The sequence below is a fragment of the Pseudovirgaria hyperparasitica genome (genome assembly GCF_010093815.1).
Source record: "Pseudovirgaria hyperparasitica strain CBS 121739 unplaced genomic scaffold EJ05scaffold_19, whole genome shotgun sequence".
In the NCBI taxonomy this organism is placed as follows: Eukaryota; Fungi; Ascomycota; class Dothideomycetes; order Acrospermales; family Acrospermaceae; genus Pseudovirgaria; species Pseudovirgaria hyperparasitica.
The window spans coordinates 26,280-94,360 of record NW_022985567.1 but is presented as its reverse complement, the minus strand read 5'-3'; the positions used below and the strand labels follow the sequence as shown (position 1 = coordinate 94,360).

General features: G+C 45.6%; 16 protein-coding genes across 16 annotated transcripts in view; 11 read left to right on the top strand and 5 right to left on the bottom strand.

The window, feature by feature from the left end:
• EJ05DRAFT_165019 (cytochrome P450) overlaps positions 1–2,098 on the bottom strand; it is a 2,537-nt gene extending 439 nt beyond the window's left edge. The window contains exons 1-5 of the mRNA XM_033739443.1: positions 1,765–2,098; positions 1,080–1,672; positions 882–1,022; positions 720–819; positions 1–671 (exon numbers count right to left, since the gene is read on the bottom strand). The exon at positions 1–671 is cut by the window's left edge and continues 439 nt beyond it. Coding sequence (XP_033596031.1) covers positions 1–671; positions 720–819; positions 882–1,022; positions 1,080–1,672; positions 1,765–1,985 — 1,726 coding nt within the window. The 5' untranslated portion in view covers positions 1,986–2,098. The remainder of the gene's footprint in view (positions 672–719; positions 820–881; positions 1,023–1,079; positions 1,673–1,764) is intronic.
• Positions 2,099–7,013: 4,915 nt separating this feature from the next.
• On the top strand, positions 7,014–11,191 carry EJ05DRAFT_164985 (uncharacterized protein). Its single transcript, XM_033739442.1, has 5 exons — positions 7,014–8,280; positions 8,339–8,448; positions 8,495–9,931; positions 9,983–10,750; positions 10,806–11,191. The coding sequence occupies exons 1-5, from the start codon at positions 7,279–7,281 to the stop codon at positions 11,113–11,115; spliced, it is 3,627 nt and encodes a 1,208-aa protein (XP_033596030.1). The 5' UTR covers positions 7,014–7,278; the 3' UTR covers positions 11,116–11,191.
• Positions 11,192–15,755: 4,564 nt separating this feature from the next.
• Positions 15,756–17,331, top strand: EJ05DRAFT_504675 (Clavaminate synthase-like protein; the record flags this gene model as incomplete). Its single annotated transcript, XM_033747606.1, has 6 exons — positions 15,756–16,141; positions 16,256–16,734; positions 16,783–16,826; positions 16,881–16,985; positions 17,035–17,154; positions 17,215–17,331. 6 exons carry the CDS (start codon positions 15,756–15,758, stop codon positions 17,329–17,331), a joined length of 1,251 nt encoding a protein of 416 aa, XP_033596029.1.
• An 845-nt stretch (positions 17,332–18,176) lies between these two features.
• On the bottom strand, positions 18,177–18,997 carry EJ05DRAFT_504674 (uncharacterized protein; the record flags this gene model as incomplete). The annotated part of the gene is made up of 2 exons (XM_033747605.1): positions 18,177–18,883; positions 18,937–18,997. The coding sequence occupies 2 exons, from the start codon at positions 18,995–18,997 to the stop codon at positions 18,177–18,179; spliced, it is 768 nt and encodes a 255-aa protein (XP_033596028.1).
• Positions 18,998–19,477: 480 nt separating this feature from the next.
• Positions 19,478–21,070, top strand: EJ05DRAFT_504673 (putative D-aminoacylase; the record flags this gene model as incomplete). The annotated part of the gene is made up of 1 exon (XM_033747604.1): positions 19,478–21,070. The coding sequence occupies one exon, from the start codon at positions 19,478–19,480 to the stop codon at positions 21,068–21,070; it is 1,593 nt and encodes a 530-aa protein (XP_033596027.1).
• A 34-nt stretch (positions 21,071–21,104) lies between these two features.
• On the bottom strand, positions 21,105–22,396 carry EJ05DRAFT_164709 (Clavaminate synthase-like protein). The gene is made up of 3 exons (XM_033739440.1): positions 22,331–22,396; positions 22,006–22,279; positions 21,105–21,945 (listed from the first exon to the last, which is right to left on the bottom strand). The coding sequence occupies exons 2-3, from the start codon at positions 22,112–22,114 to the stop codon at positions 21,140–21,142; spliced, it is 915 nt and encodes a 304-aa protein (XP_033596026.1). The 5' UTR covers positions 22,115–22,279; positions 22,331–22,396; the 3' UTR covers positions 21,105–21,139.
• A 10-nt stretch (positions 22,397–22,406) lies between these two features.
• EJ05DRAFT_533468 (Zn-dependent exopeptidase) lies at positions 22,407–25,299 on the top strand. Its single transcript, XM_033749125.1, has 3 exons — positions 22,407–23,487; positions 23,547–24,883; positions 24,955–25,299. The coding sequence occupies exons 1-3, from the start codon at positions 22,689–22,691 to the stop codon at positions 25,048–25,050; spliced, it is 2,232 nt and encodes a 743-aa protein (XP_033596025.1). The 5' UTR covers positions 22,407–22,688; the 3' UTR covers positions 25,051–25,299.
• Positions 25,300–29,025: 3,726 nt separating this feature from the next.
• EJ05DRAFT_426927 (PLP-dependent transferase) lies at positions 29,026–30,600 on the top strand (the record flags this gene model as incomplete). The annotated part of the gene is made up of 1 exon (XM_033741508.1): positions 29,026–30,600. A coding segment is annotated over one exon (1,575 nt), but the record flags the coding sequence as incomplete, so codon positions are not given.
• A 298-nt stretch (positions 30,601–30,898) lies between these two features.
• On the top strand, positions 30,899–32,245 carry EJ05DRAFT_504668 (aspartate aminotransferase; the record flags this gene model as incomplete). The annotated part of the gene is made up of 5 exons (XM_033747603.1): positions 30,899–30,950; positions 31,014–31,135; positions 31,191–31,324; positions 31,378–31,505; positions 31,560–32,245. 5 exons carry the CDS (start codon positions 30,899–30,901, stop codon positions 32,243–32,245), a joined length of 1,122 nt encoding a protein of 373 aa, XP_033596023.1.
• Positions 32,246–32,495: 250 nt separating this feature from the next.
• EJ05DRAFT_164147 (glutathione-S-transferase theta, GST) lies at positions 32,496–33,470 on the bottom strand. Its single transcript, XM_033739439.1, has 4 exons — positions 33,322–33,470; positions 33,105–33,263; positions 32,935–33,056; positions 32,496–32,882 (listed from the first exon to the last, which is right to left on the bottom strand). The coding sequence occupies exons 1-4, from the start codon at positions 33,379–33,381 to the stop codon at positions 32,531–32,533; spliced, it is 693 nt and encodes a 230-aa protein (XP_033596022.1). The 5' UTR covers positions 33,382–33,470; the 3' UTR covers positions 32,496–32,530.
• Positions 33,471–33,559: 89 nt separating this feature from the next.
• On the bottom strand, positions 33,560–34,743 carry EJ05DRAFT_541604 (HpcH/HpaI aldolase/citrate lyase family protein; the record flags this gene model as incomplete). Its single annotated transcript, XM_033749673.1, has 3 exons — positions 34,465–34,743; positions 34,014–34,425; positions 33,560–33,933 (listed from the first exon to the last, which is right to left on the bottom strand). The coding sequence occupies exons 1-3, from the start codon at positions 34,630–34,632 to the stop codon at positions 33,560–33,562; spliced, it is 954 nt and encodes a 317-aa protein (XP_033596021.1). The 5' UTR covers positions 34,633–34,743.
• A 471-nt stretch (positions 34,744–35,214) lies between these two features.
• Positions 35,215–37,053, top strand: EJ05DRAFT_444621 (permease of the major facilitator superfamily; the record flags this gene model as incomplete). The annotated part of the gene is made up of 5 exons (XM_033742131.1): positions 35,215–35,979; positions 36,031–36,166; positions 36,234–36,599; positions 36,649–36,750; positions 36,800–37,053. The coding sequence occupies 5 exons, from the start codon at positions 35,215–35,217 to the stop codon at positions 37,051–37,053; spliced, it is 1,623 nt and encodes a 540-aa protein (XP_033596020.1).
• Positions 37,054–37,920: 867 nt separating this feature from the next.
• Positions 37,921–39,646, top strand: EJ05DRAFT_504664 (uncharacterized protein; the record flags this gene model as incomplete). Its single annotated transcript, XM_033747602.1, has 5 exons — positions 37,921–38,269; positions 38,340–38,453; positions 38,508–38,640; positions 38,691–38,937; positions 38,990–39,646. 5 exons carry the CDS (start codon positions 37,921–37,923, stop codon positions 39,644–39,646), a joined length of 1,500 nt encoding a protein of 499 aa, XP_033596019.1.
• Positions 39,647–40,888: 1,242 nt separating this feature from the next.
• On the top strand, positions 40,889–42,385 carry EJ05DRAFT_444479 (MFS general substrate transporter; the record flags this gene model as incomplete). The annotated part of the gene is made up of 3 exons (XM_033742124.1): positions 40,889–41,608; positions 41,668–41,800; positions 41,865–42,385. The coding sequence occupies 3 exons, from the start codon at positions 40,889–40,891 to the stop codon at positions 42,383–42,385; spliced, it is 1,374 nt and encodes a 457-aa protein (XP_033596018.1).
• A 164-nt stretch (positions 42,386–42,549) lies between these two features.
• On the top strand, positions 42,550–43,242 carry EJ05DRAFT_163994 (uncharacterized protein). Its single transcript, XM_033739438.1, has one exon. It carries the CDS (start codon positions 42,715–42,717, stop codon positions 43,153–43,155), a length of 441 nt encoding a protein of 146 aa, XP_033596017.1. The 5' UTR covers positions 42,550–42,714; the 3' UTR covers positions 43,156–43,242.
• Positions 43,243–43,775: 533 nt separating this feature from the next.
• EJ05DRAFT_541600 (amino acid adenylation) lies at positions 43,776–47,404 on the top strand. Its single transcript, XM_033749672.1, has one exon. It carries the CDS (start codon positions 43,934–43,936, stop codon positions 47,351–47,353), a length of 3,420 nt encoding a protein of 1,139 aa, XP_033596016.1. The 5' UTR covers positions 43,776–43,933; the 3' UTR covers positions 47,354–47,404.
• The last annotated feature ends 20,677 nt before the right edge of the window (positions 47,405–68,081 follow it).

The window sequence follows — 68,081 nt, the reverse complement described above, 5'->3', positions numbered from 1 at the left end:
CGTCATCTGCCCATCGATCAACCGCCAGTTCAACGCTATACTCGCGGAATATGTACGTCAGCACGGCCAGCGTCTCCACTTGCGCGAAACGTCTGCCGAGGCAGGACCGAAATCCTTCCGAGAATGGGACGTACGCTCCTTTCATGGGCTTGAACAATTGCGCCGACGTGTCTGGACCGCTCGGACCACCGTCATCGTGTTGTTCAAAATCTTCTTCGTTGTTGTGGTTGGATGTGGCGCTGGCGTCGACGATCCAGCGCTCCGGTCTGAATTCGTTCACATCGTTTGGAGACGTCTTGCCTGTCTTGGCATCTACTACGGGAGGCCAGTATTTGGGGTTGCGATGTAGGCCCACGCTGTTCACCGCTATCGAGCAATCGCCAGGGACAACTACGCGTTTTCCGCCCAAGGTGAGTGGCTGTGGAAAGCCCGGAGGGGTGCTCTTCGGTATACCGACAACTGCTGGTAAGAGGCGCAGCGTCTCATTCATCACCGCAGCAGGCATACCGCCAAACAGCTTTGGGAAGTCATCGTCGTAGTTCCAGTCACTCAAGTCTTTGTTGCCGAGAATTCTGTCAATGTCTGCCTGCAGGGCACGTTGACTCTCAGGATTCATGGCCAAATAGGTCAATGAGTATGCGATTGAGTTTGAAGTAGTTTCGTGACCGGCGCTTGCATGTGATGAGCAGCTACGTTGAGCGGTAGAGTGGTCAACTTACAGGATGAACACGAACATGTTCCCAGCAATCTCTTCCTCAGACAACAATGCAGTCTTTTTTGCCCCAGCGTCCGCGATACCGGACCCTCGAATGAGCGAGCCTGTACATTGGCCAGTTAGTTACAAGCTGCGAGCAGGTACAATGATCGGCATAAATTCTTACCCAAGAGATCCATTCCATCAGTGTTTGAATCTTGCCCAGATCGTACTTCAGTCAGCTTAGCCTGGTAGAGCTCATTCATATACATGCCCCATTCCTTGCGGCATAGCACACCTTCATGGTGACTCTTCCAGGGAGAAATTGCTGTGCTACAGTCAGTTTCGATACCAATGCATTACGTGACTGCATCTTTGTACCCACCTGCAAACCACTTAGGCACGATGACCGCCCAGATCAAGTTGTCTAAAAGTCCTGCCAGAGCATCTTTGTATGAAAGCTTATGGTCACCTTCCGGCGTGCTCCCCGCAAAGCCTTTCAGCTCTACACCTTTCTTTTTCGCCTCTTCTTCTTCGTGTGGCCATTGTACGCGCACGCCAAAGCCAGCGCGGCTGATGACATGTAGCGCAAGTCTCATCGTCGCCTCGGTCACATCCTGAACAATCGCTGCATCTTTACCACCAGTCCAGGCTTTTAGCATCTCCTGCGCCTGGTAAAGACTTTCCTTCCAAACCAAGGTATTGTTCTTTTCGCCAAAACTTGGTGCGCTGATCTTCCGATGCTGTCGCCACATGGACCCTTCAGTAGTGACTACATTGTCTCCATAAATGTTGATATTCTTGTACATCCAAGCTGGCTTTGGAAAGTCATTGCGACGGGTTACGATTTGAGCGGTCGCTTCGGCGTCTGCCACGATAAGGAAATTGGCTCGTGGGGTGACAAGCAACAGCAGATCGAAGTCGAGATTCTCGAAGGGAGAATAGCCTCGAACGTACATCCATTCAGGTTGAAGATATCTATCAGAATGTCACCATGTCAGTGGCAGACCGGGTGCAATAAATATCATCACCTAGGTATAATACAGCGCTGCGGGGAGAACAAGACTTACTGCAGCCATGGTGACGTCAATGCTGTCGGTAATTTGTTCAGCAGGGGAACCATGGAGCGACTTCCAATGAGCCAGAGCACATTGTAAGGGTATATCGGCACGCTGACATATGGAATGCCCGACTTCTTCGCTTCGACAAGGTTCCGCGCATAGCTCTGATACGTCTGTACGAAGTAGAAGGTGACAAGGCCTAGCAAGGCAAGGCCGAGAATGGTCAACATGGCTGCAGGGCATGCAACGTTTCACAAGACAATATAGCCGGCCTGCGGGATGGAGAGATGAAGATGTAGAAGTGAAATGCAACGATATCGTCGAGAGTGAAAAGTCGAGAGCGATAAAACTGAAAAGATGACAGAATGATGATCTCTCTCATGCGTCGCGCGGAGCTTCGCTGAGCCGGTCGCTAAAGCAAGTACAAAGCTTGGTATCGATTGACTTAGTCAAGTATCAGTTTTGTGTGCGGGACCCAGGTACAGGTACAGGCACAGGTACAGGTACAGCTTCAACGTTCGCCAACATGTTCACGACGTGCTTCTTGTGAGAAGGGCGCCGCCCGGAATCGTAGGGCTGCCACAACAAAGACTGGGAAGCCTGGTGTGATGTAATAGTCATTGGTATGATACGTACAACAGTAGTAGGTACCTAAGTGGTTGTCATTGGACACTGAAACCCTTTTTTCACGTGACTCTTAGGAACTCCTGGGAATGCGCATCGCTCATAGTGGCCAAACATTGCAATGTGATGGGCTGGATGTTGAGGTGAAGAGAGTATTGCTTCGAGCAAATCCCGAGGAGTTGGAGCGGACGTGCGAAGACTAATAGACTCGTGAAGGAATGCTGCTCGTAGACTTGCCATTCTACCTCGATAACAATACAAGTAATAAAACCTCATGAACGGATCTAGCTCGAGTTGGCACGAATTATTGCATTCAGACAGCCACTATACGGCCATGCCGTCTTGATAAGATGAGCATCAAGGACGGAGAAGGGTGGAGTGTGACGAGTGAAGTCTGAATTGCTAGGCGTATAAAGGATGTCGAGTATGGGCTGCTTCGACGATGTCTCTGCTTATTAGCGATAGACGAACGGGATCTCTCTTTTAATTTGTGGCGTCAAGAGGCGTGCGCGGATGAAGCAGACAATTAAAGGGAAATGATCGGTTTGATTGGATGCGCGTGGCACATTTTCAGTGTAGAAAGCCGTCTGATGCTTTGCAACAGAGAGAGGCAAGCTACCTTAGCTAGTGAACAAGTCTGTCAAAGGTATGTATTAGTCCGCTGCGTGGGCTGTGAGTCAGGCCTTGGGGACGGCTAGCGAGTCTAGACCAAGCAATATCATGATCAAATCTTGATGGAGTCAGGATCTGCTAGAAAGGAAAGTGAAGGTGCAATTAATTAATGCGGAGAATGTTATAGCTAACCAGGTAATAAAGATGGATGGCGACGCGAGGCAAAAAGTCGAAATGAGATGAACGTTGGGCACTTGTGTTGTTCACATGTTACTATTAGTTTGGCTTGCTGCCCAAGAGGATCCTCCATGATGGATGATGAGCGAATCACGGGAAGCTAAAGTAGGCAAGAGAGTAGCCGTTTCGAGACGATGGTTGGTAGGATTCATTAGTTGATTTGGGGCAAGGCATCTACTTCCATACTTGTTGGCATTGCGACGACGTTGTATGGAAAGGAATATTCTGTCCGTGGTAGCTAGACGAGATAGAGATTGAGTTGAACTGCCGTCTGTGAGGAATTCTGCCGATGAATTGATGCCTGGCACTAATTATGGGCTGCTGACCAGGGGGGACTTTACAACAATGGAACTTTTGGAATATGTACACCTCCCTTGTCTATGTTACAGATTGGACGTTTAGAAGGAAGCAAGAAAGAGCGATTGTCTATTGCAGTCGGGAGATATCAATGCTCCTGCCCGAGGAATTCGCAAACTTGTAACAGTCAGAGATAGTGGTACATCCATGGATGACAAGTATCCCGGGATATGTCGCACGTAACACATAGCACGTAGCATGTAGTACGAAGTACGGCATACTCTCCAGCTTGGGGCAAGTCGACTCAGCCTCGGTTTTCTTCATGGCAATCTACAGGTCATAGCAAAACGGCGGCGGTGAGTTAGGGTGGTGTGGTCAGCACGGCAAGGACCGCAAGTTCAACCGCACGGGCGGGAATGGTATAGTTCATGCGAATGGTAACGTCTCACTACCTAGAGCTAGCAGGGACGGTTCTGAGGTAGGGGAGATGGAGATGAAAGACTGACGGTACAGGGACAAGGACGACGACGAGGTTCTAAACTACTTTGCCCTCATGTTTCCGAGACACTCTGTCTCGAAAAGGGTTAAGCTGCACATGGGCGTTGTCCTCTGGCGCGCCTTGTGCGTAGTGGCCTTCCGTAGTGATGGCTGGTGCGCTGACTGCGGTATTGAGCAAACGGTCAGCAGGCTCAGGAGACGTGATGCGATTCGTTTGTCTCTTTCAAGGCTTCGAGGCTTTCGACTCCTTGGACACGGATGATGACAGACCGACCGCTCATGTCGTGGACTCATCACACATGGTTGATCATGGCCTATTCGGTCTGTGTCTTGACTTGTTATGTACATATCTACACTGCAGCTGCCCGGTTCAACTTGGTGGCCATGGTGAAGCAGCATTTCAAATCCAAGAATGTTGATTTTTCTGTGTATAGTGCCCGTTGACAGAACATGCCGAGGGGCACAGCCCGGGGAATCCAGGGCGAAGGGTCTATCTATTTGATAGTCCCGGTGGCAGAACATTCGATGCATGACATGTTTAGACGTGTGCCTCAAAAAGACATTTACCGTTGTTGTGCAGTTGTGACAGGGGCTTCACATTGGCAGTGATGGGCGACACCAAGGGCACGGGTCTGGGATCACGTAGCGCAAACCCTGGACGGCACAGACAGGACAGACACACACCAAACACCAGCACAGACAGATGGGGTGGAGACATTGCCACACACGGGACGATGCAGGATGAGGCGGAGGAGAAGGAGAGGTGGTTAACATGAACCAGTCGAGAGAGCGGATGGGTGCACCTAGACAGTCATGTAAACAAACTACAACGGTACTAATACATCGTACATGTGTGCAGGTCTAGGGCGTAGAGGGAGGGGTTGGCTCGGGTGGTGGCTGGATAGCTGCGTAATGTACAGTCCAGGATGCGCATATCAAAGTCTGTTGCAGTAAGGTCAGGTCAGGTCCAGTGTCTGAAGTACTACATCCATCTACGTACACATAGCAATGACAGCATGTTGGCATTGTCCCAAGAACCTAGCCGGACAATTAAGGGAGAGCCTGGAGGACGAGTAAGTATGTATGGTAGCTGCAGGCGGCTGATCTGTATATACGTCTGCATCTACATCTACTTGTCCATCTACATCTGCATCTGCACCCACATCTGCGTCTGCATCTGCATCTGCAACCGCATCTGTCAGACCACCTGGTCGGCACTGCTACTGGACGTACTCGACCGGTGGATGCTATTTCTTTTGGGCTGGCACTGGCAATTTGCTTTCGTCGGTGCCGTGGGCCGGAGTAGTCCGGCGATCATAGGGCCCTCACGTAGTAGCTTATGTGCCAGCTAATGTGTTCTCTTGTTCTCGTGCTGTTCTGGTGCTGTACTAACATGTAGTGGATTAAATGACCCCGACCAGGACGAATCTTTTCGGGCACTAATGAGCGAATAAGGATAAGGAGGATGAGAATTGATAGGGTGAGGTCTAGGGTGAGGTTTAGGGTGATTACTACTCAGAAGTTAGCAAGGCTTGCCTGAGACGTGTGTGCGCCACCTGGGCAGTTTTCTTTTCCATAGCTTAGTCCGACGGCGCAAGCCAGTGCCAGCCAGCCATCACTGCTCCGGTTCACTGCTCACTACTGGCCGTAACAGGGAAACACACTCCACCCTACGCCCTCCTGAGTCCTGAATGGGACGTGGTATGACGGGATGGGGTAACCTCGAGAAGCCATGCTCTAGAGAAGCCAAGTAGAGCATGGCCATAATATAATGATAGATGTTCTAATCACCAAGTGCCATCGCTCCCTCACTACGGCACTACGTCTCTCTGGCCGTAAAGCAGGCATAGATGTCGCGGTGCAGACGACAAGGACAAGGACAAGGACCAGCACAGCACCAGGACCAACAAGACAGTATCTCAAATCGACAACACACATGGTCACCATCTTAGTCTAGGAGTAGCATCAACTGCTATCAACACTACTACTGTTACTACCACTACGTGCCTAAGTAGTAATACAGCACTCTGATCCGTTGAGGCGATCATTCCGAAGCTTCCTTCAGCCTTCCCACGCGCTCGGCTTGGCAGACAGGGTAATCAAGCGCTGCGCAGGCAGCTAGTTGGCGGTAAGTGAGTAAGTCGCATCACTGTCATTGGTGGTATTCGCGGTAGTGGTGGTAATATTAGCAGACACGGGCTATGGGTATCAGTGGTAAAATTAGTGGTGGTATCAGTGGTATTAGCGGTATTACTGGTATTAATGGTATCAGTAGTATCGGTGCCTAAGGTGATATGATCCAATTCCTGCCTTGTTAGCCTTATTGGCTGTCTTCCCTAGGTACTGAACTGACTAGCCCTACTATTCTCCCCACCCTGTCACTGAAAACTAACGCGCCCTCTTTGCTCTTTGCTCTTTGCTCTACGTTTACTTTTTCCTTTCCCTGCTTACCTAGTATTCTTATCCCTAGCTCCTTCCTTTACTTTTACTATCTACCATCTCTTTCAACCCTTACCGTAGTTACACGTTCCGCGCTGTAATATTCTATCATGTATTACTTACCGTATTGTAAGTGCCCCTAGACCATAGCCTGCACATTCTCCCACTGCACCCCCCCCCCTTCCTTCTCCTTCTCCTCCTCTAACTTCTCTCTCCCTTCTCTCTCTCTCCTCCCCCCCCCCCTCCCTTCTTCTCTACTCCCCCCCTCCTAGTATACATACATAGTGGCTAATCTTCCTCCCCTCTCTACTAGAACGAATAGACGGAACTAAACTCCAAACGTAGCTCCACTCCACTCTATCTCTAGGATCACTTCTTGTACCTTGTCAAGCTACCTAACGCCCGCCCCTCCTCGTTTCTTCTTTTCGAAAAAAAAACACATCCCGACGACACAACGACTTTTCAGTATACTACTGTCCCAAAAAAAAAACACCCCTCTCCTCCGCTCTCGTTAGTGAGCCCCAGCTTCTGCTCATTTTCTTTCGCTACCACCTCTCTTGGCTGACCTGCCCCGTGCCATCTTTAACGCCTTCGCAACCAGGCCATCTATTTCTTGTCAACCTCATGCATCGTGCCAATGACGCACCACCACCACCACCACCCTGACAATAACACCAGAGCATAGCTTTGTTCCTGCTCTGTTCTCGAAACTCCCTCATCCCGCCCGATCGGCCTCGCGCTCCCTGTCATTCTCTTTGCTACGCTCGAGCCTGTTCACCGCTTGTCTCCAGGCATCCTGTGCACTTTGCTCCGCCTATGGCCCAACCGCTTCTCGCATATTCATTCCTTTACTCCACGGCCATAATGAAAACTGAGGGACCAGATTCTCACTTTCCTCCCTCTATCCCACGTGGTGATGGCCCGTCCTACAAACCTGATCCCGATGCTGGCCCTACCCACACTCCCCATCCATATCAACAGGACCAGGACTCTCGGTACGCCCCGCCCCATTCTCAACGTCCATATCCGTACCGTCCATCGCCTCCCATTTCACATACTACTTCTCATTCTGGCCAAACAACGCCGCAACAACAATCATTCGCTCCTCCGCCCGCTTCTCAATATCCTTCTGATCCCAGGGCTCTTCCTCACCCTCCTCTTCAACAGGATCAACAACAACTTCATCACCATCACCATCAACAGCAACAGCAACAGCAACAGCAACAGCAACAGCAACAGCAACAGCAACAGCAACAGCAACAGCAACAGCAACAGCAACCACTTGGTCATGTAACTCCCATAGCTCCATCTCAAGCTTCATACGGGCATTCACAGCATCCCAACCCTCACCTTACCCTTTCCCATACACCTGCCATATCTCGCTCTCCAGAAGGAGACCATCATCATCACCATCACCCACCACGAGAACACAGACCTCATCTATCAGGCCCTCCTCTTTCAGTTCCTCCTCTCTCGGCTTCTACTGTAGGTCCTTCTCCTGTAGGCCCTTCTCCTGTCGTTCCTCCTCCCTCAGGTCTTCCCACTTCGGAGCCTGGCCCTGGTTTCGTTACGGACTCGCAACCTCTTCAATATCAGCCGCCCGCAGCACCTCAAGTTGAACATCGTCCGGTCATGTACGATCCCTCACAGCACAATGGTAACGGGCATCACTATGCCCATGCGCCGCCCAATCACAATTACTCTGCTCCCTCTATGACTCCTGCGCATTCTTCTTACGGGGTGTCACCAATCGCTACCCAGAATGCATACTGGCCTGCAACTTTGTCCACCAAGAAGCGCACAGTTCGCGCTCAACAGGTGCGTCATGCATTCGTATTCAGAGTAATCTAGACTTATGAGACTAAACCATTCGTAGGCCTGCAAGAATTGTCGTCTTCGAAAACAAAAGTGTGATGAAAATCGACCCTGCTTGTTCTGTAAAGAACAGAATATCGAGTGTGAATATGCGGAGGTTCCCCCTCAAAAGTAAGTTTGCAAAGCAAGCGTGGCAATCATCGATTAACAAGCAAAGGGCCGACAAATCATTTCAACTAGTCATGGAGAAGTTGAACGCTATACAGGAGAAAGGTGAACAGATTGAAGCAAGCTTGAACCGCAGATTGACTCGTCTCGAAAACGGTCCGTGCGCAAATGGCACTCATTCTCAACCAGCACCCCCAAATCATCCACAACAGTATCAACATCAGGATCAGCAACAACCCCAGCAACAACACCAGTACCGGCGAGAGCTAAATGACTTCGATGAGCATAGAACCGCTGCTCATTACCTCTTGAAAACATGGCCAGCCATGGCAAAGTATTTCAATTCCATTGTGCCTCTCTTGGAGAATTACCCCCTTAAGATTGAAGAGGATCGGGGTAGTCTACGGATATACGGTCGGGGTGAAGGTCTAACACATAACGACCGGGCGCAGCAAGTTGGTAGTCCCGCGGGCAGCGAAGCCGACAGCGAAACTCTGTCGTTGTCTTCTACGTCAGACAGCGGCCAAGCTCCCTATGGTTATAATGATAAGGCGAATCGCCTCGATTTTACGCCAACCACGGTTAATAGACTTCTCGCGAGTTATCTGGATCATATGCATGTCTTGCATCCTTTCCTCGATAAAGCACGGCTAAAGAAACAGGTGGACGCATTTATAGACAGAATGAACCCTCCAGCCAGTACAAAATCTCCCCTACCCATTCCTCAGCACCTTTCAGATCATCATCGACCGACGAAAAGACAGAGAATGGATGTCGATGAGGGCGAGCCCACCACCGTTCCGATCTACGCACGACCTGCACAAAGCCATGTTCGGCCTCCAAAGGCTGAAGGGACCATAACGAATGCAATCATCCTGCTTGTACTTGCATTGGGCGCAGTTCTGCATGAAGATAGACCGCTCAGGGGTGCCCTCAACACTCGCAAGGAAATTGCCGAGTCAATCCACTCTCCTTCGACACGAATGCGATATTCACCTGTAACCTCTACAGGTCTTCGGTCGCCCGTCGAAGACAAAGATCCAGGCAGCCCAGCACGCTTAAATAAGGAACTGATGAATCTAGACGTTATTCCTGGTCTACACTACTATGCGTATGCGTCCGATATCCTTGGAAATATGCACGGTGGTAACGAACTTTACCATGCTCAGGCGTTTCTACTAGCGAGCCTCTACATGAATCAACTCGGTCGTGGCCTAGAGAGCTATAGTTGGATTAATTCAGCAGCCCGGGTCATTAGGTTCAACCTTAAAATGTACCTTACTTTCCAGCTATATGAATCAAGCAGAACGCTAATTCGCCGTAGAAACCACCTATATATCAAGCCTGACCCTACGGACCCCGCTGAATGGCGAGATTATAATCGCCAGGAGCATCCCGATGATCTACTGCCCAGTGAGGTGGCCAGGTTCAAAACCAAGATGAATCTCCTTAAGTTCGTATATTGGTCAGCAGTACAGCTTGAAAGGTTAGTCTAGAGCTATGGCACACCATAAATAGTAAACTAAACTATACCTAGTGATATCCTCGCAGAGTTACCGCTACCGATAAGTCATATAACAACCTGGGAAGACAGAGTTGCTTATCCGAAGGGCATTGATGGTAGTTTCCCAGATCTCAACGAAGCGCAAGATCAAGCAGTGTCTGGCGAAACGGGGCAAGTCAACGACCAGCGCGACATTATCATAGTGTTGTATTCAGCACAGATTCAGTTGCGTAAGATCCTCAATCAGGTCCCAATGCATCTTTCCACCTTGTGGAATCAGTCACCACACAACCTCCCAGCTGGCCTCTACGAACCTCCATTTAGTAGAGCGGCGTCAACAGGCATGCCTTCGTTTCTCAATTGGCTGTATAATTGGCGAAACGCGAGTAAAGCGATGGGCGTAGATTGGGATGATTATGACGATCCTCCCACAGATCTGAATATTGCCAGGCTACGAGGGAAATACTACGGCGCAGAAACAGTCATTACTCGACCATACCTACACTACGTATACCATTGCCCAGAAGCCGACCAAGACGTACTTAAACGAGCATGGACTTACATTAGATCCCGAAAAGAGAGCTTGACGGCTTCAAAGCTCCTTGAAGCAGAATGGGGGGGCTCACTGGAAGCTCTTCTTGATAGTGATCCAACTCATTCTCGGGAGGGTATCAGCACCAAAGCCATCAGGAGCATGCTGCTTGCTCACGCTTGCATGTGGTCCTCGATCCGGAGTACGAAAGCTTTCGACGGTATCCGAACACGTCTCAAGGTGACGAATATTTTTGGCACAATTCATGCGTGAGTATCTTTCATTATAATATAATATAAATAAATAGCTAACATGAGACGACAGTCAATTTGGAAATTGCTTGGTTCTTGCACAATGCTGCGAGCCTGTATGGTTTAAAGACCTCGAAGGGTTCACCCCAGTGCACGAAGTCCCCGAACTCCTTGAGAGGACGATGCAAAAATGCAAGACATACTCGAACCTTGCACCGGCTCTTAACAAAGATTATGGGATTCTTGGCCAAGCTTTAGATAGCATCAGAGGATCGCGAAGAGCATCCAGCACGTATCAGATGTACTCTCCAGGCGATCCGACGGGCAACCCACCTTCACGACGCGCGTCAGGAGTTCGATCTGTGCATTCCTCATTTGGCTAGGACGATGGCTATGATTCGGTCATACCTTGTCGACTTGTATCATTGTCATATTCGATTACTTTACTTCAGATCAGGCTTTGGTGGCAAGATTTCTCATTCTACAGAATTTCTTTATACCCCGGCATGAGGTGGCTGCAAGCATTTTAGTTGTTCATTGGGTGGATAGCGCTGCAATCTTTGAGTACTGATTTACCGCATTGCGTATTGCACGCCGGGCTTGGGAGGATTTGGCATATTGGGTGGTAGTTTGGCCTTTTATTCCCATCGTGTCATGGTAGCAACTACACCATTTCGGCATTGTACGACAGAGGTTCCTGGAGGAGGGGGACATATACACAGATATGAATGTATAAGAGAGACTGCTGTCACGCTTGGCAACTTGGCGATGTCCTCTACTCACGGCTCTCCATTACCGTCTATCATTTTCGGTCGTGCAGCCTAAACTCAACGACGAGCAAGGACGTACGACGACAAATCAGGGGTTGAGTAGGAAGAGGCGAACGGAATTCCCTTAACTCCGGATCGTTCGTAGTAAGCGTAGGACTTCCTTGACCAATACCTTACTGGACGAACCGTCAACGTTGTAGATCACTACACTACGGTGCTACTTGATTGGTGGTTGCGCTTTCGGTCTTTTGTGGCTGGATCCTACACGTCTCGGTCGCAGCTCCGAGCCATTCAGAAGCCAACCATGGCAGCCGCGAGCCGCACAATTACCCTAGACTCGGCACAGCTGAGTATCTAGACTCAAGCTCTCGGGCCTCGATCCACCATCCGGGTCCGATTGCTGATCCTCGGCTGCTCGTGGATAGTGGCTAATGTTGCATCAATTCATGTCTTCCAGGGCATCTTCCCTGTTTAGACCCACCACTTCGATACACATATCTGCTGAGACTCAGGCCCACATCAATCACTACTCATCGCTGTGCCACATAGACTTAGGACGGATTCTCTACGATGAGATTTGCGTATCTGCGGCGCATCAGGTCAATACAAACGCGAAGGTCTCCAGTACGCCTCCAATGACTAATTCGTCGGCGTCCACGTCTTGGTGCTCATTCCCTCTTGCATTGGTACGTCTACTTGAAACATTGTGACTATTGATCACGACGGCACTCTCTGACAATTGTTGCAGCCCAACAAAAGATGACGGCAACCGATCAATCGGCATGCGCCTCCTTGCTAGCTAGTCATCGAGGGTCAGCTTCCGCCGGTTATATGCTCCCGCAACGATATTCAATGGCAACAGGCCGTTCGTAGGTCCAGTGACCACAAGTCTATGCATTACATCCTGGTCTGCGTGCTTGCATCCCGAAGCTTTGCATTCAACTCTCAAATGACAACGCTTTCGACATCTTACGCGCGTCGCACGCGATTCACTATGCTAGAAACACACATGGGGCAAGGAGCAAGGAGTTCGTCCATATTGACGCCCTGCAAGATCCCTGATGTTCCCCTGCTGCACTAACTGGATCGCATTGCTACGCCGCACGATTCCACGAGGATCCCCAACGGGTGCTAACACGCTGAGTCAGGGATGTTGTCCCAAGAGACGACGTGCTCACTATCATACATAGGGCTGACAGCGTCGATCGCCCACGGTACCCCTGTCCGTGGGGTGACAAGATACATCACATCTATGCCGCATGGCAACAGGGGCATCCAATCGCACGAGGAGGGACAGATGTATCACGATCTCGGTTTCTCAAATCCCGCGAGTGACATGAGCGTCTTCAATGACGCCTGTCTACTTTGACAGATCATTCTTTACCCAAGCCCTGATAACTGCCCTCCCCCCAGAATGGTGTAATATACAGTGTAATAAATATCATCAGACGGCACAGGCCCTGGTTCTCTATCGCAGGGGATACTGATGACAGTAGTAGTGACTCAACACTAGACATCATGATGAACGAGATATTATCGCCCTTCCACTCGGGCGGAACCCATGACAAAACAATCTTACATCTTGGCACATTCTCAGAGCCGCCAACTAAATTGATTTGTTCGCCATTCCGGTTTTCATTACTTTCCCATTTCATTCCGCGAGACAGACCTTGGGTCTCATCTAGATACCTTTTCGTATTGATACAACAAGTCCTAGCCGACGTGGGGTGTGTCTACACACCCCACACGTTAGATAGATAGATGATCCTTGTCTTTGGTCTGATATCTTCTACTGGTTTCTATGATATCAATACGCTGATCTCTGGTTGACAGCTAGCTGCTCGGCTGTACGGCTGGCAAAGGAGATATCCGTTTGTTACGCCGCCCAGCCCCATTTCCCCAACCCAGCCAGTTTACCGTCGCTATCTTCTACTTACTTGGGCAGTCCCGACCTTTTTCGTAGGTCGTTCTGTTTCTGCTTCTGCTAGCTCGTCGCGTCAGTCGTCTCCCCTGCTTCCGATAAGGAGAGTCATCGCTGTATGAGTACCACTGCTACGTACCTGGTCTACTCGATCAGGTGCTTTGACCCGGCTTTAATTCCCCACAAATTCCCAGAGGGTGGTGCTAGGGGTAGACAAATAGTAAAGCTTCCATCAATTGAGTGAGCGCAGGGGGATTATATATCGTTCTAAAGAGCAGAAGACTACTAAGATTTGGCTGTGGCTTTGGCCTTATTTCGTGGCTGTTTCGCGTGTGTGTCTACAGCACGAGTTTCATGTTGTTCCAGAAAGTTTCTCTGAATAATACAGAATTCAGAATTCAGAATTCAGAATTCAGAATTCAGAATGTGCCATTTGTGTGTCTCCAGTGAGGACTGAGTTGGGATTTACGTTTCTTAGTCGCTCTCGAGCAAGGCATAGTAGCACATTATCATGAATGAGTGACTTCATCAATGAGGCACACTTTTACCATAGTATCTCCTAACGTTGTATCTTCTAGACAGAGGGAGGAGTCTGCTTGATGGCAGAGAGTCATCGGTATCTCCCAGTGCAGTGAACATACTCCTTAGATCAAACCTATGGTACAAAGTGTCAATTTATGCAGATAGGCGACTCCTAGTGGATTGTTCGTTGTGGCAAAGTGACACCCAAGACTTTGCCCGCTACATGAGATATCATATAAAAAGTTCTTAGATTGAACGTTCCAGACCTACTTTGGAGATCGACGGATTTTCTTCGTGGAGGAAGAGGAACTCCTAATACCCATCTATCTGCACGGCTATCTACGAATTCTATTGCGAAAAATAGCATGCCGTTTCTTATGTTGGGACATGGAAGAAATATTGTCTGCTGATAGCACGTAGGGCCAGAGTCGTTATTTAGAACATCACATTGCCCGGAGAAGGATATTATATATGAGCATCCCACATCGAAGAGCGGACCATTCATAGAGTCGCATAACGGCCAGACCAGTCTTTCATGGAATGTTAGATGTAAGTTATATCATACGTTTTGACTCACCATTAGTATATATTCTGTGTCATGCTTCTGAAGGGAACGAACTACAGTTTAACTCGCCCAAAATCACGAAAACATCATACTTGTAGCTCTTCGTCTCGCCATTCATGACTCTAGGATCCCTGAAACGATTACCTCGGGGAGTGACTCCACCATGACTTAAGTGTACTCTTTGTAACACCTCACTTCAAGGCTGATCGACAAGCACGTTATCGAGCACCACGCCACGGTGCACCCTCTCCAAACTTTCCTGGCAAAGCGAATGAGATCATTCGCGACACTTGTCCATAATGGACAGGATGATATCTTGGCCAAGCCATAGTCTCTGAGCCTAGCTAGTACAACTATACGATGCTGTTATGGTTACGCTCTTATCGACGCCTTCATAATACACGACCCACACAGTTGCGTGACATGATGTGGCAACAATACTGCTGCATAGTAATGACGCTGTCTACATGTCTTGGTCATTGCGCGAAGCAGAGACGTATGATTATGACATTGACGACGATGGCGTGCCGTTGGGCGCGACTCTTGATGGTTCGGAGAGAGGTGGTGTTTTCTGTATTACTAGTCGCGATGAATATATATCTGCCTAAGCTTTCAGTCCTTGTCTCTTCCCAGGCGTGTGCAAGCTCCTTTGACGTCGGCGAGGACTGGACCAGACGATCAGGTAGAATGAACGTGAAGCATCAGTATTCATGTGATTTCGGTCTACGCGAAAGATGCCTCCCGCTTAAACTGCAGATGTTACGATAACACTGTCCTTTGTGTATCATGTATGCAGTAGAAGCTACTGTGCATGAATAACTGGACATGCGGGCATCAGACGATTTCAGTTAGGCTCTATGGCGACGGATGCTGTAGTTGAAGTGTGTTTCGACAATGCATCCGGATGCTCTAATCATCCTTGCACCTTACCGTGCATCGCACTCGACATTGCATATGCTGGGTTACTCAACCTTACATATGCATGCACTGTCAATGCTTCCCTCTACCTTTGATGCGGGGTAGTCTGTTTTCTCCTCGTGTGACAAGTGATACTAGTGAAAGAGATCCACGCATTACAGTGAATTTAATACAATGATCAACGTACCAGAACAATGCTTGGTCACCCATGATCAGATCCCACACTATCGGAGTATCATACTAAAAGACACCAGATCTTGAAACTTCCCTTCTCCATAGCTTTCCTACAGAACGAGAAATTTGTACATCATTGTCAGTCACCCGAAAATGGCTGTCGAAGAGTTCTGGGTTGTCAGAGAAGAGCCCTACCAGAATGATATGAAGATTATCGACGCGCCGGACCAGCCCTCGATCAAATTCCCTCTCGTTATTGCACCCTCGAAGCAAGCCACTAAGGACGAAATTCTCAAAGAAATTGCACAGCTAGCTGCCCAGCCCAGCGATACTAGTGGCCACAGCAAGATTCGAGAACTACTGGACGCCAATGGCGGTGCAATCAACATCAAGGGTTTGCCATTGAAGGACCCTGAGGACTTTTCGGAGTTTCTGTCTGCCCTTGCAGGGAAGGGCGAAGGTGCATGGTATCCTCACGTGCATGTGGGAATGGAGGTTCTGAGAAGACCATTGGCGAAGAACGTCATGACCACGAATGAGTGAGTAGATCTTCCGTTTCGCCGGACCTCAAAGTTTGCCATTGAATCTTCCATCTCTCCGTAGTCGTTGTATAGGATTGATCGATCGTGTAAGCTGAATGCATTTCTCACTAGGGGACCCCCATCTCACTTTATCGGTTGGCATAATGAGTATGCCGTCTCTCCAGTGCACCCTGGATACTTGATCCTATTCTGCCAGATCCCGCCAGGTAGGGGTGGCGAGACCAACATTACCTCTTCAGTGGCACTTTATGACCGTCTCAAGAAGTCCGCTCCAGAATTCGTTGAGAAGTGCGGCACCAAAGGTCTCGTATATCATATCCCACACACAGCTTCACAGGTTGGGGGAATCGTGGGAGGCAATGGTCTATACAAGGCAAACGCGTTCGGGCCATCTAATGGAGAGGATGTCTCAACCTGGAGCGAGGAGCGGAAGAAAAAACACGTCGAGGAGCGCATTTTGGATCTGGCCAAGAGAGGAGGCTGGTCCGAAGAGGCGTCCAAGGATGTCAGTCTGCCAGAGTGGCAGAGGAGAGGGTTTGACTGGACATGGGAGGAGAATGGAGATTTGAATGTTGTGCATAGGGTCCCTGGTGAGTCTCGATGTAGTCTCACATGAAGAAGCTACTGACAGATGCTAGGAACGCGAATCCACCCGACCAGCAAGCTTCCGACTATCTTCAATGTACATTAGCCCTACTCTCTTGGGCTGACTCTTGTTTAACTTGTTGCGTTCTAGGCTATGTCCACCAGATACACCAACGCCAAGGTTAACAACACGTGGGAGCCACCTCACACGTACAAGACCAAAGACGGCGAAGAAGCCACAGCCATACCACCCTACGTAAGCAGTTTAAAAAACTCTGAGGCCGCTGGCTGATCCGAAGTTACAGTTTGCTGGAATCGAAAAGGACGAGCCTATCGCTGCTGAGTGGCTGGCTAAGATGGATGAATGGCAACATAAGCTAGGATCCGATATCAGTTGGCAAGCGGGTGATGTCTTGATCATCGACGTAAGACCGAGCCTGTCTTCAGTTCGTCCGAGAGGTATGCTGACCGTCTTGAATTTGCAGAACTTCGCTGTCCAGCACGCGCGTTGGGCTTGGGAAGGTGACCGTAAAGTCCATGCTAGCTTTTGGGACCAAGCTGGGTTTATTGGTCAGCAACTTCCAACATCGATAACCGTTTGATTATGCATATTGGCTGAGGAAGCCTTGGATGAGGCTTCCATCCAAGTGTGTGCAAGATCTGTGGCTGCAGCCAGCCGTCAGTTCTTGGTAGGAGATGGCCGATATTGCGGTTTACAAGACCAAGTGAATCAAGGCCTCTTGAGAGGGTAGCTCTGTAGACACACTAGTACAGTAATATCATCGCTGCCGAGGCTTTGAAGATGTACAATGAATTGCACGATTGGCCGACATGCAGGCAGAACTCGAAAAGAGTAGAACGGTGAGCGAATTGCCTTCATGTACTGTGCCAACAACCGATGCGTTCGTTGAGCTGGGCACTCCCACCTCTGAAGACTTGCCCTCATATCCAGCCGGTTTGTAAGTTTTATGATTCAGGCCAGTATCATTAAGTCACTATAACTCGCGACTTTAATGCCGGACCAACTTTCAAAGCTGGCATGGGAGGCGGACAATGGGTGACTAGGTGACTATGGGTCATTCAGAGTGCTCGAGACACCGTGGAGAGAGCGTCTTTGCACAGTCCGCCAGGTATAGCAAGCTGTCAAGATGGTAGAGACTGCATGATTGTTCGTTCCGATGGACCGCCCTCGATATCGAACTCTCAGTATGGGCGGATCCATTAGCCGACAAGCCTGTGAAGTACAGGCTCTAGAACAATGCTGTAGATGTGATTTCTAACGCAGAAGTCATTTCGCCGAGCACACTGATGCATTCACCGAATTGGGGGTTTATTGATGTCATCTAAGGAGGACGAGTTGAAGATGCCATAGGTTATGATGCCTTAGGCATCCATCTAAAAATTCAGCAATCGCTAATATATTCCGTCTTTTCATCCGACCATGCCATTACAACGCAACCTTCATTGCGTAGTCCTCTTGCTGCTTGTTGCTATCATCAACAAAGCGCGAGATGTACTCTGGTGTTTTGTCCGTCATATTCGTCGGCGCTGGCGTTGGTTGCCCATATCGTGTCCACATCGGAAGCACTCCTGCCCAAACTCTTTTGCGGAGCCCCTCGTCCTTCAAGTCGTTTCGATCTTCGCCCGTGGTTCCCGTTCGAATCTTCGCACTTCCAGTCTCGATTTCGACGCGTATTATGCCCGTCGCCTTCGCTTCGGCGTCTGTTGGCGGAATGCGTGTGTTTTCCCAACGCTCTGGCACAATACTGTTTGTTACATGCTTCATCGCCCACCACCGTTCTGCCTCATCCGTTACTAGATATGCGTGGCCAAACACCACAGCTGACCGGTAGTTTGCACTATGGTGGTTGGGCGTTAATGCAAGAACGATTCCATCCAGTATAGTGGCAGCAACCGTGATTTTCAGACCTGCATCCTCCCCTCTAGACGTTCGAAACATCCTGCTCGCTGCGTAACCATGGAGATAAAGCGAGCTGGTCCTGCCTACACTATTGGTGTCATCAGATGGAAAGAGACCCATACAACCAAACATTGGTAATATTGCTGGGAAGTCGTCGTCGAGTGGAGTGAAAGACACATGAAGAATCGGTGCTTCATCGATTATAGAATGAACCGTCTCAAAATCATATTTCCCTAGGGGGTAATCTGGGTAAGTGAAGCTTTCTGAAGGACCCTTGACAGCCTACCTCGTCCGCGATAGCGTACAACACCGTTCTTTGTGGTCTTCTCATATTGTGAATTCGACATCGTGTAATCTGCTCCTTGTCGATTTCTCTGCCGAACAAATGAGCTGTCGGTCAAAAAACTCCTCTCACCGTATTCTGACATAATCTTGCTCCCGTATCAATGCACTCTGTTTCTATTTACCACGACGTCGTTTCTTTCATGCAGGACTCCCATCCCGGTCTTGGGAATTACAACAGCTGTACAGTATGCACCATATCGGCACGTACGTCTGCATTGTCTTGCAGCGGAGAGATACCCCGCATCCCTTACTCTACTGTGCATCGCAGATGTAATGCAGCGTCATTTTAAGCCTAGCTTGCGATCAACAAGAGGAGAATCGGCGTTAGCGACAGCATGCCCCACGAGCATGTATTTTATTACAAATGCACGTTTTTAATAATTTCGCACAGTGGGTTGAGAAATCTCATCACAAGATCCCTTCTGAAGTCTTCAAGTCTATCCTGCCCTGAAAGGAGTTGTGCTGATCAGAAATTGATCGACATGAGCTCGAGTCTGGTCAACCGATTTCGGGACCTCGAGTCTGAGATCAAAGAGCTTTGTAAAATCTGCGGTACACCTGGAGTCTCTGTGGGGATAAGCCTACGTGGAGAAAATATCTATCTTTTCAATAGCGGCTTTCTCGATATTGAAAAGCAGTTACCCACCCACTCAGACGGTATCTATGCCCTGGGAACACTCGCCAAAACGTTCACTGCATCTGCCATCGGTCTACTGGTGGCTGAAGGCAAAGTGAAATGGGATTCGCACATCAAGGACGTCCTGCCTAACTTCCGAAGCAAAGACGCTATAGTTACCGAAAATGTGACAATCGAGGACCTGCTTTGTCACCGAAGTGGATTATCAAGATCAAACCTCTGGTGGTTGGGCTCAGATGGACAGTTGCTGTTGCCCAAAGATAAGTTACTAGATGCATACCGCAATCTAGAACTCACTGGTTCATTTCGCGGAAGCTGGGGCTACAGCAACTGGGGCTATGCGATTGTCGGAGAGGTCATTGAAAAGTTGACTGGAATGACTTATGGACAATTCATAACCACACGCATCATCGAGCCTTTGGGACTCCGCCATACGACGGCTCAGCCTGTCGATGTTGCAGGAGATAATTTAGCCAGACCATATGCCGCTCTCGACAATGCCGACCTTTATCCCCTTCCGCAAACACCCATCAGCGAAAGGACAATCATGGCGCCTGCAATGGGTCTTCACTCCAGCCCACACGATCTCCTGACCTATTCCATCGCCCTTCTCAGGTCCCTCAGATCTGAGCAGGGACAGGCAACTAATTCGTCCCCAAGCGTTCTCCGCGAAGTCACTGCGCAACTCTCTGGTCATGCCTTCGTCTCCAGATCCGTCAATGAAAAGTCCTACGCCTTCGGCTTCTACCGCACCGCTCTGCCTAGTACCATTGCCGGCATGGGCTGTAACGGTTTCCACGTTAAAACGCTGCCAAGAATCGTTCCCGGTGTTCAGTGCGGCCCCCTCATCGCCCATGCGGGCAGTGTACCCGGCTATAGCAATTCTCTCGCACTGCTACCCGAGTTGGACGCTAGCGTTGTCGTGTGTACCAATTCCATAGGGCTAGGCGATGCGTCGGGCTGGATTGCGATGGCACTGATCGAGGCACTGATTGAGTCGCCGGTGCCGACAGACTTTGTCGCTTATGCAAAGGAGGCTGCAAAGAACCATGCGGAGAGTATTCGCGTAGCGAGGAGTAAATTAGAGAAGGTAAGAGCGCCAGATACAAAGCCCAAGCCGCTGGAGGTATATGTCGGGTCATACCTCAATGAAGAGCACGATTGGGTCATTGTCGTTCGACAACGGCAAGCTGGGGGGTTGGAAGTATTGTTCCAAGGATTGGAGAGTCAGGCTTGGCTGTTAACACACTATGAGCATGATACATTCTTGTGGATGGCGGATCGAAATGAGCAAGCGAAGCGAGGGCGGGTCACTACCTATGTTCAGGCAGATAGCTTCAAGTTGATCTTTGGGGGTGCACACGGCAAGATTGATAGGCTGTATTGGCCCCAGGAGGCGGGACTAGCTTTGGACAAACAGTGCTTTCTAAGAATGTGATAGGAATCAGTAATACCCTGTACTGAACTTCTGGAAGACCTAAATCGACATTGGTTGCGCATCAACTTCTTAAAATGGCCGTGCATCCCAGCGTACTCTTCTGAGGTGGCGGTCTGGGTCCTTCACTTGATCTCGAGCGTGTAACCAACGCCTGTTGTCAATAAGTATGACAGATCCAGCAGGAAGGAGAACTGGTGTGAGTTGCAAGACGAGCGGCTTGACCGCCGCGCTCTGGAGAAGCTGACGCAGCTCTTCAAGTGCTAGAGCAGCGCCTTTTGTCAAAGGTCGAACGATATCATCTCGGTACCGGAGCTGAAACGCCGCCTCTCCGGACCCATTCCCTAAAAGACTTCCGGTAACCCTCGATTCGCCTCCTTTGCAAAATTCTTCTGGGACCGCTATCTCGAATTCAGGGCGCAGGAGTTGATCCTGCGTTTGCTTTGGAAGCAGCCGTACGGCTTGGTCTACGTCAAGCACAGAAAGATTCCCACCTCCACATCTGTCGGGCTGTAGTACGTGCAGAGCAAAGAAGCGTGGTGGACAAGCCTCGTAGCTGCAATCTGTGTGCCAGGGAAAGCTCTCCATGGTCTCGGAGCGGGCTTTCTGACTGTCAGCTTCCAGGGAAGCAGAGGTCGGTCGCACATCCCAGAACCAGCCCCGTGATGAGCTGTGTGTGATGGGTGGGCCATGTTGAAAATGTTTGTTGAGGTTCAGAATGAGGTGCTTGAGAAAGTCGCTCTCTGGATCCGCGTACGCGAGCGTGACCTTCGAGATACCGCACGACTCCAGAATTTGGTGGATCTCAGCGACATGCTTGGGTGCGATTGGCTTAACATTAGGATCCACTCGAAGATGTGGAATTGAATATGATGATTCTGATTGACATATCAGTAGTTAGGCTAAAGGTAGTGACGTGAGCATCTAATTTGACTGACGAGGTCTTGTTGAGGTCTTGTTCCCCCAAATACCAATCGGGCTGGAAGCATGCTTTGCTATCCTTCTTAAAGCTCTGAAACTTCGTACCAAGCGATCATATTGGGTCATTGTCAAGGGCTCTGGATACGAGTAGTTTCATGAACGAGACAGTTGGGGACCCTTGTGTGAGCAAAGTACAGACACGATCTGCCTATTCCTTGTTCGACAGAGCTTAGACATCATAATATGCATTGACGGAGACATGTCGCTAAGTTCGGAATTTCGTGTTAGGAACTGGTAATGCCATAAGTTACGGTTGCTCCTTGAGAATGGATGCTGATTTACACTAGTACCCGACAAGGAAGTCGTCTCGTCGAATCAGCCTGCACAGATGGATTCGGCGCCAATGCAGTGAAGCTGCAGGATGTCCGGGTGTTGACTTTACTTTTTAACGCCTTGGCATTCCTTTGTTCTCTGACATCTCACCGACTTTTACTTCCATAATGAAGGTGGTACACTGCAAGCCCATCTTGTGCCTCTACTGTCTGTAACCACTCATACGGAAGTATGGAGAGTACGTAAGTTTTTAATTTTGGTTTGGGAATTATTTTTTACTTCAGAGAGCATCAATACCATATTGCTGCGTCTGTTTTAGTGGCAATTGTACATGCTGAGCTGAGCCACCCGTAAGCACGACTCAACAATGAAGTCGGAGCTGTTGTTATACCTGCCACAGCCGGCAGCAAGGACAGCTACTACCCACCGAACTGCTTCAGTTGCCGCCCTTGTCTGTTCACTGCTCTTTGTCTTCTCGAGCTTACACTTCTGGGATGACCTCCCTTATTTCACTGCCCTGCACGGGCAGGGACATATATCGTACAGACAGCTTCAACAGATCCTCCAAGAAACCCCTAACGGCACAAAGGTCAGAGAGTGGACTAGCTACTATGGGAGCGGACTCCATTTAGCCGGGACAAACGAAAGTCAGGCTTTGTGGACCCGAGATAGGTGGAAAGAATTTGGGGTTCCAAAAGTCCAAGTTGTGCCCTACGATGTATATCTGAATTATCCAGTCCATCAGAGTCTCACTCTGTTGAAGCAGAACGGCTCAGACGTAAGCCGGCTCTACGAAGCGCGATTGCGAGAGGATCTCGGTGATAATGGCAATCTTGGTGCCCGGTTTCCATCCTTCCACGGTTATTCGGCTAGTGGAAACGTCAGCAGGCAGTATGTCTATGCGAATTTCGGCACTCGGGAGGACTACGATGAGCTCCTCAATCTAGATGTTGAACTAGAAGGAATGATTGCGATAGTTAAATACGGGATGGTCGGGCGCAGTGTCAAAGTCCAGGTCGCAGAGGAATTCGGCATTGCTGCTGTGATTATGTATACTGATCCTCAGCAAGATGGGGAAATCACAGAAGATAACGGCTTCGAGGCCTTTCCAAATGGACCTGCCCGTAACCCAACAACCATCGAGCGAGGCTCAGTTGTTCTACACTGTAAGATCTTTGCTGTTTATTATCTTGATATACGCTAATTGTAATCATCATAATCACAGTACCTCCGCTTGGTAATTTCACGCCTTCTGATTGTCCCTCAAGGGAAGAATATTTGAGGAGAAAACTCTCCTTGCCATCTATCCCCTCGATTCCGATCTCCTTTGCAGATGCGCTCCCCTTTCTTAAAGCTCTCAACGGCCATGGCCCTAAAGCAGACAACATTGGACAGGGTTGGCAAGGTGGTGGGCTTGGTTATAGGGGAGTGCAATATAACGTCGGCCCTTCCCCTAGCCACTTGATCGTCAATCTAGACAGCCTTCAAAACTTCACGATAACTCCTATCTGGAACGTTATTGGGTCAATCCCTGGACAGATCGAAGACGAAGTCATCATCATAGGCAACCACCGAGACTCATGGTCGCCTGGTGGTGGCGATCCGAACAGTGGCTCGGCTGCAATGAACGAAGTGATCCGCAGCCTCGGACTGGCACTTCGACGCGGCTGGAAGCCTCGACGAACAATCATGTTTGGGAGCTGGGACGGCCAAGAATATGCCCACCTAGGCTCTACAGAATGGACAGAGGCTAATCGTGCTTGGCTCTCAGGGCATACGGTCGCATACCTTAATGTCGTTGTTGCGACAAGCGGCAAGACCTTTAGAATACACTCTAGTCCTCTACTCCGCCCGGTCATTGAAGATGCGATGGGTAGTGTTCTGTCACCAAATCAATCCGTCAAAGGTCAGACGTTGCTTGAGGAGTGGGACGGTAAAGTCTCCCCCGGAAGCAGCAGCGATGGTGCCATATTCCTGGACTCCTTGGGGATAAGTAGCCTTGACATGGGTTACGCAGCTGGGTCCAAAGATCCCATCTACCCTTACCACTCTGCTTTCGATGGCCTCAATTGGATGGATAATTTTGGAGATCCCACTTGGGAGTACCATACCGCGGTCGCAAAAGTGTGGGCTTTGATGGTAGGTGCGCTGTCTGAAAGTCCTATACTTCCACTCAGTGTGAAGGAGTACGTTACCGAGCTCCAGGGCTTCGTGAGAATACTCAAGAGCAAGATAGTCCCCGAATCATCAGATGTATTCAGCTTCTTACCCCTCGAGGAAGCGTTGATGGTGCTCCGTGCTGCTGGAGAGGAGTTTGAAGCGCAAGCGGACGCCCTGCGGGCAAAGTCATTTGACACGAACCCGAGGAGTACAGAGGGGCTGGTACGGGAGATAAATCGCCGGTACAAAGGTTTCGAACGTCAATTTATCTACGAAGCTGGCTTAGATGATCGACCTTGGGCAAAACACGTTGTTTTCGGGCCTGCCGCCTATTATGCGAATGCAGATCCGTTCCCTGGACTCGCTTCGAGCCTTACTGCTGGCAATATGAGCAATGCAAAGGTATGTTGACACACAGGACTTAGGAAGTCAAGTGACCACGAGAGAGTGTACTGACTATGTCTCTCCTATAGAGATGGCAAGAGATAATCGTTACAAGAATACATGATGCCGCCACGTCACTGGACATTGACAAAAGTATGGACCTATATGGCGCAACTACCTACTGAAACTTGATATTCTGCGACTTCATCCAGCGCTTTACGCTCTCTATTCTTGCTTATAGGAGCGAGTATCAATACAATGATATTACAGCTAGCTAGGTTGAAGCAGAGTTAGTTGATATAAATTAAGACAGTAGAGCTATCATGTAGTATCACCAAATAATATGCTCATTCTGGAATATCCTTTGATATCGACCAAAGACCCAGAAAAAGTCTCCAGTGGATGCCTAACGTGTAGCTAACAGTATAAAGAGGAAAGGCCTTTGATCGGCCGGCTTGAGGACCGGACAGACTTAGCCTTCCTGCTTGCTGTCCCTTAGAACGTCTAGGCATGATAGAAAACCCATAGCTGATAATATCATAATGTTTACTTACCGTATAGTTCAACAGACGCTACACATTTGAGCAAGGTTCCGGCACAGACCACTACCGCAGCTGCAACTTTATAACCCACTGTGCTCGTGCTGCTGCAGGACTTCGATACCCATATCCGTCTGCTAGTCCAGAATGCTAATACGATTCCAGGTACTTAGAGGCCAAGAAAGAGGCCAAGAGCAGGAAAGCTTCCCTAGCCAGAAGCGTGAAAGACATGTAAGGGGAGTACAGTGTAGCTGTATAGAATATGTAGGTGAGAAGAGGGGTCAAAACTCAGGGCTTACTGAGCATACTCCCGCAAAACGCGGAAGCGCTTGTTGAAGTGGTGTTTCTGTTATACGAGGTTAGTAGAGTTTCAGACCCTGTTAGAATTTATTCTGTGAAATATAGGGAGTCGTTTAGCTCTGGCTTAATGAGAAGTAACGGCAAGATAATTTCACAGGAGTATAGCAGTAAAGGTGAGGACCATGTAGGCCAGTTGCAGTAGAATTGAACTAGGATGCCTGCTATCGAAGGACTTTAGTAACATCCTTGATGACTACGTGATCTACTTAAAGCTCAAAGATGAGAATCAGGTATTAACCGGCGCTTACGGACGATGTGATTATGCCCAAGGTCTGGGCATTGTATCCGGGTCAGTATTGCGAGCAATGGTTGACAAGCCAACCATCAATGCTGCAGACTAAGACGCCGCCTGTGGTGCTCGCTTAAGACAAAGCAGAGGAACTACATCGAGGGAGGCATACAAGCAACAGTCTCTAGATTGTAGGCATGAATGATATAAGTACTCACGACTGGGATAGAGGGGCAAGGGCAGTTCCTACGATGATGGTCACGAGAGAGATGATGTGAAGGCCCTTTCTAGACCTGAATTTGTCTGCCATGTACTTTACTAAAATGCTAAATAATATGGATCTGGTGCTATCAAATGTTAAGCGCGCTGACAGGCATTATTGCGTGTCGTCTGGCTGTATTTGTAAAGTCTTTGCTCTACGAGCGAACTGATGATTGGAATCATAAAACAATGAAGGTATGTCTCATGGGTAAAGTATTAGTATATTCTGGCATACTTAGTCGCAGTCATAACCACACACCGGTGAGAAACACCCGTGAAATTATGCTTTGAAAATTAGAGGGGCATATCGCCAGCTATAACTCCAATGACGCCTAGTTGCCTTGTCGAACCCGCGCCTATCAGACGTGAATTCGCTTATTGGAAGGCAGAGCTTATGAGCTCATAGTAGAGCTCTTGCTTCACAAGACTAACGGAAGCCAAAATGCTACTTCTAGTTAACGAATCTTTCTATGAAGTTTTCTGATGCAACCATGCTCAGTAGAATATTTAGTCATGCCGAAAAAGTTATAAGGGGATGGTGCTAAGCTCGGGCCGTATTTCCATTGATCTATTGCGAGATTGCCCCGAGTAAAGTGTATCCGGATAGTTCTAGCATGAAATGGAGACTCGCGTCGTCCTACCACCACCACCTCATTATAGACCTTAGCATGAACTCCGGGACTGCTACAACATGACCCTCAAAACAGTCGACTCGTGGTACTTCTTGACTCTATGAGTACACCAGCCTGGCTTTCGCTGACCCGTAAAGAATCAGATCGTGAGTACCCATTCCCTGAGGCACATCCCTCTATGAATGGACCATACCTAGGTAGATGGGGATCGCCCATGGATGTCCCGTGCGCTAATTCGCTCACATTTGTCAACAAAATCCCCACGTATACTCATCACTTGCTATGCCGTGGATCCCTCTCGGCCGTCTGCAGCTTTGGCTACATCTTCAGCCAGCCATGGCCGCACTTAGCGTAGTACGAAGAGTTGTCCGTGCACACTCGCGAGATCGGCCCTCAGACTCGACGCCGATAACTGCGCCGGCAACCCCTGCAGCTTCAGTTCGATTGGGCACACGTGACACAGTAGGCAGGGGAGTTTGAGATGTCGTTTTGCAAAGTCTCACGGCGTCTCTCTGGAGGCGAACATTGACGTCTTTCTTCTACGATGCAGCGTCATTCCGGCTCTATCACAGCTTCATCATGCTCGGTGAACACGTTCCACGGTTTGAGCCGTCCGAGCTTGAGCGAAAGAGGACGCGTAATAGGCTCGCGCAGCGTAACTACAGTATTACAGTGGCTTCCTTTCGTAGCTATACGTGATCTTGTACTGATATTCCCTTCATAGGGCAGAGCGTGCGAGAGCGCCGGAAGCACCCGAAACAGCAGGACCAGTCGCAAGGCATTACATCAAGCTCTACCCCCGACATGCTACCATTCAACAATCACCCTTCGTTGACTCAGTCTCAAAGTACCTCACCTACACTATTAGAGTGGGATGCGGCTCTGGAATTTGCTTTCGGTGATCCGACCTCCAACACTAATGTCCCATCGGCTGGAATGATAGAGAACCAAAATCAGCGTTTGACATCATACACGGTGGACAGTCATGAGTTGGCAGAGATTGAGGGTATCTGCGGTAGGTTGCCTTCGTTTGTTCAACTTTCACATGCGATCTGTGCTTCCTAGGGAAGTGTGTTTTCGATCACGGCCGTCGTCTAGTTCCGAACACCTTGCTGCACTCCACGTACCATGACTGATAGTGGCCCTGTCTATAGGACAGCCAGATCCACGATACCCAGCAGTGGGGAGAACAGCACTTCTTTCCGCGGCCGCCCTCGGCCATTCGAGGGTGGTAGATTTGCTCTTGCAAAGCGGTGCTAACCCGCTATCAGTCGATCTGCATGGGTGCACGATTCTACATCTGGCAGCAAAATATGGCCACGAAGCGGTGGTTAGATACGCATTGGAGCATAGCATACCGGTCGATGACGTTGACCAGGCAGGAAAAACAGCTTTGCATTATGCCGCCGAGGGAGGTTTTGTTCAGATCGTAGAGATACTCGTACGAGCGGGATCAGAAATAGATGCTGTGGTTATGGCGAAGAGCTAGGGTGAAATTCCATACGATGTCAGTGACAGCATTGTGGGAGTTGCAATTACTGAGGTATGAGAGAGTTGCCTCGGGGTAGTTGGAGGTTAAGCCACCTCTGTCTTGGTCGACAACTACCGGATTCGGTTGTAATAGTAAGACCTTTTCGTTTACGGTCAATGGCGACAAGATGATGCCCCTCGTCAGCGCCTCTTTAGCGTGTAGTCCCCTTCTCTTTCTCGACATCTGAAGAGTGTTGTTTGAGCTTTCCTTCGGTGTTGACGTAGAAACCTAGAACTGGTCTTAGGCCATGGCTTCAATCACTGGAGTTAAAGGACTGTCCGTTTATTCGGGTCCATATGAAGGTCGAAGTCCTGGTATGGTATTGCCATAACTAGGAATACTCGCTCCATCGGAAGCTTACTTTCTCTCATTATGGAGCTGCATGGATGTGATCACTGAATGGCACGACATTGCAGGAATGCTGACCTTGCATGACTACAAGCGCCGTCGTGGACGCCCCAGCCAATTACCAAGCGTGGAGCATAAATGAACCAGACTCCAGCATTGCCTCGTTTGCATGGCCATACAAACTTTCATTCATCATTCATTCAAGTCATTCAGGCACACCTGTTTAGAAACCAAAAATGGCTCGCGTAAGCCTACCACCCTTGGGAACTGCGATACCGGAAGCTCGACACGCCATTTCTGTCCAGATTCCGACATGGCGAGACATGTGTGGACTTGGTGGGGGGGATTTACGGGTGATGAAGGCACTGCGGAACGGCTATCCGCGGTCATTTCTCCACCAAGATATACGAAGACTCAATGAACACTGTCAGCGAGATTTAGACACCACCGATATGCTTCTGCTGTTCCCTAGTGAGTTGCATGCGTCTGCATGCAGGGAATATCTTGTGAAGCACAAGGGTGCCAAGAATGTCCGACTGGTAGCGCGCCAATTCGGGAATGAAGCCATGTCCGTTCACCTCTGGGCTACTGTGTTTCCCGCGGACCTCTCAGTGGCTGGAGCACTGTTCTGGCGCCTGACAGGTACGGGTATTTCATCCCGTTTAGCGGAGAAATGTCTCACGCTCAAGGATATGACTGACCACGTGGGCCAATCCTACGCGGCGATCCCTCTCGGCCCCCTGACGCCAGCGGGAGCGGGAGTGAGAGCGGGAGCGGATTTAGCCCCGCTAGTTTCTCCATACCAGGTCATCCAAGGTCGCATCGCTGGGTTCCTTCGCATCTCAGACCCTAGCGATGTATTCTTGTATCCTTCCGGAATGTCAGCAATTTATCACCTACACCACCTCCTCCTACAATGGCGCGGACTAGCCAGCGCCATCATTGGCTTTCCCTACGAACTGACAATCAAAATGCTCCAGACATACGGTCCAGGGCTGCATTTCTATAGCATGGGAACAGATGCCGAGATTGACCGATTCGAGACCGACCTGGCTCAAGGCATCAAAGTGCAGGCAGTATGGTGCGAATGTCCGTCCAATCCACTGTTGTGGACAGTTGACCTAAGCCGAGTTCGTCGACTTGCAGACCGGTTCGACTTCCTTGTAATCGTGGATGACACCATTGGTACATTTGCCAATGTCAATGTCATGCCAGTCGCCGATGTTGTTGTAACTTCTCTTTCGAAGTCATTCAATGGATTTGCCGACCTTCTAGCCGGTAGCCTGACCCTCAACGCAGCCTCTCCGCATCACGAAACCTTGAAAAAGTCACTCGTATCGTCGTACACAAACAATGTGTACATTGACGATGCAATACAACTCGAGCATAACAGCCGGAACTTCTTGCGCAGGCAGTCTATCCTCAATACTAACGCAGCGTATCTAGCTGACTATGCGTATCCTTTGACTAAGGACCCTTGCAGCGTGGTAAAGGCAGTGTACTACCCGAAAGTCAGTCCATCGGCACGTTACTACGAGGAGCGCATGTGGGAACAGGTGGATGACTTCACACCAGGATATGGCTGCCTACTTACCATAGACTTCAAGACAGTCGCCGCTGCCGTAGCGTTTTTCGATAACCTGCACGTCCTGAAAGGGCCATCGCTTGGGCTGCACCACACTCTAGCTCAACCATACGTGCAGATGGTTCTTCAGAACGAGAAGCAATGGGCAGCAAGCCACGGTATTATGGAGACGATCGTTCGGATCTCTGCAGGTCTAGAGGACAAGGAGACTTTGTTAGGTCTTCTACAAGTAGCATTGAAAGCTGCTCAAAGGACTTCTATAGATTATTTGCAGGAGCCCAGGAGCTTGCTGTAATGACTGCGATGCTCCGGAATTTTTAGTAAGACAATGTCGATAAGACGGGTCTCAGAGTATAGTTGCTGTCCTAAACGCATATTAAGGCCCCAAAGCCTTTTATGTGACACGTAGAGAAAAGTAACTTCATGTAATCACGTGAAGCCACTGTGCGTATGATAAAAGAAGACTCATCTCCCGCTCGACGCTCTCTTTCGTAAAATATGTTTTCGCGTAACAAGGGACTCAAAGAACTGTGGACTTCATATAAACCATGGAAATTGCTTACCCCTACCCGTTTCGAAATATACCTAAGGGTCAATTAGGTAGACCAACCGCAAACTTTGTCACAAAGCAATTCAAGTTTTCAAGCTAACATGTTGGAGTAGAGACCTTGGAGAACTTACTTGAAGCATTCCGAGCGGACAGGCATCCTCTGAAGACAAATCTCATGGTTGGGGCTTTTAGAACGAGTGACGGGCTGCCATACGTTTTGCCAGCTGTGAAAGAGGTGTGCTCGCCTACCCGATCGTTTTCTAGGTCAAAGTAATGAACACATTCGACAGGCGAAACGTCGAATGTTCAGTGATCTCGAGTGGAACCACGAGTATCGCCAATCGCACCTGGGTACACGAAGCTTTCGTGATGTTAGCCAGAGACTTTTCTTTGGCACGGATAGTCTCCTTGTGAAAAACAACAGGTATTCTCCTTATGGCGAGCAAACCATGGGAACAATGTTGATGCAGTCAACAGGATTGTATCAATGCAAGCTCTGGGTGGAAGTGGAGCCTGTCACATGGGTGCTGTCTTGCTCAGAAACCACTACGAGCCGTGGAAGACGACCCAGAGACCTAAAGTCTTCATACCGACCGAGTCGTGGGGTGAGAGAACCGACTTTCAGAGATGATTTTGCGATTCGCTAACACACCTCACAGCAAATCATAGCAATGTCTTCACCAGCCAAGGTATCGAAGCACATTACGTGCCGTACTTCAACTCAGTCACACAGGCTTTCGATTTCGATTCTTTTCGGGCGACATTGAGTGGCCTACCATCCCAATCTGTAGTCGTACTACAAACCGGAGCCCATAACCCAACAGGATGTGACCCTTCACTCGAGCAATGGAAGTCGTTAGCGACGGTGTTCGAGCAGCATGGTCACTTCGCCTTTTGGGATGCAGCATATCCTGGGCTAGCTAGTGGTTGTATTGACGAAGACCTCGCAGGCTTTCGTCATTTCGCAGAGCGTGGTATTCCATTACTGCTCGCTGCAACGTACGGCAAGTGCTTTGGACTGTATTGCGAAAGAGTTGGCGTCTTGTCCTTCGTAGTGCCGGATGAAAGTGTGCGTGAACGCATGGAAGTACAAATGCGGTTGCAAGCGCGTGCTGAAACAGGTGCAATGCCCGACTTCGGCGCAACAATTGTAGAGACAATATTACTGGATCCAGAATTGGAGGATCAGTGGAGAAGACAAGTACGATCTATGGCTGTAGATCTGAGGCAGAGAAGACTGCAGCTTCGACAGGGTCTCGAGCGATTAGGAACCCCGGGTCACTGGAGCCACGTCACAGATCAAAAGGGAATGTTTTCGTACGTTCAGGAACCGGGAGAGATCTAATGATCATAATTTGGCTGACTTCAGTAGTTATATCGGACTTGCACCAGAGCAAATCATTATCCTTCGTGAACAGTACCACGTATATATTCAGGATTCTGGTCGGGTCTCTATAGCGTGAGTCAATACCCATATTACAAGAAGCGTACAGATCCTTACCTGCGCCGGTTATAGTGGGCTCAATGCACAAAATATGGATCATACAATCGCAAGTATAGATGCCACAGTCAAGGCGACGGTAGCACTTTGATATTTAGACGGACTTCTAATTACGACGGAATTGACCCTTCACTTGATCCTGTCTGGCATCTTGTTGGGAGTCTCCTCTTCAATCATGATGAAGTCATGTCGCGGTATTACCGCTTGAACCGCGTTAAAGCTTGTGACCCTCTCGAAGTAGCCCATGACTGAAGGATGTACCTCTCTCCATTTGCGGTCTAAAACCCATTCAAATAATCGAGATATGTATATAACAAGCATGATGTCAGCAATGGATATGTGCTCAGTAGCAATATATATTCGAGACGTGAGGTGCGTTTCAAGAAATTCCAGGATATCAAGTGTTGCGGCGCGACCTGCTGAGACAGCATCCTTGTTGTACGATGGAGGATCGGTGAACGATGGAATGAGAGGAAGAAACCTGCCATGTATGTAAGCTTCGACCAGTGTTGCTAGATCGAAAGGATGCACACCATTGAGCAGCAATCTGAAGAAATTCCTGGTTTGCCCAGTTTGCCCACGATAGGATTTCAGCTGTTTCTTGCGGGGAGCCGTCACCCATCAATCGTGAGCGATTATGCAATGTGGCAAGATACTAGAGGCATCAGTAACAGTAAAAGCCAGTGAGGGTGTTAGACCATACAACCGCAATAGCAATGGTTTCGGTCAATCGAGTATCGGCAGTTTCTAATGCAGGTATCTTACCACGACTGCGTGGAAAGCGCTCCATGTACTTGGCTTTATTTACACCTCGTCGAGGAACAACCTCAGACAGACTAAGTTCGATCCCTTCCGCTGCGGCCTACGTTCAATTTAGCTTTCCCACGAGTATATATTTGGGCAGATTACGAGCAGCTTACAATAATGCGGCACACACGGGTCCTAGGATTTCGCTCGTATCCGTACAGGATATACGCCATGCTTTAGTCTGAATGTTGACCGGGGACATGAGAGAAGCTTCATGGTAGATATATTCGAAGACAGTCAGTGGCACAATTAGTTGACTGAAGGAAATGCACCTGGGCACAATGTAACTTGAAGGCGGTCGGGACTCCGTTCAGTCACCAATTGGCTAAGTGGTGCATGTTAAATTACCGCTTATTCATCTGGCTTATTCATAAGACTATCCGTACTCAACGTCCTCACCTCACCATTGGTGACAAGTCCACTCTTCGTCACCACCTGTTTCAACTTCAAGGCTGCACCGCTGAACGTCTCCAAGCTCTGTATCCCCGACTGGAACAGGCCTGCCACATCACTGTGGATCACGAACGCTGTCCAGCCGAGTGCGATGCGTTTCCGCAACACCTCGGGAGATGTTCCAAATCCGAGAACTGGTAGTCCATGTCTCTTGGCGGCTCTCTGAATTTTCGACAGGCTCTGCACGAAGCACTCTTCATCTCCGTCTGGACTCCCAGCTTCCAATCCAAGTGAAAATCGAAGGTCGCTTGCGCCAACCATGAGCGCGTCCACTGATAACAGGATAAGTACGAATCTTACGGACATGGCTGTGCTTCCATTCAGAGAATATTCAAGGAATTGGCGCACTCACCTCCGGCTACTCCAGCGATCTCGTCTATATTCCTCACCCCCTCTACATCTTCTATCTGACAGATGACCGCGATATGCTCGTTCCAGACGTCGTAAACAGACTTACCAGGTGGCGCGCGCGCCTGATCCCCGACAAAGGCACCAGGTGGAAAGCTCCTTATACCGTGAGGCGGGAAACGCGCAAGTTTTGCAAACTCACGCGCTTCGGTGGCATTTTGAATATGTGGTTTTATAACTCCTCCTGCACCAGCATTAAGGGCGTATGTGATCAGATCAGGGCTGTTGGCTGGGACGCGGACAAGCGGAACCATAGACCCGCATGAAAAATATTGTATTGCTCGAATGAGACGAGCAAGCTCCGTAGGACCAATAGGAGTGTGTTCCTGTTCCGAATCGAATGCAGATATTAGAACCTGGCGCAATAGAGGATGTAGTTTGCATTGAAAGCTTACGCTGTCTATGAAGCAGAATTGGTGTGGGAGAGAGGCCAAAATGCGGGCAGACTCCTCGCTAGGGATTCGACAGGTGGTTCCCCAAAGCAACTCGCCACTCTTCATCATAGCATTGAAGTTGGTCGGTTGCGCCAGATCGAGGGCGTTGAATTCTTTGGTGTTGAGCATGCTCGCCGGATTTGCAAGAAATTGTGAGCACTCTTTCGTCGACCCACTGGATGATGAAATAGTAGTCGAGCAATTCTAAAACCAAAACGTCAATACTGACTTAGCTACATCACTGATTACTCGCTTCGAAATATAAAAACATTAAAAATACACGCAAGAAGGGAGGGGTCTTGCGGCTCGCATTGCTGACCGAGTACATCCATGTAACGGACTGTGCCGAATCAATGCGCGTTGCATTAGTCCCTTGCCAGACTATGCTGCAGCGTGCATCATGCACAGTATACTACTAGTATGTGGTGAGCCGTGGCATGTCTTCTGACCATAACTCTAGGAATCTGCAGTGTCGAATCGCAAGACATCCATCTGCAGATCGGCCGCCAGGAAAAGAGTAGGTCTGCAGCAACCCAGCCAAGAAGCAAGAAACCTGGCCGCACACTCTTATTTCGCAGTATGACTGATGTGTATCAAGACATCTCCGTTTAATACGCATCAGACTTAGTCATTCTGGCATTTAGGATCCCGGTAGTGTCGCCTGCGTTCTTTGCAGACGATGCTCTTCGATATCGACCACCAACCATCGAGATGAGCATTGCTTCCGATCTCCGTTTTGACAATAGCTATCACGAAGACTCACTGGACAGTAGAACAAACGAACGGACACCCTTAAGGCCTGTACCAAAGCTCACAGACCACCAGACGTTTGTCCTTCCCCGAAGGAGACTTCTTGCTATCTTTCCCGCCCTTGCTCTTGTACAGTTCATCTCATTTCTTGACCAGACTGCCATTGCAACCGCCTTGCCTTCGATAGCCTTGGGCCTTGGTATAGGACAGTCGATCTCATGGGTGGGCACGAGTTTCTTACTCACAAGTACAAGTACCCAATTAGTAAATGGACGCATCTCCGATATATTCGGCCGAAAAAATTGCCTAATAATCGCTCTGCTGGTTATGGGCTTTGGGAATCTCTTATCAGGTCTATCTCAGACGCCTATTCAACTGTACGCTGCTCGTGCCTTTACTGGACTAGGCGCAGGATCAATCAACGCCCTTGTTCAGATCACTATCTCGGACATCACAACCCTGAATCAGCGCGGTTATTATTTCGGAATTATAGGCATTTCTGTAGCCTTTGGTAATGGATTGGGACCCATAATCGGCGGCTGGCTCAGTGAAGTAACTTCATGGCGCTGGGCATTCTGGTTTATTTGCCCTCTAGTAGCGATTGCGGTTTCATACCTAGCACTGGTGTTGCCACAGTCCACATCCCCTGAGAATGTGTGGCAGAAGATCCGCATGGTCGATTACGCTGGCATACTTCTCACAGTGGGTGGCACTATACTATTCCTGGTAATATCTTTAGAGACTCACGGCTCGGGCCCTCGGCTGATAGCTTTGCAGGTCCCAATCTCTCAAGGTGGCTCAACTTGGGGTTGGGGCTCTCCAACTTTGATCATCTTGCTCACCCTGAGCGGTCTCTGCTTTGCGTTATTGGTATTTGTGGAACGTAACATGGCCAAAACTCCAGTCCTACCAAGTAAGTCATTGATTCGGTTTACCTAACTTAGATCATACTGAGTTTATATTAAGCTTATGATTGGTAGGACACGTTTTCTCCTGCGGGAGATCAACGAATACACTTCTTGCTGTCAATCTAATCATTGGCTGGTGCTTCTGGGGAAATCTTTTCTCACTTCCACTATACCTCCAAAATGTACGAGGCTGGAGCCCGGCTTTGGCTGGTTCGTATATCCTACCTCTGGTCATCGCACACGGCATCACGTCGGGACTAAGCGGAGTCATTATTACTCGCTGTGGACATTACATGCCCATGATTGTCATCGGGACTGGACTATGGGCCGTAGCGGCAATTGTAAAAGCTTTCACTTATAATCGAGAGACACCAATCTGGCTACTGTGCGTAATAGGTATCTTTGAGGGAATTGGGGTTGGTTCTTGCTTACAGCCTGGTGAGAATTATGATCTGCTGTAGAAAAGGGTTTGCTCACTTCTTTCCAGTATTAATAGGACTTCTTGCTGGCTCTCGAAATGAGGACCGGGCAGTCATTACAGTAATCCGCAACTTTCTCCGAGATATGGGCGGCTCCATCGGTATTACAGGTCAGTATGCTCCGACATATTAAATTACATCGATTGATGACAAATTCAGTGTCAGGAGCTATCCTAAACAGCGTTCTACTAAGTCAGCTCCATGGAAAATTCAGTGCTCAGCTGATCAAGCGGCTCATTTCTTCAGCATTTTCGCTAATAGACTTGAATACTTCACGCCAAGAGAATGATCAGATCTTGACGGCATATACCAGGGCAATACAGAGTATATTTGTTTCGTATGCTGTCCTGATATCGGCTCTCTTCCTCCTTTCCCTCACAATTGAAGACTACGGACTACACGGCAGGTTATGAATGGACCGCGGCTAAATATCACCAGAGACAGAAATACTAGCATGGTGCGGTTCCGGGCTGAAACAGCAGATGTCAGCTGTTGCGATCATTCTCGAATGGGTAACGGTACTAAGTACATCCCACTGATAACGCACTGACTAGGGAGGATAGAGACATAGAGCAGTAGAGGTCACCTATAAGAAGGAAGTCGACATTTACGTTTCTTATTTATCTGCCTAGTATGCCCCACGATAGATTAATAGCTGACTATATACAATATCATGCATTTATAGAGTTTAGTACTAGAGAAGATAGAGAACTTAGTTATGGTAGTATAGCAATACAAATACTACTACTCTTAGTTAAGCTGGGCTGTATTGTCTCAATTGAGTAGCTCTAGCTAAGCTAACTAGCTTTCCTAGAATAAGCCCCTATGATCATGTTAGACATAGATCTGCTCCTGTGATCATTGTTCTAGGCTTCTGTGGAGAGCCAGCTGCTGCCGTGATCATGCTAAGTAGGGTCTACGCGTGGGATGACCCTTGGGGACCGCAACTACTGACAGCGGCCACCCAGGGCCCGAGCCGTGCCGCGCGCAACGAATGAGACCCACCAATCTATACCTTAGCATTCACGGATTGGGCGAATTAATCGAAGGTACAGTCCAGTCCATACCTGCCTAATGAATCCACAATCCACCCAACCCCACTGGTCTACCGAATCCCTCACCAACCCTCCCTCCCATCCTCTGCGCAGTCAGTCCCACCCGCACTCTAATGTACAGTCACATAACGTGTCACCCGTTGCAGCTAATACATTAGCATGTCCTTCTGACCGCTATAGTAGATCCTATGCATCACATATAGCTGAATAGATACTGCGCGGACAATGTTGTCTGTCAACGAGCCTCTCGAATCTCCTCGAATCGGTCACCAGCGAGCATCGTCTCTACTAGTTGCCATGGACACCGTCTGGCTCAAGCGTCGCGACGGGCACACTATATGGCTCATATCCAGTATAATGGCTTTTAGCTCCATTGCCCGCGCTCTCCAGAATACCTCCAGGGTGTATCTTTACGAACAGTCGCGTTGTCGTATTCAATATCTCGATCATGACCCAGCACTCCTCTCGACGACCGGGTCCTTATCCGTTCCCGAAGCTCTATGCAAGACGGAAGAGATTCAATCCACAGTCGCATCTTTCGTTGGTGCTGACTTCTTCGTCTCGGCCCTCCCCGGTAATGACATCCCTAGCTTCTGAATATGTGTGAGCATCGGGAGCCCTCACTCATGCTAATCAACCAATAGGTATCTTCGTCCTAGCTGCCTATCAGAAGCTCCTCCCCGTTGTCGGTTTCAGACCACTCCTGTTTCTCAATGCTTTGGCTACTGCGATTTCACTATCGCTCTATACCATATCTTGTGAGTAGGTCTGGCGAGTAGCTAGCGCCGCTGGGCCCGGGTTAACACACGAAGTCTACTTTCAAAAACGCTGGGATGCCTACGGTGCTTTGGCAGCGACCTTCATCGACGGGATCGGAGGCGGTGATGCAGTTCTTTCGACTCTACTGTATTCCGTGATCGCCGAAACATGCGATGAGAGCAACTTGTGAGTCCGTCATCGTCTTTGTGACTGTGTCTAACGAACTTTACCAATAGGAGCATCTCCAATTACTATCAAACTGCAATTTGGAATGTTTCTAAGATGGCGGGAACTGTAATCGGGTCTGCTTTACTCCGCAGTCACGTTTGGGTCCTTAACTCTTGTTCTATCCTTGGATTCCTGATAACTGCAGCCCATTACTTTCTTCTAACATCCCAAATCGGGGTGGGAGAGGAGGATGGAACGTCTACGGAACCACTATTGCCCCGACCAAAGGCCTCTGCTGCGATGCAGCCAATCTCGGTACGTGGAACATGTTGACCTCCCTTTGGGGCCTGCTAACGTTGGCCGATAGGAGATTGCCTTTATGATCATACGTTCCTCGGTCCGGGAGACTTTCACAGTACTTTTCTCGCTTTTCCGAATGACACACATTCCAAAAATGTGTCTGATATTCTTCATTTTGCACGCCAATGCGTGGAAGATTCGAGAACTTTTCCCCCAGTTCACCTCTACGACGCTTTCCTGGGACCTTTCTACGACCAATCAATGGCTGGCCCTATTAGACTTGATCGGCTGGGTCGTGCTCATGTGTCTACCACCACTTCGAAGGTATGTGTTGTCGCACTTCTATTCGCACACCGCGCAAGACATACTCATAATCCGGGCATGCGTCTTGGACGAACTTCTCGCCTGCTTTGCCATGGGGTTCTCCATAGCTCCCGTCTACTTGATTGGAATGTGCAGCTTTGCGATGGCGCATGGGAGCATGGACTCTTTGAGGTCATTTGGCGCACAGCATCTGGGCATCGGTGAGACCGTGCCTCAATTTTACACTAGGGTCGCGTTCATTCTGTCGCTTGCCCGGCTCATCGGACCAGCGGCATGGTCCTTTGCATATAGCCTGATCCTGAAATCCAGCTTTTTACCCCCTGGGGCTATCTTCTGGGGCGCTGCAGGGTTGTGGACGTTCATTGCAGTGATTACTATGACTCTCAAAGCCAAATCATAGAGGTAAGTGGTTTAGTCAGTTAAGCTGTATGCATGCGGAAGCTAACGAAGTCAGTCAGTGACCATTGCTTTTAGCGAGGCTCGACTACTCTGTGGCTCAATTATACTGAGCTGGCATCAGATAGGCATCAGATAGATAACAACAAGCGACATGACATGTCGGTTAGATTATCAAAGGGTTTGACATTGAGGATCTGAGCATGGTTATTGAGGCTAGAACCTAAGCGGCAAAGCTGATTTATCCGGGCTTGGAGGTACAATTGTCATAATCTTAAGGAAAGCATCCAAAGCAGGTATGACTATACAAGAAACAGTCGGGCTTATGGTGTGAAGCTTGGGAGTCCTCGGTCGATAACTCTGGCCGTACGTTACGAAGCGTTGCTGAGCCCTCGCTGCGGGTCGCACTGTTAGCCAGAAGGTCAGAAGTACTAGTTGACAACTGGAAACGCAACCCCTTCACTCCTTGATACATTGCTATCAACAGATCCGGTTGGAACCGTGTTCTGCCATACAACAAGAGAGAGCTTGTCTTCCACTGGGCATTTCCCACGCCTGATTTTATGCAGCTCTTATATGACCTAGCTCTTTGACAGATTTCGTATGCTCTCTAGCAGCAGATTATACTCTTGTCAGTCTTAGAGACAGAAGTAGTAGAATTCTAGGTACATGATGAGTATAGGGATGTGTCGATAAGCGGGGATGGGTCGCAAGAGTGTCCCTAGGGGACGTCGGGTTTCGATGCAGAGGTGGTGGTGGGAATCTTGAGAGGAGATTAAGTACGTCCTCTTCTGCTAGAAAAAAAGCAATTATGCCGAAGACAGTGTAGTCCACCAGGCAGACCCGAGGAGTCCGGCAAAAGTGAAGGAGCATAGGTAAAGAAAAATGAAAAGAAGAAAACAAAGGAGGTAGAGGGCGCTGTGTTTGTGCTTTGTTGTGCTGTGCTGTGGCAGACCCGTGCGTCTGTGATAGATCCGAGCTCTGATCGGATCTAACCGAGCAGGGGACGTCTATGCTTTGCGGCTGGCACTGCGGAGAAAGGAACAAATGAGCTGACCCGATCGATGGCAACACAAACCCAATCCAAAATGAGGAACATAATCTGCAGTCATGGTTTTCGAGCTGTTCTTGCATCATCGATTGTTCCGCCCGCTGAGGACGCTGCTCTCTTCTTCTCTCTTCACATTCATTCCTTTTTGTCCCCATCACCATCCATCCCGCCGGCTCACCACTTCTTCTCTCAACCATGGCCCAAGCCAAGGCCGATGAACACACATGTCTTCTACGGTCGGAACATTCCAGGGGCGCAGGACAGCCAAAGGAGTTTCCTTTGTCTCGACAGATTATCATTGTTACTGCGGTCTCTCTCGTTCAGCTTGTCTTTTCTCTCGATCAGACTGCCATCACTTCCATTCTCCCAGCCGTTGCGAAGGACCTTCATGTCGGTTCATCGTTCTCATGGATTGGGGCCAGCTTCTTCGTCACAAGCACGAGCGTCCAGCTCGTGACTGGGAGACTTTCTCAGATTTTTGGTCTTAAAAGCCTCATGCTAACTTCTTTATCCGTCATGGCCATCGGTAACATCCTCTCTGGCCTGGCCTCACAGCCTTGGCAACTATTTGCTACTCGAGCCGTGACTGGATTTGGCTCCGGGTCAATCAACGCCTTGATCCAAGTCGTAATCACTGACACCGTCCCGCTCAAGGAGCGTGGTTATTTCGATAGCATCCTTGCTGTATTAGGGAATACCGGTAGTGTCATTGGACCTCTTGCCGGTGGGTTTCTTGCCGACCGCGCGTCGTGGAGACTCGCATTCCATCTCCTTAGTGTCATGATTGGGCTTGCACTCGTCCTGCTTGTTATCACGCTGCCGGAGTCAAAGGCCAGTGGTAAGACCTGGAACAAGTTCCGCGCCCTTGATTGGTCAGGACTGGTCACAGTTATGGCTGCAATTATCTTGCTTCTGGTCAGTCACTTCCCATAGCTCCTGGTAGACTCTAAACTCTGATCGTATTCATTGGACAGGTACCCTTATCTCAAGGTGGCAACGCCATTCCGTGGAATTCCCCCATCTTGATTGCAATGCTTGTGACTGGGTTCCTTCTCATGCTCCTTTTCGTCAGACTAGAGCTACGGGCTTTCGATCCGATTGTGCCTGGTATGTTCGCACTCGTGATAACATTTCCTGCTTGTTCGTGGACAATATTCTGACACTATGATAGTGCATCTTTTCACAAAAAGTCTTCCTGTCAATTTACTCCTCGGACATTACTTCATCTTCGGTTGGATCTTCTGGGTGAACCTCTACTATATTCCACTCTATTTTCAAAATGCTCTGCATATGGATGCCTCGAAAGCTGGATTCTTCATTATGCCGCGTCTCATGTCTCAACTTGTATTCTCCCTTCTCAGTGGGATATACATCTCAAAGACCGATGGATACTACTCGACACTCGTAGTAGGGGCGCTCGTGTGGGTGATTGCATCGCTATGGAAAGCACTGTTCACCTTAGAAACCCCGGCTTGGGAGTTCATAGCTCAGGGTGTGCTAGAGGGGTTTTCTCAGGGCTGTAGCTCTCTGCCAGCTCTGATCGCGCTGTTAGCACTCTGCGAGAAAGAAGACAGGTCCATTATTCCGGGCTTACGTAGTTTCTTCCGTACGCTTGGGGGAGCTATAGGGACGATAGGTACGCACTTCTCAACCGGGTTTTTAGAATCCATGCCACATACGTCCTTGCGATGATGCTTACGGCTACAGTTTGCGGGGCACTCTTGAACACTTTTATTGCTGGAGCACAGCATACCCCCAGCACTAACGCCATGACGATGGCTATGGATATCCAAGAATATGAAACTTCGAATCCTCAAGCATATATGCGCGGCCTCCAGTTCGTGTTTGGGTCGAACGTCCCACTAACCCTGATTTATATCGTCACCATGCTCTTAGTCGAGAATCGCCCGTTGACAGTGGCTGACGAGGCTGGACGGACATCAAAGGGGATGCATCACGATTCGGATCCGGAGGAGGAAGTCTCTACCTCGCGTAATGACGCATGAGTGATTAACTTGATTATGTATAAGTATGTCTGGGGTGCCTATTCAACTCTGTTCACTATCTTCATGGGAGCTCGAGTCTTAGCAAACACTGTTAGGTCAACATGTAGTCTAAATGTTTCTCACAATGAAAAACCGTTTCGCGCGCGAACAAGGCTCATTCGGGCTACTTCACTCGGAGACGGTAGCACAATGGAAGAAACCTCCGATGCTGTTCATATTGCCATCCCAGGTTACCATGCCGTCCGCCCGTCACTCCCCTCAATCGTCACCTGTTTGCCATCCCGTACCAGTACCTTCAGAGGACTCTGCGGACTCGGCATATACAATGACGGCCCCTATTACGACCCTACCTGTACTCAAGATATCAGTTACCCGCCTCCAAATATGGTATTTGCTTGCAATTTCTTTGCTTCCTTGGTCGGGATCGAAATTCAAAAGTTTGTATCACTAGGGTGACTCTTGGCGTAGGTGTGCATCGCACTCCGATCGTTCACGTCAATTATTTATAACTCGTACCTATGAGGTAGGCGTGGCCAAGCGTTTTGAGGCTCTCATTGAAGATACGTTCCTGGAGGTTTCGCCGTAAGATATCCCACCCGGACTGGACGTTGCTCCATGAGAGTTAGACGACTAGCAGACAACGTCTAAACGCTTATGGGCAGGGCGGACAAACGATGGCCATTGGAGCCGATGTGTAGTAGAGGCTTGACCTAGAGGCTTCGTGGCACAAATCAAGCTCAGGGACATGCCGCATGCAACGTAAAGAGGCAATGCATGGTAGGTCTTGCGCATAAGTCTGCAGTGATTCTCGGCAAGGCTAAGAGTAAGAATTGACAGGTCGAAATTCGTGCAATTGGTTGTTACCTTACGGTCTTGCTTGATCGCATGCATCGTCCGGGTGTTGAACAATGCAAGTCCGCACCAATCAAACAGAGTCGTGATTGCAGTAGATTAGTGGACTCCTAGGATCGGGGTGGATCAAAGACATTGCATCAGTACTAATCCATAATCGACAACAGTGCATGAAGATCCTCCCGCCCACTATAGCTAAATCCCATTCAAACGACAAAGACTAAGACCCCAGCTGGTGAACTTACCAATTAGGTAAAATGTCGCTCCTAGTCATTCATTTCGTTCTTACGCTCCCTCTTAAATCGACTTGAGAGTAAACATAACAGCCTTCAGTCCATACCGTACGTCTGCCCGAGATCATCGATAGAAGGACTCACGTACTATGGCCCTACGACCCGATACATTTCCAAGCAGTAAGGATCTATCGTCCAATACCGCTGAGTCGCTCGGTGTCATTTCGAATGCTGATCACCAGCACTTGCGACGTTTCAATGCGAATGAAGTCACATCGGTCGATGTCTGTCTGCACGACATTATTCGTGAACGCTGTCTCGAAAGAGCTGATGCTCCAGCCGTGTTCTCATCGACTGGTCAATTTAGCTATCGAGAACTCGACACTCTTTCTACACACTTGGCGTTACGTCTCATTTCGTATGATGTGGGACCCGAATCCTTTGTACCATTGCTGTTCGAAAAATCACGTTGGACATCTATAGCAATGCTTGGGGTACTCAAGGCCGGCGGTGCATTCATTCTTATGGACCCCTCGCATCCCAGGCGCCGCTTGCAAGAAATATGTGACACGAGTAGAGCAAAACTCGTCGTATGTTCTTCACAGCAGCAGCCATTGGCCAGCCAGCTTATGGCAAATGTCGTGATCGTAGACTGCACCGACGATACGAACAATAAAGAACCCGATACCGAGATCCATGCATTGAGCAAGGCAACCCCCGAGAATGCCGTATATTGTGTTTTCACTTCAGGCAGCACCGGGAAGCCTAAAGGAGTCGTAATAGAGCATCGCAATTATTGCACAGCTCTTGTGACTCAGAAAGAGGCATTTGGCCTTGATGAGCAGACAAGATATCTTCAATTCGCATCATACGCCTTTGATACGAGCATATCAGACCACTTTATGACTTGGCTCGCCGGAGGCTGTGTCTGTGTTCTCTCGGACTCAGAGAGAAGAGACAGTTTCTCCGAGGTTGCAGTTAGATTGAAGGCCAATGTACTAGACCTTACACCATCTCTTGCCAGGCTCATCAGACCAGATAGTATCCCATGTGCAAAGGCCCTTGTCCTTGGAGGCGAAGCAATGAAGCCCCACGATGTTGACATATGGGCAGACAAAGTCAGGCTGATCAACGGATATGGTCCCTCGGAGTGTTCAGTGACAGCAACACTTACGACCTCGGTAAAACCGGGTGCGGATCCTACAAACATTGGCTATCCTGTAGGATGTATTGCCTGGATTGTTGATCCGGACAACCACAACACCCTCCTAGGTCCAGGCGCTGTGGGCGAGTTGGTTCTTGAAGGGCCGATTGTAGGTCGTGGCTATCTCCATGAGCCCGAGAAGACAGCTGCAGTATTTGTGTCCAACCCAAGTTGGGTATCAAGCTTTCGAGGCTCATCGTATGAAGGACGCTTTTACAAGACAGGCGATCTTGCTAGGCTTTCTGAACGAGATGGGTCCATCTTTTTCTGCGGACGGAAAGACAATCAGATCAAGATTCGTGGACAACGACTGGAAGCTGGCGAGGTAGAGAATGTTATCGCACAGTGTTTGCCCATGGCTAGTTCCGTTCTTGTGACCACAATCTCCAGTAGAACAAGCAGTCTGAATCACATCCTTGCGGCTTTTATCGAGATGCCATCTCTGGTGGCAGAGAACGATGAGGATGCGAGACTCGTCTCGACTACCCCGATCTTCACAAGACCAACCCAGATCACTCGTAAGAAACTAACAGATACTGACCAGACATTAGCAGCCAAACTCCCCTCATATATGCGCCCAACAAAGTATTTTACGCTCTACAAGTTTCCTGTCTCGATCAACGGGAAGACCGACGTAAAGCTGCTACAGTCCAAAGCAGACTCTCTCTCAGCTGCGGACCTTGACAAGTACACTGGGTTCCATCAAACGAGGAGAGTGCCTTATAACGAAGCCGAAAAGGTGCTCCAAATGGCTTTTGCCGAATTGTTCAACCGGGAGCCCGAGAGTGTTGGCCTAGACGACTCTTTCTTCGACCTAGGAGGAGACTCACTTCTCGCAATTAGTCTCGTCAACCGTCTTCGTAAGTTCAGCGTGCAAATCCAAGTTTCGGAAATTCTCCGTCATCCCAAGATATCCGACCTGGCCGCATCAGTCTGCCACTTTGACAAAATCAAAGGAATGCGTATCGATACAAGGGGGTTGATTAGCGCAGAGTTTGGGTTCACAGGAGAGGACGATTTGTTTGCTGCAGCATCGACGAAGGAGCTGCCTTCCACAGACATACAAAAGGTACTCCCTCTCACAGAGGCCCAGCAAGTTCGACTTCGTGAATCTCTTCAGTATTTCATCTTCGATTTTGCTGAACGTATCGACGATGCCAAATTGCTTTCAGCTTGTCGGCTGCTAGCCGAGCGGCACGAGATCTTGCGTGTGGTGTTCCGAATGATAAATGGTCAGATAGGCCAAGTGATTCCTTTCCAGCCCCCCGAGGGGCTTGTTCAGTCACGGATGGAATCCGGAAACCTAGACGATCAAGTTTCGAAGTTATGCTCCCAGGACGACCTCACATTACCCCCCCTCGATAGACCAATCACAAGATTCACACACATCTCAACACCTTCCAGCCGCAGCGTCCTCGTTATCCGCCTTTCCCACGCCCAGTTTGATGGATATGCCCTCGAAGTCCTTTTCTCGGACCTGCAGGCTCTTTACGAAGACCAGGCTCTCGCTCCCGCCACCCAATACTCAGCCCACATTGAAGAATTGTTGCGTCAGAAGTCCTCCTCGGAATCCATCGACTTCTGGCGATCCCGCCTCTCGGGCCACCTGATAACACATCTCCCTTCAGGCCCGTCTCCTATGTCGTCGCCCCAATGGTCCCTTCCCACGCTACATACCCCACCTATTCCGCCTGTCGAGGGCATCACCCTCGCAACTATCGTCAATGCCGCATGGTCTCTGATCCTCGTTCGCTTGACTCAGCACCGGCCCAGCACACTAAGCGCACTGGCCACTTCCCCAAACCTCAGTCCAGTTCCCGTTGTGTTTGGTATGATGACCAATGGGCGTAACAGTGGACGTGTATCCGACACCACGACCTGTGTCGGCCTATGTACGAACACAATCCTCCTGCGTGTCGCTGCATCAGCAGACCTGACGGTGCACCAACTGCTTATCGATCTGCAAAACCAGTATATCGATGCTATGGCCCATGAACTCGTGGAGCTGCCCACTATACTCGGGGTGACGGCGGGTCGGACGTTTACGGAAACAAATACTATGGTGCCTGGAGACGGCGATTTCGGATCTGTGGTCAATTTCCGTGGTGCAGAGGTCGAGGGCAAGGGACCACTAAAGCTAAGTGGCGTGCCAGGAACGAGACTGGAAAGGGGTGTACCGCCGCGGAGGAGACAGGTCATTTTAATTGCGGTGCAGCAGAGAGACCAGATATGGTTGAAGATAGCCGTGCCAGATTATCTACTTAACGAGGATCAAGCAAGGGAGGTATTGGTATTAATGTCAGAGTTAGTTATCGTACTAGCGAAGAATATTAAGAGTACATTAAAAGAAATTCAATGGGCTTAAAGTATATATATAAAATAAGCCATAAGAATTAATATACTCTATTTATTATTTACTTAAATTTATTTCTCTTAGTACTTATATATATATATAAGTTAATATATCTACTAATAAGCTAATCTACTAATAAATCATATAATTTAAGTATATATCTATATATCTTCTTAATCTTTAATCTTAAGATACTTAATAACTATATCTTATCTATCTTCTTATAATACTATATTTAGAAGATAATCTCTTAATAGCTATTTACTATTAGTATTTCTATTAGAAATTAGCTAAAGACTATACTAGATTTATATATATCTTAATTAATCTATATATAGATAGATTTATAGTATTAAGAGATAATAAGATAATAAGATAATAATATAATTATAAGAAGATAGACTCTATATACTAACTAACTATACTAAAAGAATCGAATTATAAAGCTACTACTTTAAGAGTAGAGTATACTACTTATATATAACTACTATCTAATATATACCGGAGGAACCCCGGGAGAACCTTAAATATTAGTTAAGGGTAGTTCTTAACTAATAATCTCCGTATCTATACGTACTATCTAAGGGTAAAATTATTAGAACTTAGTCTTAGATATAACCTAATCTATACGTGTTAGGACGGGAACCATAACGGATCTATATGGACCATTCTAATCCATATAGCCACGTAGTAGCTAGAGCTAGGTTAAGTTAGCTAAGTTAAGCGAGGTCACTATATAAGTAGACCGTATAAACCGATTTCTACTTATTAGGAATCAACCTCGTATAAGAGTAAGATAACTCTATAAATACATTCCTATATCTCTCTATAAACTATTAGACTACTATCCTACGTCTTTACTCTTTATATTTTAATTTCTCTCTATATAGTATGACGGTAGCTTATAGAGATAGCTCCTACTACGCGCTATAATACCCGTGGTACTACCTTATACGAGAGACTCTCTCTAAATCTAAATAAAGAGAATAGTCTCCCTACGACCACCTCTACCGATAAGTATACTCTATAGGCTATTATACTAATAACTAGTACGGTATTCCGTATAACCGTAGAAGATTATCTAGATAATAAGGAAGGAGTCTATTATACTCTATCGCGGTCTAGTTTATACTATACTAGACCTATCCTTACTATAAGACTAGACCCTATTAACGTTAACGAATTAATTTATTAGAACTAACTAACATTAACCACGCCTTATAATAATATATATACTAAGCTATACACGGAGAGATAGCGTTAGGCTTAGCTTAAGTAGTAACTTCGTGAACTTAATAAAGCGTAAGAATAAACCGCTAGACTCGAAGCCGTACTACGCGCTTTAGTGCTAGTAGTAACTAATCTATACTAATATAGACTAACTTAAGCCGAAATAGTCTAACTAAGTCTATTACTATCCTAGTTACCTTAGTCTAAGAAACTACCTTACTTTAACAGTAAAACTAGAAGGAGCTTTTATAAATAGGCTTACTAGTATAGCCGATTCTTCCATCTATTCACGAACGATAGTAATAAGATTAGGTTCGTATAGAACTATCTAGACCTAACGCTATCTAAACGTTAGATAGTATATTAAATTAAATACTCTAAGGATATATATAACTAGGATACGTTTACCAAATTCCTTCTTTAATACTTCGGCGATAGAGCCAAGCGACGCGAATAGACTTAGAGCCATATCTTTAAGACTTAATAGCGAGAGAGATAATCCCCGTTATAACTCCTTAAATACCTCCGACCTCTTTAGAGAGAAGCTAAGGAAGATTATATAGTTTAATAATACGACGACTTTAAAAGGTCCCTTAACCTAAGCGTAAAGGAACGCATTAACCTTATAATATCTATCTCTACTAACCTTTAGGTACTCGCGAATCTCGTAGAACAATATTAGCGTATAATAAATAACTAACGTTATATAGGCGTACGACTATCCCTATTAATCTAATCTAATATAAAATTATCTAAAGAGGACCGGTTTAGTAATAGATCGCGCGGAATATCTTATAGGCGCTACTACTCTATGAACTCGAGAAGACGAGGCCCGTACCGTGGATCTTTCTACTAGTTAATATATCGAGACGCGAGAAACGACTCGTATAAATAACCTAAAGTTACCTACTACACCTATAGTAGAATAGGCTATATAGCACCCGAGTACCGCTTAGGGAAACTACCGAATACTAATATAGATACTAAGTTAGTTATATACTATAAGTGCTAGTAGCTAGGATATATCGCGTCTAACTACCCGGTATATAATATAAAAAACTAACTATCTATAAGGAACCCTTACGACTTATAGACGTAACTAAAATAGAGAGATAACTAGCCAACTAGTATATCAAACTATAGGCTAGGCCTATCGAGGTCCCTTATAGATAATATTAGACTATAATACTTAATAGCGGTTTAGCTACTAATGTTATATCGACTTAACGAGTACGAGAACTTAATGTCGATATTTAAGTACTAATAGATACTACCTTCCATAGTATCGACGGTCCTATTAAATCATAGAGTATCTATACTATTAAATATAGTATCTAGGATAGTAGAGGGAAGTAGAAACCCTACTACTTAACCTTTATCATGGTAGACAGTCCCTTTAATATAATCCTCGGTATACTATAGCTCGAAAAATATAACCCGAAACTAGACTTTATCTAGAAAACAGCTGGCTAGCGTATATACCTACTATAATAGAACCTAGTATAGCTAGTCGATGACGAATAATTCTAGAAGGACTACGAAAAGGTAATCTCCGCTATCTACGTCCTCTTACTTACTTAAAATAGAGAGCTTAGTATTAAAGTAGACGAAAACCTACTATGGAAGGCCGCTCCTGCAGCCCTACATGTATGTGTCCCTGGCTCGATTACATGGCTTCATTGTATATTTAAGGAGGGCGTTTTCCTTGGTCATTCTGCTCGGCGCTCCCCCATTACTAATATTCGACTATTCGACCTTTCCTTACGTTCATGGGCCTCTATGGGTATTGATTATTAGGCTTAGCTATTAAAGAATTAATTAAGAGTATTATATAGACCCGTCCTATCGTAAAAGAGAACTAATAAGAAGTCATGCGTTCAAAGAGAACTTATAATACCTAGGAGAGATACTTATGAGTTCGTCGCGACTACTATACTAGGAATACAGCCATTTATAAAAGGGACACACGTGGCGATAGCTTACCATAATTTTGGAGGTCGTACCCGGACTACGAACTTATAGGGGGAGATTAGGACTCTAAAACTAGCTTAGGGGAAGTATATAGCGTGCCTAATAAGGTAGTCTAGACTTACTAGATTAAAGCCACGAGTCCGGAAAACAGGGAGTCCGGAGTCGCTAGGGGCTAGCCTCTTAAAAGTAGCCGTAAAAAGCATGCGCATGCTAACACGGGTGATAGCGCGACTTGAAAATGTCTTAGGGGAATAGGATATAAAATAGGGCTAGATGAAGTAGTAAAGAAGAGTTTAAAAACGATAAATATAACCTGTTTAGTACTACTATAGCTGTTATTCATAAATACGGCTACACGAGTATACCACTTTAGAAACGCCTTATATAAAGATAATAATACAAGTAGGATACCGTGAACCTTATATCGATAAAGACGATAGTAATAGTTCACCTTATAAAGGGATTAGTTAATATGGAGAAGGGATAATGGGTGTTATAGGTAGACGCATTAGGCTAACCTTTAGTTAAGGTAATCCCTTAACTAATAACCTTACCCCTAGCGTCTCTACTAGCACACCTACTACTAGTAATAGTGCGATAGGAGCTTAAAACAACGACCTAGTAACTCGTAGAGAGATGCTTAACTTCTTCGTAGCATTTACGCAATAAGGAAGGATAGTATCTCTACCTACCCTAGCCCCCGAGCGCTTTAAAGGAATAAACATCATAGCCTTCCTTCGGAAGTACGAGGACATATATATAAACTACGAAGTTCCGTCTAATAAGAAGATAACCTCCCTACTGTTATACTACGAGGACTATCTCCGTCCTACTATTAAAGGAATAAGTAGGTTTTAGAAATAGTAGTAGGCCACGCTACGTGAAGAATTATTAAAGGAATTCTCTCTATTTGACTCTGCCCTCGAGGAAGGCACCATCCACTTTATCCGAAAATATATGGAAATGGTTAAAGTAGACCCATTCTACTCTCTCCCTATATACTACTCCCGGTATCATATTATTACGGAGAAACTTACGGCTAAAGGAAGCCTAAGCTTGTATTCGCGAATAGAGCTCTTCCTAGAAGGGCTACCTAATAGTCTTAAGGCTCGGGCTATAGAGAAATGTTAACTCACGATGGAAGTATATAGTTATAACTAGGTAATTATCTATAGCTTCGTATCACGAAAGGCTAGAGCACTTAAGGAACTGGCTTATATTAATAAGTACTTAGCCGTATAAGAGCTGGCCATAGCTATATACTATAAATTAAAGATAGGGAGTAAGAAGACCGGCTTAGAAGAGTAGTTATATAAAGAAAGAAGAACTAATAAATTTAACTACCCCTCTCTAGTCGTAGTATACGTCGCGCTAGAATTAGATAAGTTTAACGAGATGGTAGAGAGATTTAGTAAACTAGACCTCACGTTAATTAAGATGAAGTCCTACTTTACCTCTAATTCCTTATTCCTATCCCTTAAGAAGTACGAACCTAAGCTACTTTCGGCTATTATTAACTAGTAGGCGCGAAGGCTAAATCTTTTAGTACATCCCTAAGCACGAGGCATGCCTATAGAACTAACGTAAGTTTATCTATAGAATTATATATAGAATAGAGAATACGTCTCTACCCGAGACTCCTAAGGAGGCGTTATGGCCTAGGATAGGCCTCGAAGACCGATCGTGTGTATTACGTGCGGAGGAGATTACCTAATATATAGATATCCGGAGATGGTAGGATATATTAGAGACGGATTACTAAATATTAACGGGGTGCGAGTATTCTAAGGGCGTTTCGGGGCGAATAGAGAAGAAATCCTATTACTACCCTTCTCGGTAGGGCCATAAGCTACTCTATAAGCTATCCGGAACTACGTAGTAACGGTTTAAAACGGTCTAAGCTAGTACGGAGGAGGAGTAAAGGTTTCTATATCTATAGTAAACATTAACGCTTCATAGAGGGTGCTAGTATATAGTATTAGTATAAAACCTACGAAGGGTCCCTACTAGGCCTCGGCGGATAGCGATTCGGAAGAAGAAGTCACGTCGCCCGAGAGTAAGAAAGATAGATATATAGAATTCTATAAACGCTTTAACGTGGCTAGTAATAGATATATCCACGAGGAGATAGCCCTAGAAGAGCCCGCTATACTTATAATATCTAGAAGGGGGATCACGAAGAGTATACCTAATCGTACTAAGGAAAGAAAGATTACCTATCTCTACGGAATGCGTGAAGGGTAGTACGTAAGGATTATTAAGGAATAGAAGGACGGCGAGAAGAGTAGCGACTAGAGAACGTCTAAATAAGAGCCAACGGCGCCGGAGGATAAGATAGATAAAGGGGATAGCCTAAATCCTAGTTAAAAGACACGTATCCGAGGCGTTAAGCTTAATAACTATCTACGCAAAGGATAGTAGCTAAGTATAGAAGCTAGCGAAGCATAGCTAGTGCGCGTTCTAGAGATAACTATAAACATTACTATTAGCGAACTATTAAGCCTTAATAGCGACTTACGTTATACGGTATTCGAGAAGGGCGCCCCTAACTTTATAGCTAGAGAGGTCCGTAAGGCTCGAGAAGAGAGAGCCGAGAAGAAAGGAAGAAACGACCATGCTATGGCTCCCGAGATAAATAAACTTAACGTATTAGTACCCCTCTATACCACGGGGACGGCCATCACGTAATAAGATATTAATTAGCTTAAGGAAGGGATAGTAAGGCTAGTAGCCGAGTATCCGAGGTACCCCATAGAAGTTAGTCCTAAAAGGGCGACTAGTATAGTACTATTTAATAGTGGCGTATAGGTAAATAGCATTCGACTAGATACTACGAGGCGTCTTAGGCTAGCGATATCTTCGCTTCTACTATATATAAAGAACTTAAGTTTAGTTAGCGCTACTTAGTATAGTACTCTATTTATAGAAATAGTATAGTAATACCCTATCTATATAGGTCGGATTATTACGGCCACTTCGATATTCGTATATAGCGAACTTAATTATGACCTTATCCTAGGGGAGCCATATACTAGATAGGCCTTACTTACGGTGTAGAGGTTAGCCTCTAGGTAAGTACTCTTAATAGTCTACTCTATATATAGATAAGAATATATAACCTTCGAAACTAGTCCGGATAAGTATATTCTAGTCTTAGAGAAGAAGGGTAACTCCGTGGCTAGAGACTAACTATATAGCGGAGTATATCGCCGGAAGCCGGAGTTAAGCCGGATTATTAGTTAAGGGCTACCCTTAACTAATAATCTATACTAAATAGGGTCCGGTAAACCTACTAACGAAGGGGATAGGCTATATTTTTATACGGATATAGAAATAAGTTATATAGAGTTACTTTCCGAGAAAATCCGGCCTGAAAATGTTACTTAGTTATTAAGAAAAGATGACTTAGCCGCCCTAGTTACGGCGGCAAGGTACGCTACCTTCGTATATAAATAAGGCATGATAATAGAATAGCTTATAGTAGGCTCCACCGGCCTCTAAAGATAGTATTCATCCGGGGTATTAAAGGGATTTAGTATAGCTACTATATATAAAAGAAAGGGAGTTAAAGTACACCCCGTGGATAACTCCGAAGCCTACCGAAAGGTTCCTAGGAATCTATTAGGGTATCTAGACTAGCGTGAACGAGTAATCGCATAGTAGGTACTTCTTCCAGCCGTCTATCTAGGCCTTAACGCGTTTAATAGGCTAATAGAGCCTCGAAGGGTAACTATCCCGCTAGGAACATGTCTAACGCCTCTATATATAAGTTAGCTAAAGATTAGAATGGAGCTACGTCCTACAGAACTTAAGTTACTATATACGATCTTATTATATCGCAAGGAAGCACTAGCATGGGAATTCTTATACCTTAGTAAATTTAACGAAGAGGTAGTACCTCCGTAGGAGATCCGAACGGTAGAACATAAGGTATAATAGGCTAAGAACTTTAATATTCCTAGAGCCCTTTATAGGAAGGTACTCACGATCCTAAAAGAGCGTCTTAATAGTAGAAGGCTTAAGCCCTATAGTAGTCCTTATTAAAACGCCTATTTTCTCGTGGAAAAGAAGAAGGAAGCTAATAAGGAACGAGATTACAGGTTAATTAATTCGGCGATAGAAATCAACCGAGTTACTATTCGTAATACGGCCACGCCGCCCTCGTGTAAAGAGTTCTCGGAGTACTTTACGGGGATAGCCGTCTTAACGTTTACCGACTTCTTCTTAGGATACGATTAGATTCTATTAGTAGAGTATTACCGAGACTTAACGGGGTTTATAACGCCCCTAGGATTACTACGCGGGATAATATTACCTTAAGGGGCTACTAATTTAGTAGCTTAGTTCGTTAGGATTATATTAACTATTATATAAGAACACATCCTAGAGAGGGCTCTACCATTTCTAGATAACTTAGGTATTAAAGGACCTATGACGAAATATAACTCTAAGGAGGCCCTACCTAGAATTCGTAGGTATATTCTAGAATATTTAATTAACGTGGATAAGGTTCTCGCGGATATAGAGCGCGCCGGATACGCCCTAAGTAGTAAGAAGACTTAGTAGTATGTTGAAGCTACCAACGTTATAGGATACGTCTACGATATTAAAGGGAGGCGACCGAGTAATAAAAAGGTTACTACTATTAGGGACTAGAAACCCTATAAAAATATAACGAATGTATAAGCCTTCCTTAGCGTTTATATATATTTCCGGATATAGATCCCCGGGTACGCTGTTATCGCATCGCCGCTATTTACACTATTAAAGAATAAATCGGCCTAGTAGTAGATAGCTAAGGAGTAGACCTCGATGGACGCGCTAAAGATAGCTCTAACTACTACTCCCGTACTAATAACGTTACGGTACGGGATAGGTACGGGAGATATAATCCTAGTAGTAGACTCTAGTAACGTTAGATAGGGAGCTACGTTAATATAGGAGAACGAGGATCGTAAATATTAGCTATCGCGGTATAATAGAGGAATATAGTTAAAAGCTAAGAGAAACTACGACACCGTGAAGCTAGAGTACCGAGCCCTCCTCTACGCGTTATAGAAGTTCTAGTAATACCTCTATAGTATATACTTTATTATAGAAATAGACGCGAATACTCTAGTCGCTTAAATTAACCGTACCGTAACTAACTTACTAGGGGCGCTCGTTACTAGGTGGCTCGCGTGGATTTAGCTATAAAACTTTATAGTTAGGCATGTACCTAGGAAGCGTAATATAGTCGCTAATAGTATCTTACGGATATACGAAGGAGAAGAACTACTAGACGTCTCTACCTTTAACCTAGACGAGTTTATAGATATAGCTCTATATATAGACGTGCTAGAGACGTCGTTAATTAAGCCCGTTAGCGGGAGAGATTACATGATAGGGATACTCGACTATACCGCTATTAAGTCTCCCTTAATAGATGAATATAGTGATAAATAGTAGAGGATTACGAAGTACCTTACTATACTTAAGAGGCTAACCGACCTAACCGACCGAGTATATAAGGCCTTTATAACCAACTACCTAAAGTTCCTTATATATGACCGAATACTCTAGCGGAGAGGAGATAGGCATCGCTAATACATACGAGTAATTAAGGATCCGAATACTAGGGCGCGTATAATTACCGCCACTTATAATAAGATAGATTATAGAGGTAGCGAAGGGACCCTCGGAAGGATTAAGGATAAGTATTAGTAGGTAGGTATACGTAGAGACGTGCGATAGCACGTGAAAACCTATAATAAATATTAATAACGAAGTAAACTCCTCGGAGGTCTTAATAAAGGGCTCTACTACGTTATAACGCCTATTCTTTAGTAAAGAATATACTTAGACGTAACGACGCTACTACCTTCTATAGAGTATAGTAAAGTAGTATCTATACGAGAATAGCTAAGCGGATAGACTAAGGCGGAGGTATATACGGCGGCCACGTCCATAGTCGTCGTAAAGTTCCTCTTTAAGAACGTGATCTATAGATACGGAATCATTCCTAAAATTACCTATAATGGTGGTAGAGAAAATATAGGTGCTATAGAGGAGCTCCTCCGACTCTATGGAATTTATTAGAAGGTTACGTCTACGTATAATCCCTGAGTAAATAGGATTATCGAGAGAAGTTTTATACTACTCGCTAATACTCTCGCGAAGATAACTAATAGCGGATTCAAGAACTAGCCCGGCCACCTCTATGCGGTTATCTAGGCAGATAGAATAACGACACGTGCTAGTATAGGGTATAGTACCGTATACCTTATGCTCGGCTATAAACTAATCATGTCTATCGAAGTCGAATTCGAGTCGCTCTAAATGCTCCCTTAGAACGAGGTGCGATCGACATCCGACTTACTTACTCTTCGAGCTAGATAACTTAAGAGAAGATCCGAGGATCTTAAGGAGGCCCATGCCCACGCGATACGAACGCGTAAGGAATTAAGAGAGGCATGGAATGACGACCATCACCTTCGTTAAGAGTCGTTACTAGTTAATATGATTATCCTTCTATACGACTTATAGCGATAGAAGGATATAGGGCGGAAGCTAAGGTAGTATTAGAGGGGGCTATATAGAATCCAGTCCGTGTTTAATTATACTTATAAGCTCGCGGAGCTTAATAGAGCCATGCTTAGAGGGACGTTTCCTAGCCATAGGTTAAAGAAATATTTTATAAGAAATATAAGTAACGAGAGTTACGACGAGCCCTCGCGACTACTAATTAGAAGAATTACTAAGGAAAATAAGGAGAGTAGCAATAAGGAAAACTATCATAAATAACTTACGGAATACCTTGATGACGCCATACGAACCCGGGTGGAAGTGGTAATTCCTACTCCGCAAGACTTTAATAGAGAAGAATATTTACGTTTCCCTAGAATTAATATCTTCTTCTAGGGGATAGAAGTTTTTTTTAAGGAGGGAAGGGATGCTTATAAAAGTAGTCTCATGACGATGAACTCCATCATCGAAAAAGAACGATAAACTCTATCATCGAAAGAGGATGATAAACCCTATCATCACTATAAAATGATAAAACTTATTATTAAAGCAAGTAATGCTCGAAAGAAGATATAATGGCGTTTACGCGAATTCCATCTACTATATATTAAAGCCGGTCGTATAATCGAAGCCTACCTATCGAAGGCCTATTTCGTTACTATGAAACGGGCCCTATTAGAAACTAATAAGGAAGAAAAGAAGGAGGAGGTATAGGAGAAAAAGATACTTATAGGAAGTCTCATAAGGATAAGAATATACCCGGTATCTATTCATTTATAGATTCCGCTATATACCCGGTAGACATATTCATTCATAGATTTCCTATATACCTAGTATATATTCATTCATAGATTCGACACGTATACGGGCCTACGGCCGTTAGCAAGGATCATTTATAAAAATCACTATATACCCGGCATTCGAGGAGGCATAAAAGAGAACTTAAGATAGTATATAACTCTTCCCTCTTACACCTCTCTATACCTCCTTAATTAATAAAACCTCCTCCTCCACTTCCGCCTCGCTTAAACTACCTCTCCTTAGAACGTAACTCGCCGATAGAACCGATAATAATAATAGCCCCGCCGAAAAAGAAAACGCCTACCTATGAAGAGTTATAAGATCGTTAAGTACTAATAAGATAGACGCGGTCCTAGTTAAGAGTCGTGAGTACTAAAGTAGGGCCATTAACGGCTATCGTGGTATCGAGGCCATCTACTACTCCGTATAGATAGGCTATAGAAGCTACGGAAGTAAATGAGTCTACTATTAACCGAATTATTACTATCTAGGACCCGTAAGAGCGATGGGACTATATTCTAGATATGTTTAATAATCTCCTTTATATTACTAGCCTCGTAGAATAGCTCTTAAGTAGCATAGTTAACCTCTTCTAGGAAGTAGGAGCCGTAATAGGATATAGTAAGGTAAAGATTAACTCCTCTATTCCGAAAGAAGTCCACGAGATAATTCGTCGTGGAAGAGATACTAACTCCCATATCCTAAAAGCTAAAAATGCGATCCTATAAAACTAGCGAAAAGACCTCCCTAATAACGACGGCTAGTTACTCTAATCCGCCCTCGGATAGCTCTAGTAAACATAGAACTTCATGGAAAAGCTAGTAGCGCTCTTACGAATGCGGATATGGGCGAGAGCGAGGAACTAGTTAAACGTATCTCTATAGTTCTAAATCGGCCAGGGATAGAAGGGAAGGGGAATTAAGGTATATCTTTAGAGCTCTAATATCGATACCGCCCTAGCTAGCGATAGTAATAAGGACGGTCTATCTCTCTAGTAACTCTCGAACTACCCTAGCCGATAAAATGAACTAACGTTCCATAATAAGACGGGACTTATTATCCCCGCTAGTTAATAGTCACGGATAAGTAGAATGGTTCATAGGCCCGTCGAATACTATCTATAAATCAAAGAGATAAGTGCATTGCCTCCGCCTTAGACCTTACCGTCGCTAAAACTAGCGTAGGTAACGCCTACGGTAAAGTCCCCTCTACGAAGCACGTCTCCTAGTTTAGTAGTACGTTATCTCTTCGAAGCTAGTCATCCGTTCGAAGTAAGTATTCCTTCTACTACTACTAGTATACGTCCCTTACCGGGCCATGCGAGAACCTCTTTAGTACCTATTATGGCCACGCCGATAAAACCTACTCGTGGACGTGCCTTATCTACCGGCCCTTAGTAATTACCAGGGGCGCCTATACGATAATCCCCGGTTATTCTTAGTTCGTACCCTAAGACGATAGTATCGGTCGAGGAAGAGGACGAGCCTAAGAAGTATTAATACGCGCCTTTAGTGACGAAGACTTTTAAGGCAGCTATATTATTAAAGAAGAATTTCACGAGTATTAAGGGAATGGCCCTACTAGTGCGCTAGAAAGCGTAGATAGGTAATATGGCTGTTCCGTATAAAGTCTACTATAAGCATTACTAAGACGTGGCTAGAAAGAATGATATGCTTATTAGCGTGTCCCACTTGAACCTAGTAGCGAGACTTAAAATAGTATATAAGTTTAGAGATAACGTGGGGGCCCTTAAAGTTTATAAGGACCGCTATACCTAGTTCGCGAAGTACGCGTGGCTATCTTATCCGATAGAGGCATTAGGTGTCTATCGTTACTAGGCCCTAGAGACCCCGAAGTAAGTTATTAATATTAAAACCATCCTTACTAGTATTATATTTATGATTTAGAAGGAGGACGGTAGGATAGGTAGGTAACTCTTCGACGAGTGGGAACGTACCGGAAGTATTAACATTAAAGGGCTCTTTAAGCCACTTAAAAAAGACGACCTCTATACTTAATAAGAGTATCCTAGAACTCGCGAGGGATGAATTTAATATATATAAGTACTACTAGCGCATGTTTAATAAGAAATCGAACTACGGCTGGCTACGAACTATATACCACTCCTATATCTAATAGTTTATTAGGTAATGCCTACTTTACTAGCTTACCTATGTCGCTCTTCGGCCCGATCTTAACTACTATCTAATCTCGTACCCGTACTATGCGAAGTCCTAGGATAGAGGCGATAAGACGGGTTTTAAGCATCTCGATAACGCCATCAATCGAATTCTCGATCCTAGCGATAGATACGGGTTTAATATAATCTAGGGGAGTATTAGTCTCGACGACGAACGAAGTAACGACTATACTATAATTATTCCCCGCTCCCATAAGTTCTTAAACAAATAGTAGTTAAAGGCCAAGCTCCGCGAGGGGGTCAATCGAAACGGTATAATCACGGCTATTAATGATAAGATCTATAATACGGACAATAAGAAACGATTTAGTCCCTTCGTCCCGGTCCCCTACTAGTCCCTTAAAGTGCGTATCTCTAGCCCACTAATAATGTACGGCGCCTAGGGTCCTATAAAGGGTGGAAGACGCATGATACTTCCATGGTATATCACGATTAGCCCTGATTACATGATAATGGAAGTGCCTGAAATAGGTATATAGGAATAACTCGCAGTAGCTCATAGGAATTTAACTCCGGGACCCACGTCTCCGTTAGGATTTTCTAATAAATACGGCGCGATTCCTTTTACCTTCCTAGCCGTAGTTTAACTCCCGAGTTTTAACGCCGTTAGTAACGTATTAGTCGGCCGTAAAAGATGGGATAGCTAGGAGGTAAAAGAAGAAGTAGCTACGTGGCTTAACGTAAGTCCTTAATAACTTAAAGCTAAGGTAGACGCCTAGTTTAAGGAGGGCTCGAGGGTATTCATGGAGACCTTTAAGAAAATGGTAAGGTAGGAAAGGCTAGTCTATAGGGATAGGTCGTTCTAGAAGGAATTTAACGAGGCACGCGCCGCTAAGCGGCTAATTAATTTTAAGAAATTCGAGTCTAACGCGGGCCTAGATAACGTTAAAGAGAACTTCTACGGATAGGAGAGGCCTAACGAACTATCCGATAAGAAGGAATCTAACCTCTCTAAGATAAGCGACACGATTCTTTAGGAGCTGGCTCGCGACCTTAAGTACTAAGATTAGGCGCCTGAAAACCTGCCTGATTATTAGTTAAGGGCTGCCCTTGACTAATAATCCGGGCTAAGGTTTACCCGCGCCGAGAGGTTTACTAGGGGCGCATTTTATTCGTATTAAGGTCTTTCTTTTAGGCGTTCTTTACACGGTTTCTTACACGGTTACTATACTACTAAGGGTAGTAGTTCTATGGGCCGGGGAGGTATATATAGAAGGCCGCTCCTGCAGCCCCATATGTATGTGTCCCTAGCTCGATTACATGGCTTCATTATATATTTAAGGAGGGCGTTTTCCTTGGTCATTCTGCTCGGCGCTCCCCTATCACTAATATTCGACTATTCGACCTTTTCTTACGTTTATGGGCCTCTATGGGTATTGATTATTAGGCTTAGCTATTAAAGAATTAATTAAGAGTATTATATAGACCCGTCCTATTATAAAAGAGAACTAATAAGAAGTCGTGCGTTCAAAGAGAACTTATAATACCTAGGAGAGATACTTGTGAGTTCGTCGCGACTACTATACTAGGAACACAGCTATTTATAAAAGGGACACACGTGGCGATGGCTCACTACACTACTATATTAGTATAAAATATACTAATATATCGCGTTAGCGATCGACTCGTCCGAATTACCTTAATACTAATCTACTAACCTTACTATTAACCTTAAAGACGGTTAATAACCCCTATACGGACCCATCTACCCTCTATTAGAACCCGAGCTATAGGTCCTCCGAAAATATATTAAAAAGAACCTTACGCGAGGATAGATTAGACCTAGTATATCTCTAGCTAGAGCTCTAATCCTCTTTATAAAGAAGAAGGATAGGAGTCTCCGTCTATATATTAACTACTATAGCCTAAATAATATTATACGAAAGAATTGTTACCTACTACCTCTTATCTCTAAGTCTATTAATAGACTAGGGCGCGCGAAGATCTTTACTAAGCTCGATCTACGCGATACCTACTACCGCCTATATATTAAGAAGGGCGATAAGTAGAAAACGGCGTTTAGGACCCGTTATAGATACTTCGAGTATATAGTAGTCCCTTTTAGACTAACTAACGCGCTAGGAACCTTCTAAGCGTACATTAATAACGCGCTAGTAGGTCTACTTAACACGACGTGCATCGTATACCTTAATAACATTCTTATCTTCTCTAATAATAAAGAAGAATATATCTAGCACGTACCCGTAGTCCTAGATAGACTAGAAAAATATAAGCTATATATTAAGCTATCTAAATATAAGTTCCACTAGGACCACGTTAACTTCCTTAGCTTTATTATTACTAATTAAGGTATAACTATAGAAAGGGACAGGGTCGCTACTATCGTAGACTGGCCTAAACTAAAATCGGTTCGAGATATACGTGTCTTTATTAGATTTACTAATTACTACTAAAAATTCGTTAAGTATTTCTCCCGGCTAGTAGTACTACTTAACGCGTGCACTACTACTATAGATTCGTCTATTACGGTCCGCGGTAGATAGAAATAGTATAATATTAAATTATAGCCTATAGAATTATTAGAAGGCGAAAGGGCCTTCTTCGAGAAAATCAAAGAGGCATTTATAACTACCCTATTACTAGTGTACTTCGACCCGACTAAACCTATCCGCGTTAAAACCGACGCGTTAGAATTTATAATCTTAGGTATTCTCTTCTAGCCTAGACTAACTAAGTCTAAAAAGGTCTAATAGTATCTAGTTACGTTCTTCTCACGCAAAATAGTCGATATTAAGACTAGATATACTATCTATAACTAAGAGCTACTAGTAATAGTAGAGTCGTTTAAATAGTAGCGATATTATCTTAAAGGTACTATATATAACGTCGAGTTACTAACTAATTACTATAAGTTAAAGGGGTTTATAAGTATAACGGTTTTAAACCGTTAATAGGTCCGATAGACTAAGTAGCTTATAAACTTTTACTTTATAATCTACTATCGACCTAGAAGTATAAATCTAGCTAATAGAATATTAAGAAGACCTAACTATAAAGAAGGTGCCTAGGATTATAGTAGCTATAGGGTCCTAGAGTAGCTATAGGCCTAACTCTTAAGGATAAGGTTAGATTTTAAGTTATTAGGCGATTAGCGAGATACTAACATCGATACCGGTAATCGAATCTCTAAGACCGAAGCCGGTAACTAAAGACGCGGTACTAAAGTCTCTAGTAGGCCGTTTATTAGCGCTGTTGGGAAGGGTAATAATACCCGGCGTAAATATCTAATTAACCTCGCCTAGTTAATCGTAGATCTATAGAAGATAGACCCGATAGTTTTAAAGTTACGTAAAATATAGTAAGATAGGTTATTACGGACTAAAGTAGACTATAAGTAGACCTTCGTGGATAGCTTACTTTACTATAATAGAAAGTACTATATACTAATGGGTAACGCGCGATTTAATGTAGTTAGTCGATACTATGACGCTAACCTAGTAGAATACTTTAGGTATATATGTACCCTAAGCTTAATTCGTTAGTACTATTTTTAGGAAGATATACCTAAGTATATTAAAGAATAGATAGCTACTTATCCGATTTATTAAAGAACGAAGGCCCCTAGGCATAAGCTATATAGGAATTTATAGCCTCTTTTAGCCCCCCTCTTTATATAGAAAGACGTTACTATAGACTTTATAGTTAACTTATCTCTAAGCGAGATACTTAGAATAAGTTATAATTCTATTCTTATTATTATAGATAGACTTATAAAGATGTCTAGGTATATCCCGGTATAGAAGACGATTATATCTAAAGAACTAGCGTAGGTATTCTAGAATAAGATTATTAAGGTCTATAGTATACTAAAAAGAATCGTTATAGACCGAGGAAGTACCTTCACGTCTAAATTCTAGACGTTATTCTATAAAATGGTAAGTATAAATAGAAATATATCTATAGTATTTCATCCTTAGACGGATAGCTAGATAGAGCGATAGAACTAGACGCTTAAGGCCTACCTACGCGTATTCTATAATTTCGAGTAGGACGACTAGGCCTCCCTACTAAGCATAGTAGAGTTCGTATATAATAATAGTCGTTATAGTATAATAGATATTATACCTTTCTAGGCGAACCTCGGACGTAGTCTAAGGATAGGTTTTAAGCCTTAGATGGTCTAATTTAATCGAATAATAGACGTGAACGTCTACGCTTAGGAATTAGTAATTAAAATCTTCAAAACTATACGTAACTATCGCGCTATAATCTAATAAGTAAACGACTTATATACAAAGTACTATAATAGGTTAGCTAAGGATTAGACGTACGAGGAGGGCAACGAGGTCCTTCTTAATATCTATAATATACGAATATCGCGAGTAAATAAGAAGCTCGATTATAAAATGGCTAGTCCCTTCCGAATCAAACGTTATATTAGTATAAGAGCCTACGAGCTCGACTTAGGAAGCGATATAAGAATCTATAACGTGTTCCACGTCTTACTACTCGAAAGATTTCGATCTAATATGTATGGCCGCATGAACGTGTAGTTACACTCTATTATACTCTAAGATAGACTAGACGTGTTCGAAGTAGACTATATTATCGAACATAGAATTAATAAAGACGGTATTTAGAAATATAGAATCCGTTAGAAGGACTATACTAAGAACGAGGACACCTAGGAACTAGCGGTATATATCTTAAGTTCTATAATAGCTACGTATAAGTAAAAGATATAGAATAGTATATTATTAATATAAGTATAGCGACGTCGCGGTTATTATAAAAAGAAGAAGGATACTATAGAGAACGAAGTACTAAACTAGGAAATCTAGACGCGCACTAGGAAAACTCTATATAGCAGCCCTATAATTTAAGCGTTATATGGTTACTAGACACGAAGAAAGCGTAAATAACCATTTTAGAAACGCGACGCGATATACCATAATAGAATAACATAGAAGAGTCTAGAATAGACTAATATAGACCATTATACACGAGAAAAACATAGAACTAAGAACCTAAAAAAAGGTACCCTACCATAGAATTAAACTCTTAATACGAAATATAAAAGGTTAGAGTACCCGAACTAATAACTACTAGGCTACTAGTTCGGGTACTCTAATAGAATTTATAGAGATAAACTAATTTATATATGGTGCCCATACTTAGATAACTTAAGGAAAATTAGAATATAGAAACCGATAGTTATAAGCTAAGCGAGCGTATATATAATATTATTAAGTTAAGAATTAAATTACTAGAAACTAGCTAACGGGTATCTAAACGGTCTAAAAAGGACTAAAACGGATAAAAGCTAGGTAAATAGAGCCGGCGCGCACCACCTATAGTAGATCTAGAATATATAGAGCTAGGTATAGAGCTAATATATAGAGCTAGAACCATAGAGCTACTCCTCTATCTTATTATCCGTCCTAACCTCTAGTATAGTTCTCTCTAACCGCACGATATAGCGGCGGAGGACGACGACCTTAGCCTCTAGAGTAATAACCTAATCCGTTAGAGCCTAGAGGGAAGAGCCTTAAGCGCTAGAGCGTAGCGACTAGGTCTAAAGTTAGCTAATATAATCTAGAATAATCTAGAAGGGAATATATACCCTCTTATAAGGCGACTTAGAGGGAGAAATAGTAGACCTCTTATAAGATCTGTTAGTAGCGCGAGATAGATGGGGGGGGATAGAGCGAATCCTCTCTACGGCCTCTATAGCTAGAATAGACTCCCTAGAATAGATAGCCTAGGCGCTAGGGATCTTACGGCGGCTAGAAAAATCAATAGGTATTAAAAATAATTAATATACTCGTAACTTATACTTTAATAACCTCTAGGAAGAGCTTATAGCGCTCCCTAAACTCTCTCTATATAATAGATAGGCGGCTATAAGGACCCCCGAGGGTCTTGTAGACGCGAAGGTCGTTATATATATCTTATATATATATAGGAATCTAAGAATATATTAGCGCAGACCACTTTAGATTATACTAGATTAAGATAGCCTATTATACTTACCTATAGATAAGTCTTACTAGTCACGGTATAGCGGCGGTAGCGGGTAGATAGAGTAAAGATAGGGCGTATAGGCCCGTTGCGGTTAGTAGAGTAATAGCTAATACTAGAGTCCGAGCAAAAGAGATATTTAGAGCCGGCTATATAGCCCTTAATATACTTATAGTATATCGAACTATAGTTTGCCGTTTTTCTATAGCGTAAACCGTGACTACGTTTAGTATCCTCGGCGACCTAGGCCTTATTATTAGTAGGCTAGGGTTTAGAGTAAATATTAAGGTTCTAAAAGAACCTAGAGCGACTAAATTAGTCTATATTAGACCGGAAGGAAGAGCGGCAAGGCGGCGGCGTGGGTAAGCGCGAGGGCTCGCGATTATCGTCTATAACGAGATCTTCTTTATCCTCTAGAGGAGGTAGAGTAGACGGCGTGCGCTTTAGAGTAAGAGGAGAATCTATAACCACTTTATCTATAAGTTTAGTACTAGGATCACCTAGATTAGAGCGACTAGTAGCTATATTAGTAGTAGAGGTAGTAGTAGTAGCAGCCCTAGCTACTCTCTTCTCCGACTTAGAGCGCGCCTTCGTGCTACCGCGATAGATAGGCTTCTTAGCTAGCGTAGCCGGGGAGGAGGCGATATCTTTAGAGCGAGTCTTACGAGAGAAGGAGGCAGGCTTAGAGATAGAACTAGTATTAGACATCTATATATATATATTAGCTAGAGATCTAAGGAAGAAATATTCGTCTACCCTTAACGGCGATTAACGAAGCTAAATTAGTAACCGTAATAACGTAAATAGGTTATATAGGACCGGTTCTAATAAGAATAGACCACTATAGACCCTTCTAAACCTAAACTAGGGAAGATAGTATATGAATTAACGACTTACCTTAAGAGCGAGGTAGATATACTAGAGAATAAAATTAAAGGCGAGCGAAGCTAAATATATACTTAACTAAAGTAGTAATTATATATCCTAGATAGTAGCCACGAAGTAAGGGATAAGCGCGTGTATAAACTAATAAAAGTAAACTAGAATCTCGAGTTCACCTATATTAAGGATAGTTATAACGTTATAGGAACTTAGTTATGGATATATAGGTATATGATAGATTATAGAGACTTAGAATTATATATACTTAAGTACTTTGGGGCGAAGTATAAAAAGAAGAAGAATATTATTAGAACGGGAACTATAACGGACCTATATAGACTATTCTAATCTATATAGCCACGTAGTGGCTAGAGCTAGGTTAAGTTAGCTAAGTTAAGCGAGGTTACTATATAAGTAGACCGTATAAACTAATTCCTACTTATTAGGAATCAACCTCGTATAAGAGTGAGATGACTCTATAAATACATTCCTATATCTCTCTATGAACTATTAGACTACTATCCTACGTCTTTACTCTTTACAATACGTACCTTAGCTAATATAGTTAGAAGGTAGTATAAAGGGTAGTAAATAGTTATATACTAGATAGATCGGCGTCCCTTTATATATATACTCTTAGACTTCTACTAAAAGGGTTTAGTAGTATTTTTATTCTATAATAGAATATACTCTATTATTCTATCTAACTATACTACTATCTAATAACTCTATTCTTATATTTAAATTACTCTCTATATAGTACTATAGTTAAGATAGTCTAACTAGAACTAAGAAGGTTAATATAATCTACTATAGAAATAAGTAATACTATATTAAATAATAGAGATCCTCTATAATTAGTATTAATTCTAGCTATTTCTAATTAAGAAGTAGAGATATTAGACTAAATTATAGAACTTTCTAATAAAGAAATAGTAGATATACTAAGTAACTTCTAATAATATAAAGCTAGATAATAAGTTATAGCGGAGCTATATAAGGTATTATAATAAACTATTACTAAACTTTAGAAATATATTATAAATTAGACTTAAGAGATTTAAACTCTTAAAGAGTAGATAGAACGTATAAAACTTCTTATAAAGAGATAAGAACTTAAGGAGTCTCTTAAAGAACTACGCCGAATAATAGTAGATAGATAACTTTCTA

Excerpts from the sequence above, each read along its gene's own strand:
- EJ05DRAFT_164985 (XM_033739442.1), top strand. The coding sequence starts at position 7,279 with ATGGCCCAACCGCTTCTCGCATATTCATTCCTTTACTCCACGGCCATA. Across the intron at positions 9,932-9,982 it reads TCAGCAGTACAGCTTGAAAG|TGATATCCTCGCAGAGTTAC; the intron begins GTTAGTCTAGAG and ends AACTATACCTAG. Across the intron at positions 10,751-10,805 it reads ATTTTTGGCACAATTCATGC|TCAATTTGGAAATTGCTTGG; the intron begins GTGAGTATCTTT and ends ATGAGACGACAG.
- EJ05DRAFT_164709 (XM_033739440.1), bottom strand. The coding sequence starts at position 22,114 with ATGACCCAATATGATCGCTTGGTACGAAGTTTCAGAGCTTTAAGAAGG. Across the intron at positions 21,946-22,005 it reads CAAGACCTCAACAAGACCTC|AATCATCATATTCAATTCCA; the intron begins GTCAGTCAAATT and ends TATGTCAATCAG.
- EJ05DRAFT_533468 (XM_033749125.1), top strand. The coding sequence starts at position 22,689 with ATGAAGTCGGAGCTGTTGTTATACCTGCCACAGCCGGCAGCAAGGACA. Across the intron at positions 23,488-23,546 it reads AGGCTCAGTTGTTCTACACT|TACCTCCGCTTGGTAATTTC; the intron begins GTAAGATCTTTG and ends TCATAATCACAG. Across the intron at positions 24,884-24,954 it reads GCAATATGAGCAATGCAAAG|AGATGGCAAGAGATAATCGT; the intron begins GTATGTTGACAC and ends TCTCTCCTATAG.
- EJ05DRAFT_164147 (XM_033739439.1), bottom strand. The coding sequence starts at position 33,381 with ATGGCGTATATCCTGTACGGATACGAGCGAAATCCTAGGACCCGTGTG. Across the intron at positions 33,057-33,104 it reads AAACCATTGCTATTGCGGTT|TATCTTGCCACATTGCATAA; the intron begins GTATGGTCTAAC and ends TGATGCCTCTAG. Across the intron at positions 32,883-32,934 it reads CTTCAGATTGCTGCTCAATG|GTTTCTTCCTCTCATTCCAT; the intron begins GTGTGCATCCTT and ends CATACATGGCAG.
- EJ05DRAFT_163994 (XM_033739438.1), top strand. The coding sequence starts at position 42,715 with ATGTATAAGTATGTCTGGGGTGCCTATTCAACTCTGTTCACTATCTTC.
- EJ05DRAFT_541600 (XM_033749672.1), top strand. The coding sequence starts at position 43,934 with ATGGCCCTACGACCCGATACATTTCCAAGCAGTAAGGATCTATCGTCC.